At 44.8% G+C, this 72,089-nt stretch overlaps 1 protein-coding gene across 1 annotated transcript in view; it reads left to right on the forward strand.

Annotated features, from left to right (window-relative positions):
- Nucleotides 1–1,787, forward strand: part of TCF21 (transcription factor 21) — a 4,954-nt gene extending 3,167 nt beyond the window's left edge. Inside the window, exon 2 of the mRNA XM_068279486.1 lies at nucleotides 1,325–1,787. Coding sequence (XP_068135587.1) covers nucleotides 1,325–1,414 — 90 coding nt within the window. The 3' untranslated portion in view covers nucleotides 1,415–1,787. The remainder of the gene's footprint in view (nucleotides 1–1,324) is intronic.
- The last annotated feature ends 70,302 nt before the right edge of the window (nucleotides 1,788–72,089 follow it).

Consider the following 72,089-nt stretch of genomic DNA (forward strand, 5'->3'; position numbering starts at 1 on the left):
CCTACATCTCCTGATATATATGGCATTACCTGAGCTGGGTAATTAGGTTTCTTAGTTGTACTCTTTTTAGTTGCCAGGTTTTCTGATTTCAACCAGGAAAGTATTGTCTTGTATTTATTTAGTGTCAACATCTTCTGTAGCACTGTACAGAGTGCAAAAATAGACAATGAGGAGCATAGATACATGATTGAGAAGTTCAACATACTGTACAATCAGGACATCCAGTGACACAAGTACAAATACATACAATTGATGTATAGTTTTAAAACAAAGCCAATACTGGTACATGTTCATTTGATAAAATACACAGAAACAGGAAACACAAGGGGGAGGTCTCTGCCCTTGTGAGCTTACAATCTTGAGATACCAGAGGTAGCTAGTTCAGTGTAATAATAATATTATTATTATTATAATTATTATTATTATTATTATTAGCTACATTCCCAGCAGTACTGGAGATGGTTGATTAGGTGGCTGTAGTAGGAATATGCTTCTTGCTGGCTTTCTCCATATTACCTTGCCAGAGCTGGATGAGTGTGGGGTATAGATACATTTGCTGTCTGTTTACTGTTTAGGTTTTATGATAATAGCCAGGGCACTTCTAGAACTGGATGATCAGTTACTGGCAATGGTATACTCTTTTATTTGCTACAATCCATAATAGAGTATCAGAGCTGGCAGAATGTGCCCCAGAGGTAGGTTTACTTTCTAGGTAAACATTCTAAATAGGAATTTGCAAATGACTTCTGTTTTTAAAAGGCACATTTATATTTAGCATAACTAAAAAATAGGGCTTTTTGGTCCCTTTGAGTCCAATTTCCTGGTGGTTCTTGGTCACCATGAGCTACTCTGCAACATTTCTAGATAGCTGTTCTATTTCATATTATTACTTGGCAGTATCAGAGCCGGATGAGGACTTTTAAGTAGTGAGTATCTCCAGTGCAGAACTGACTGATCAGGAATACTTGTTAAATGACCTAATATGTTGCCAGACTTTCTTTAATCACGGCAATACCAGAATCTGGGAGACCTTGTTATTATTCATGGCAGTGCCCGAGCTCAGCTGGATGTAGAAAATGATTATGTGGTAGATAAGTGGTGGAAGAGGATGGGTGATTGGGTGGTGGTAGGAGGTTACACACGCTATCTCCATCGTACATACAATCATGGTAATTCCATAACTGGCTGCTTAGGTGGTGCTGGTAGTTACTCTCAGCACTTTCCGTTCCTCCTCCAGAAATGATCTGTAGTGTCACCAGAACTGACCGATTGAGTGGTTGTACGATGCTGGTGGACTGATTTTTGCTTATTTGTTTCCCATTAGACGTGGCCGTTTATGGTGGCTGGAAAACCAGAGAACGAGCTGAAGGAGGTGGTGGGCTCAAGTCGCTTGTGTGGAACCACCGCATCATGACATTATGGAAGGAGCCTACAGGCGGCAATTGCTTGAAGGGACATCTCACATGATCACAACCAGAACTTTTACAGACTGATACAAAACAAAGCATATTCCAGAGGAGACCAAATGTACATACCGAAGGGTTCACACCTTATATTTAACTTGATAGCTTTGTATGTTTCACGCTGTCCTGAGCCTTGCTGGTCCAAGAGAACTCAGGACATTGTCTGCAACTTTGTACTATAGGATATGAAGAAGACGGGGCGTCTGGCGAGGCTTTGATAGCCCTTTCCATCGATCGACCTCACTTTTAGATATAAAGATTTATATTAAAAAAATATATATATTTTTTCCTCCAGAAAGGATAACTATTTCTGCAAATAAATGCTACTTGTTTATATATGAAAAGAGAAAATTAATGGCTTTATTTGGAATATATGTATATATATATATATATATGTATATATATATATATATATATATATATATGTATATATATATATATATATATATATATATATGTATATATATATGTATATATATATATATATATATATGTATATATATATATATATATATATATATATATATATATATATATATATATATATATATATATATAGCCACTCAAGTACAGCTACAGGTCCTTTTTCTGGCTTATCTCTCATTCGCAGACCATTTATTTTGTTTATTTTGGTAAGGACACCAATACTCTGCACTGCCCTCTGAACCCGGTCTTGCCTCCTCAGTACTCTGGGCATTTTTTAGATATACATCTAATGTCACAGGCTGATGCGACTGTCATCTCCCTGTTTTTCTAAACACTGATAATACATCAGCAGTATTATTCTGTTTGTGCGATGGGATGAGGTTTGTTTTTAGATTGGTTTGATAAGATGACTGTACTGGGCCATTTGTCAGGATCAGCAGCAGTAATGACGGCTGCAGGAGGGCCCAGAAGCTGGCTAAGCTCAGTGATAAAAGAGGGTTAACTAAAAGCAGAACGGGGTGGCACAGGTTTATCCTGCAGAGGGGTTAGGATTTAAATGCTGTTGATGGCGAAATTTGAGATAGCTTATTCTCAGACAGATAAACAAAGCAGAGGCGAGAGGGAGAGACTATGATGAGATAGTGACACTGGAGCAGCCCATCCACAAGATCCCAGCAGAGCTGTTTAATGTTTCGGGGTTGTGACCGGACTGTTTACACCATGTCTTCGGTTATTTATACTGATGTACTAGCAGAGAGCTGTACATTTCCGCTTCACTCCTGCTTCTGCTAGTGTTTCTTCTGACAGAGAGAGCAGCCTCCCAGACTGCAGGTAAAATGAGATATCCAGTGCCAGGCGATGACAACCTACAGCTCAGATAGATGTGCCAGAATTTTATAGTCTCCCAATCTCTAGTCTGGAGAGAACTGCACTGCAGCAAGGGCAGGATTTTATATTCTACCAGTCACTAGTCTGTAGGGAACTGCACGCAGCAAGGGCAGGATTTTATATTTTACCAATCTCTAGTCAGGACAGAAATGCACCCCAGGAAGGGCAGGATTTTATATTCTACCAATCTCTAGTCTGGACAGAACTGCACCGCAGCAAGGGCATGATTTTATATTCTACCAATCTCTTGTCTGGAGAGAACTGCCCTGCAGGTAAGGCATGATTTTATATTCTACCAATCTCTAGTCTGGAGAGAACTGCACTGCAGCAAGGGCAGGATTTTATATTCTACCAATCTCTAGTCTGGCGAGAACTGCACCACAGGAAGGGCAGTATTTTATAGTCTACCAGTCTCTAGTCTGGAGAGACCTGCATTGCAGCAAGGGCAGGATTTTACAATCTATTAGCCTCCAGTCTGGAGCAAACTGCACTGCAGAAAGGGCAGGATTTCATAGTAGCCAGTCTCTCTGGAGAGAATTAGACTGCTGCAAGGGTGGGAGTTTAATAGTCTACCAGTCTCTAGTCTATAGAGAATTCCACTGCAATATGAGCATAACTTTATAGTAACCAGTCTCTAAACTGGAGAGAACTGCACAGCAGAAAACGTAGAATTTTATAGTTTATCAGCCTCAAGTCTGGAGAAAATTGCACTGCAACAAAGGCAGCATTTTTCGTCTACAAGCATGTGGTCTGGAGAGTACTGCACTGCAGAAAGGGCAGGGTTTTACAGTAGGCGGCCTCTGGAGAGAACTGCTGTGAAGCAAGAGCAGGATTTTATAATAACCATCCATGGGTGGAGGAGACCAAAATAAAATAATTAAAAACAGTTTAAAAAGGAAAGGTGTAGTTAGCTTATTGCTCCTTAAAGGACATCCGAGGTGAAAAAAAAAACTGAGATAAATAATTGTATCTGTCATCCTCCTTCTAAAAATGACTTTTAAAGTTATTCCGCAGTTTTATTTTATATTTAGATCAACTTTTTAACCACTTGATGACCCAGCCTTTACCCCCCCCCCCCCCCCTTAAGGACCAGCGCTGTATTTGCTGATCTGTGCTGGGTGGGCTCTACAGCCCCCAGCACAGATCAAACACCAGGCAGAGCGACCAGATCGCCCCCCTTTTTTCCCCACTAGGGGGATGATGTGCTGGGGGGGGGTCTGATCGCTCCTACCTGCGTGTGGCTGGCGGGGGGGGGGGGCACCTCAAAGCCCCCTCCACCGCAGGATTCCCCCTCTCCCTCTCCTCCCTCCCTTCCCTGTAGATCTGAGGCTGCACAGGAACGGATCTGTCCTGTGCAGCCTCTAACAGGCTCCTGCCTGTCATGTGACAGCGATCCCCGGCTGCTGATTGGCCGGGGATCGTTGATCCAGTACAACGCTGCTACTGTTAGCAGCGTTGTACAAATGTAAACAAAGCGGATTATTTCCGCTTGTGTTTACATTTAGCCTGCGAACCTCGATTGGCGGCCCGCAGGCTATTCACGGAGCCCCCCGCCGTGAATTGACAGGAAGCATTCCTGATTAATTAGCCTGCAGCCGGCGACGCAGATCTGCGTCGCTGGTCCTGCAGCTGCCACTTTGCTGACGCGCGGTATGAGTGCGCGGTCGGCAAGTGGTTAAGCTTTTACTGTTTCATGGCCTTTTCTTAATGAAACATTAATTGAAGTATGCCAGGGCTAAAATATATGAACTATTGACCTTTTTTTTAATCTCTTTCCTGCTCTTAGAAGCCATTTACTGCCACAAAACTGTTTTATGGCTGCAATTCCTCACCAGTGAGGGTTACACTAGAGTCCGACCCGGTCCTGACCCAGACAGGAACTGCCACTTACATACCTGATTTTTAACTTTTTCAGGCAGAGAAAGTAAAAAAGGAACACAACATAGTTATTTGTGTGCTAGGCACTGTACATACCCATGTCTATCTTATAATGTCACATGTCACCTTGTGAGTCCTTTAAGATCTAAAAAATAGTCAATATGACTGTATTCTTTATTTATATTGTTTATTGTACACAAAAAGGTTAGACAACAATGACAATGTGTTTCTCAGGTATTTCTCACTTCTTCAGGTCAATTAGCAACCACCAAAAGTGTGACTGCTTCCCTGAATGCAGACAAAATCATTCTTCATCTGCAATCAGGGCAACAGGCACACTTTTGGTGGTTGCTAATTGGCTTGAGGAAGAGGGAAATACCCAAATGCATTTTCGTCTGACCTTACTGTGTGCAATACACTTTTGAAAGAATACAATCATATTGGAGTATTTTTGTGATCTTCAGCAGAGGTAAGCCAACTCTACCTCTCATTTTCAAACGGTTTTTGATTATGTAATTATTTTGGGCACTCCCACACACCAGTATCTTTGTTCACACCTTTGTTGGAGGTTGTATTGTGTTTAGAGTAGTCCTTGCTTTTACACCAGGACCTACCTAACTACCGGGTGTGCAACCTTCTAAGGAGCTTAACAAACCCGAATGGAGGCAGGAAATCATCTGCAAGACTTATTGGTGTTTGCATAATTGCTGCAAACTGAAATCTGCAATATCATTCTTATTTTTTATGGTATTACCATATTTCATATGGCGTTTTGACTTATTACACTGTTGGCTCCTACTTTGTGTTTCTCGGTGCAGGGATTGTGTATTTCTTGACCCACACTCTTCCAGCTCTGAACAGAACTGCACTGCCACAAGAGCAGGACTTTATAGACTACCAGTATCTAGTTGTAAGAGTGCTATATTGCAGGAAGGGCAGGATTTTATAGTAATCAGCCTCTCACCAAGGGCAGGATTTTATAGTAGCCAGCCTCAAATCTGGAGAGAACTACACTGCTGCAAAGGCATGGTTATTATTATTATTATTTTATTCATATAGCGCCAACATCATCCGTAGTGCTGTACATAGAACAAAACAAATATTGGGAAACATATATACATGAGAAGTTCAAGACACTGTACAGTCATGACAATCAATACTACAAGTACAAATACATACATAGATACTGTGTAGTTGGTACATGTTCATATGGTAAATTACAGCAATATAAGAAACACAAAGGAGGAGGTCCCTGCCCTTACAAGTGTATAATATAGAGGGTGGTGGGGTGGAAAAAATAGGAAAGGAAACACAGGGGATGGGGCAATGAACTTCCAATGCTACCTATACCAAAGTATAGGCTTGTCTGAATAGGTGTGTTCTTATAGGTGGAATCTTATAGTTTACCAGCCTCCAATCTGTAGAGGACTACAGCAAGGGCAGGCTCTTATAGTAACTAGCCTCTGCTGCAACTAACAGGTACATTATTTTAAAGTCCACAAACCTTTGGAAACAAATACACTGTAGCAGGGATTGGATATTAGCCCTCCAGCCACTAGAGAGAGCACCAGAGTGCCACAACTACAGAGGGGACAGGAACTGAGACTGTATGTTAATTTGCCTCTACAAAGAGAACATCCCTGCAATAACCACTGAAAAGAACTTTAGAGCAATATAGGCTACACTTTGCAGTGTACCAGCCGCTGAATGGAGCACCAGCAGTCAGCTATAATGACACAGGCATCTCCTGACTCAGATAGGGAGGTGGCACTGCTGTCACCTCCTTATCCACTGAGCTATTGCAATCTTATACTTCTCATTTCCTCCATGTCCTCCTCTTTTCATCCTCTGCTGTCTTGCAGTGTCACAAGCTTGTATTATTTGTTTTTTCATCACCCTCCCTCTGGATATTGAAGATCTAATGAACTCCTCCCGACCTTATTCCCCATCCCTTACCAGCTGCCCCCATTTATCTCGCAAGTCAAGTCTGGTGCCCCAGTATGAAAATACACCACACTCCTCCCAAGCTATGCCTGGAGCTTCTAATGCCCAGGACAGCTCAGGAGATCCTATACTGATTGCACTACATATTACAAACTTAGATGTAGTTCTATATTTGTCAAATGTATTATCCTTAGTGGTAAATTAATAAATAAATGCAGCAAAAGAAGATAATAATAATAATAATCACTACAACCACAAAATAATAACAATAATAATAATAATACAAACACTTATTATTGATATTATCTTGTTGTTGTAGTAATTATTATTATTACTACTATTAGTATTATTAGTATTATTATTATTATATATTCAGGGCTTCTTTTGCTGCATTTATTATTATTTATTTACTATTAAAGATAATGAATATTAATAAAACATTTGTTATATTCATTATTTGTAATGCTAAATAAATAAATAAATGCAAAAAAAGAAATTCCAAATATATGATGTTGCTGATGATACTACTACTACTACTTCTACTGCTGCTGCTACTACTACTAATAATAATGCATTATTATTATTGTTGTTAATATTATTATTATTATTACTTATTTTCCTGCATTTATTATTTACCATTAAGGCTAATTAATATTGCCTTACAAATTTATCATAAGGAAAGCAACTACTTTAAATGATTATACATTCCTTTAAGTGTAGCATGGGTTTAGATAGTAAAGAGATCATTATGTACAGTGTTGCTTATCTGTATGGCAGAATTTTCAGCCAGTATGAAGATATGGTATGGAACCATATTGGCCTTTCTGGAATCCAGAGGCAAACAGCAACTTTTTTTTTGCGTTTGCATTTTTTGTAATAAGAATGATTGGGGTGATGTCCTTGGAAATAATATGTTGTTTGTCCTTATACAAGCTTTGTTTTATTTGTTCAAGTTCCAACAAAGATATGTGCGAGGGAACGAAATATTTATTGATATTGCAAAACAAATTTCTTGTACTATGGCAAAATCATTTTGTACTTCGTCCAAGCTCTTGGAGGTCAAGAGAGTTAAGGAAATATATCTATCTATCTATCTATCTATCTATCTATCTATCTATCTATCTATCTATCTATCTATCTATATATATATATATACATATCTATCTATATATATATATATATATATATATATATATATATACATATCTATCTATCTATCTATCTATCTATATATATATATATATATATATATATATATATATATATATATATATATATACATATCTATCTATCTATCTATCTATCTATCTATCTATCTATCTATCTATCTATCTATCTATCTATATATATATATACATATCTATCTATCTATCTATCTATCTATCTATCTATCTATCTATCTATCTATCTATCTATCTATCTATCTATCTATATACATATCTATCTATCTATCTATCTATCTATCTATCTATCTATCTATCTATCTATCTATCTATCTATCTATCTATCTATCTATCTATCTATCTATCTATCTATCTATCTATCTATCTATCTACATATCTATCTATATACATATCTATCTATCTATCTATCTATCTATCTATCTATCTATCTATCTATCTATCTATCTATATATATATATATATATATATATATAAAACTGGGAAGAAGAAAGACAGGAAAAGTATCACAGCAACATATTCATTGATCAGGTTTGATATTGCATGTATTTGGCTGCTGGTAGTCTGGCTGCATTAACAAAAAACAAGAAAATTTTTTCCACATTGCGATATCACAGAAATAGAAATATTAAAAAATCACTTTAAGAAGAATGCATCAACTCTGAATTGTTTGCATGTCATTGACGATCTCTAATAATAGGTGAAAGTATACTTGGTGTCACCTTACACCTCAGCAAAGATCTAATCAAATTTGATCACAACACTGCCACCTCTAGCTTGGTATTGCTCAATGCAGTACAAAGCTAATGCAGCTGTCAGGGATGAGCGAGATCGATTTAGCAAAAAGTGAAATCGTGCCGTAGTGTTCAAGTTGTGTAAGCAGGAGTTTAGGTTTTCTCACCTAGGCCGCCGCTTGCCTTCTATGTTCCACACTGCTCTTCTTCTTTTGATACTTCCCCCTTCTAAACCAGTATTTCCGTTGTAAAGGTGGAAGTATCAAAAGATGGAGAGCAGTGTGGAGCATATTGGGAGGGAAGTGGCTGCCTGGTAGAGTTAACCCCTACTTAAAAAAGCCTGAACCCTCTGGAACAATTTCGCTGCTAACTGAACAGAGAACAGTCCATTGTCACTAAGTTTTGTCACCTGCATCAGATTCTGTTGGAAACACTGTGGAATAAATGTGTTTAATGTGCAAATCAAAACAAATGAAGCAAGCTAAAATAATGTTTGCCATTAATCCTAGCAGTACAGAGAGCTGAAGCTAATGGATTGTGTTTTTCTCAATAAAAGTGGCATTATATTGTAAAGCGTACCCATTAAATGCCTTGGCAGTTCAAGATGTGAAAAAAATACATGAACAGAGATTACTTCAGCAAAAAAGATATCAGAATAATTAAAAGCATAACAGAAATATAAGTTATTGAAACAATAAACCAATGACTTGACTTTCCTGTTAAACACAAGCTAGACTCTATCCATAACATACATGTCAAACTCCTGCCTGCAGGCCATATCTGAGCTGCAAAGCCATCGAATTTGGCCTTCCAAGTGCTTTTCCCACTTTGCATTATGATTGGCCCACTCTAGAATACCAGGGAAGCTATATGTTGGAGGAAAAGCCCTAGGTTATCAGGGAAGCTATATGGGAGAGGGAGGGGAAAAACACTAGACACCGGGGAACTGTGTAGGGGAAGGAGGGAAGCATTAGAAACCAGGAAACTGTATAGGGGAGAGGGGGCACTAGACACCAGAAAACTGTATACGGGAGGGAGTGTGGACCACTAAAAACCAAGAAACTTTATAGGAGGGGGTGCATTAGACACCAGGGAACTGTAGCGGGGAGTGAGGAGAGGGTTCATTAGACACTAGTGCACTTTATAAGGGAGGAAGGGAGGGAGCCATTAGACATTGAGATCCGCGACTTGGTCCCAGTAATTAATTTTGACCCACTTTGTATTTGAGTTTGACACCCCTGATCTGACACCCCTGATCTATACCAATGTCCACACCTATCTATTGAGCATTAGCAGAGCTGTGGACTCCACTGACTATTATATCAGTCACTAGCCCAGTTCACAGCATAAAGATGATAGTCAGTGAATCAAGGCTATTAACCATTACAAGGCTGGGCAAATACACAGTACAAAATTTAAAGAGACCTTGGCTCAAAACTGACAGATAGCCAGCAGCTAACATATCAAAATAAATAATACTGTTGGTGCCACATATCCAACAGGCATGTGGGTAAGCACCTCTGCCAGCAACAAGACCAATCTCCCAGAGGGGCTCAAGTCAGTTTAATTTTTTGGGGACATGCAGTTTACATGAATTTATTTATATAATAATAATAATAATAATATAAAATAATCCACACATTTGTATAGCGCTTTTCTCCTGTTGAACACAATGCGCTGACGAACCCAGAACTTTTTAGAGTATGGGACATGTGAGACGTTGCCAGATTCTGTCCTCAATTTATTTTCTCTTTTGGCCCAGTAGGTATCTGCATTCTTTAGCAAATGACAAACTACAACATGCTAAATCTTGTAACTTGCAGCATTCAGTAGGAATCTATCACAACCTCATCATCTTTTGCAGAGTCCAGGCTTTTGCAATCAGGCCCAAGGCAAAGGTGAGGGAGGCACCATACTTGAGTGCAGCAGCCAGCAAAGAGAGTCTGAGGAGTGCATTTGAATCAGTGCAGCCATGGCAGGGGACAATTCCACAGTAAACACACAGCCAAACTGTGCTTTCATCCCCTAATGTATGCTGGTCAGAACGAGCAGCTGGGGTTGACAGGGGGCATCTGTGCTTGGCTGTTGCTATCCAATCTGTGGTGGCATCAGAAGCCCAAATTTACATGATAAGGTGTGAGAAAACGCGGAAAAGCCGCCGCGAGTACTCAGAGTAAGGCGGCTAATTCCGCGTCCAACATGGCATCCACTAGCCTGACGGAGCGTGGAGAAACCGCCGCATGCTCAGTGAACAAGGCGGCGGATTCCGCGTCCGACGCGGCGGTTTGCACGCATGGGCCCACCACTAGCAGTATGGCTGTATGCGGGGAAACCGCCGCATGCTCTGACAGCGGTGCGGCTGGCCCCGCGTTCAAACCAGCAGATACATTACAACACATGTCTGGTGTGGCTGGGACTGATAGTCCACACAGGTTCAGAAGGACGTGCGCGCGCGTTGAGAGGTAGAGCCTTTATGACAGTCAGAAGGGTGTCAGCTGATCCAGCTGATCAGCTGACAATTCTATCATTGGTCCAGCACTTAGGGGAGGCGCCGGAAAGCGCTTGTATATATATATATACTGGGTGCTGGTCATGTCTCTGGTGTCTGGCGTTGCGATCACTACGTGGTAGCACTCAGACCTTGTCAGTATCTGTGATATTTTCTGTGTTATTACTTCAGGCTAGTTCCAGGGTGTTGATGATCAAGGAACTCACACCCAAGACTAGGGAACTGTATTACCATTCTGTTATACTTCAGACTAGTTCCAGGGTGTTGATGATCAAGGAACTCACACCCAAGACTAGGGAACTGTATTATCACTCTGTTATATATCAGACTAGTTCCAGGGTGTTGATGATCACGGAGCTCACACCTAAGACTAGGCATTGTTATTATCTGTTATGACTTTCTGCTTTACTGACCACTCTCTTGATCTCTGATTTGGTACTTCGCTATATCTGATACTCTGTTGCTGAACCCTGCTTGTCTTTAGATTCTGAATCTGTCTCCTGTCTCTGTATCTGATCTGTCTGTCTGTTGCCGAGCTGGCCTGTCCGACCTCGAGAACTATCTTCCCTGTTTGGAGATAGTTCACAGACCTGTCAGTGACACTTCACCATTGGTGTCACTCACTCTCTGGTCCTTCCCACTCTCAGCCTGGCTCCGCCCCTTGGGGAGCATCAGACCATTGGAAGGAACCTGTTCTCTGAGCAGTATCTCTTACTGCCTGGCACCCTCTATACGGGTGCTTTCCTCAAAGTATTACTGTTGCACAAACAGTCATATTACTCAGGTGTCCAGAGGTTAGAAATATATCTGATTATCGGTGATACTGCAGATCATCAATAATCGGGTATATATCTGTATTTTCGGTGATACTGCAGATCACCGATGATCAGATCCTCTCTGTGTTACACCGATCGTTACAGAACGCCAGACCCAAAATGCACATGGACGCACACACCGACCGTCTGGGCACAATTACCACTTCGGTGGATACCATCAACCAAGTGCTGGGTAATCACCGGGCGTTAATTGACGCTTTGTCCGGGTCTTTACAAACCCTCCAGACGGCTGTGGACGAAGTGCGATCTCCTCCTAGCACAGACATACGTATGCCTGTACCTGAAAAATTTTCTGGTCACAGATCTGATTTCCGAAATTTTAGGAGTAGAGTGTTATCATACTTTGAGTTGAAACCTAGATCTTCAGGAACTATGGCCCAAAGGGTCACATTTATTAAGACTTTGTTATCAGGCGATTCTCAGACCTGGGCATACAGTCTACCCGCTGGAGACTTAGCCCTAACCTCTGTAGATGAATTTTTTAAAGCTATGGCAATAATTTACGATGATCCAGACATTGCCTCGACTTCTGAGCGGAAGCTCAAGTTATTACGTCAAGGCAAGAGTCCGGTTGAGGAGTATGCTGCTGAATTCAGAAGGTGGTCAGTATCAGCCAGGCTTTGCTCTGTTAGATTGTTTCCTATCAGGATTGTCAGATGAGGTCTCTGATTTTATGTTAAGTCAGCCTGAACCTAAGACCATTGATGAGGCCATTTCATCGGCCATCAGGATCGACCCTAGGCTACACTATCAGAGACAGACCCGGGGTAGAAATCATGTAAAGATGATGTCGTACGCTGCGCCTCCTGTGACTCCACCTCCTCCCGTTTCGCCTCCACCCGAGCCGATGCAGATTGGCCGGTCGAAGTTGTCTCAGGTGGAGCGGAGACGCAGGATTTCAGAGCAGTTGTGTCTTTATTGTGCAGAGGGGGGTCATAGAGTACAGAATTGGCCTAAGTAATCAGGAAACGCTACTGCCTAGGAGTAGTTGGGGGTAATACCCTAGGCGTACAACTTTTACCCCTAGATGATAAAAGATTGCTTCTTCCTTGTACGATTGCATGGGAAGATAAATCTGAAGTCACTGAGGCCTTCGTTGATTCGGGCTCAGCGGCTAATTTTATGGATTACGAATTTGCTAAAAAATTGGGTATTCCGCTCACCCTGGTAACACCACCTATCCAGGTTACGGCAGTGGATGACTCCCCCCTGCAATGTAGCCGTCCTCTGTCTCAGACACCAGAGGTGGAAGTCACTATAGGGGTGCTGCATAGGGAGAAGTTGCATTTTTTTGTGTTACACATGACAACCTCCACTATCATCCTTGGCATGCCTTGGTTACACCTTCACTCCCCTCAGATTAATTGGGCCACTGGTCAGCTAACAAGCTGGTCAGCCCATTGCTTTCATCATTGTTTAGTGAGGGTGATCTTGGGTCAGACCAGGATTCATGTGGAGGGAGTACCAGAACAATATTCTGAATTTTCAGATGTGTTTTGTCCCAAAGCTGCAGATAAACTACCTCCACATCGCCCCTTCGATTGCCCCATCGATCTCCAATCTGGTTGTATGCCCCCTAGAGGTCATCTCTACAATTTATCTGGGCCGGAAAAGGTGGCCATGCGAGACTACATCCGTGAAAACTTAGCTAAGGGTTTCATTCGCCCTTCCCGGTCGCCTGCCGGAGCAGGTTTCTTTTTTGTAAAGAAAAAAGACGGAGGCCTTCGGCCATGCATTGATTACCGGGGCCTGAATAAAATCACAGTAAAAAATCGCTATCCATTGCCTTTGATAGACGATTTATTCACTCAGGTCACCAATGCTAAGATTTTCTCGAAATTGGATTTGCGGGGTGCATACAACCTGGTGCGGATCAGAGAGGGCGATGAGTGGAAGACGGCCTTTAACACAACCAATGGGCATTACGAGTACCTGGTGATGCCCTTCGGGTTGTGTAACGCCCCGGCCGTCTTTCAGGAACTCATTAACGAAGTATTCAGGGAGGTGTTGGGTAAATTTGTCCTAGTATATCTGGATGATATATTAATCTTCTCAGATAACCTCTCTGAGCACAGGGCTCATGTCAAATTTGTGCTGCACAAGTTAAGACAGAACATGCTTTATGCTAAATTGGAGAAATGCATTTTTGAGGTAACATCTGTCACTTTTCTGGGGTACATAATTTCCACCTCAAGCCTTTCTATGGATCCTGCCAAAGTCTCTGCTGTCCTGGAATGGCCTCAGCCAGTGAGACTAAAATCTCTCCAGAGATTTTTAGGATTCGCTAATTACTATAGAAGGTTGATAAAGGGGTACTCCGCAGTCATAGCACCCCTCACCAGTCTCACAAAGAAAGGGGCAGATACCAACCACTGGTCCCCCGAAGCTCTAGCTGCTTTCTCCACTTTGAAAGAAATGTTTTGCTCTGCACCCATTTTGAGACACGTCGACACCTCCTATCCTTTTATTGTGGAGGTGGACGCCTCGGAGGTCGGGGTAGGGGCTGTGCTGTCTCAGCGTTCTGGGTTGCAGGGAAGATTACACCCGTGTGCCTATTTCTCTTGTAGGTTTTCACCAGCAGAGAAAAACTACGATATAGGTAACAGGGAGCTCCTAGCCATTAAATTGGCCTTCGAAGAATGGCGTCATTGGCTAGAAGGAGCAGAACATACGATTACCGTTTACACTGATCACAAAAATTTGGAATACATTGAGGGGGCTAAGAGATTGAGTCCCCGTCAGGCTCGGAGGTCACTGTTTTTCTCGAGATTCAGATTTGTAATTACGTACACTCCGGGTAGTAAAAACGTTAAAGCAGACGCTTTGTCCAGATGCTTTGAGCCAGAGACAGCACAGCCCTCAGACCCAGAGACTATTATCCCACAGAGAGTGGTGTTGGCAGCCACAGAGACCTGGAAAGACTGGATGGAGACTTTAAGTCCCTTCCAGCAGGATGTCCCTGAAGGAAAGCCTGAGGGGGTGATGTTTGTACCACTGCTATTTCGTCTCCAGATATTGCAGATGTTCCACTCCCACAAAAATGCTGGACATCCTGGGGCCACCAGAACACAGGACCTTGTTGCTAGGTGTGTTTGGTGGCCTTCATTGGCAACTGACTGCAAGGAGTATGTTAGAGCAGTGTTTTTCAACCAGTGTTCCTTCCGCGGCACACTAGTGTGCCGCGAAACGTTGCCTGGTGTGCCGTCCTCTTCTCCCCCTCCCGCCCGTCCCCGCGGCCGCCGCTGTTATTACCTTAGCAGCGGCCGCTCTCACCTCTCCAGCGCATGTGTTTATTCTAGCAGCGTATCTCCAGCTGCTCTGTGTGATGCGGAAGGAGGCAGGGCTCGGTTACCATAGTAACGGCGATACATATCGCTGTTACAGGAAGCCGCTGCCCTGCTTCCTTCCGCATCACACAGAGCAGCCGGAGATACGCTGCTAGAATAAACACATGCGCCGGAGAGGGGAGAGCGGCAGCTGTTAAGGTAATAACAGCGGCGGCCGCGGGGACGGGCGGGAGGGCACTATACTGGCGCACTATTCTGGGGTACTATACTAGCTATACTGGGGCACTATTCTGGCTATACTGGGGCACTATACTAGCTATACTGGGGCACTATACTGGGGCACTATACTGGCTATACTGGGGCACTATACTGGCTATACTGGGGTGCTATACTGGGGCACTATACTAGCTATACTGGGGGGCTATACTGGGGCACTATGCTGGCTATACTGGGGCACTATACTAGCTATACTGGGGCACTATTCTGGCTATACTGGGGCACTATACTAGCTATACTGGGGCACTATACTGGCTATACTGGGGCACTATACTAGGGGGCTATACTGGGTCACTATGCTGGCTATACTGGGGCACTATGCTGGCTATACTGGGGCACTATACTGGCTATACTGGGGCACTATACTGGCTATACTGGGGCACTATACTAGCTATACTGGGGCACTATACTGGCTATACTGGGGCACTATACTAGCTATACTGGGGGGCTATACTGGGGCACTATGCTGGCTATACTGGGGCACTATACTAGCTATACTGGGGCACTATTCTGGCTATACTGGGGCACTATACTGGCTATACTGGGGCACTATACTAGCTATACTGAGGCAACTAAACTCCCTACACTGGGGCAACTATGCTAGCTTTGCAGCCGCACCCCAGCCCCCTCCCCCCCCTTAGCCTGCTGCCCACTGTGTTAGAGAGTGTGCAGTATGTGCAAAAAGCAAATCCTCCCGTCTGGAACCTGTGGGAACATTGCAGCCTTTGCCCACCCCGAGTGAACCATGGACCCATTTGTCCATGGATTTTGTGGGTGAGCTTCCGAGGTCTGAGGGCATGTCGGTCATTTGGGTGGTAGTCGACCGTTTCAGTAAAATGGCCCATTTTGTGCCTCTGAAAGGACTCCCCTCGGCCCAGGAGTTGGCCGATCTTTTCATCATCCACATTTTCCGGCTACATGGCATTCCGGAAAACATTGTGTCAGATCAGGGAGTCCAATTTGTTTCTAAATTTTGGAGGACATTTTGTCATCAAATGGGCATGGAACTGTCATTTTCGTCGGGCTACCACCCACAGACCAATGGTCAGACTGAGAGAGTTAATCAGTCATTGGAGCAGTTTCTAAGGTGTTATGTTGCGGATGCGCAAAATGATTGGGTCAAGTTCTTGCCGTTTGCAGAATTTGCGCACAATAATTTGAAAAGCTCTTCCTCTGGATTTTCTCCGTTTCAGGTGGTAACTGGAAAGTTGCCTAAGTTCTCTCCACTGCCAGTAGCTTCCACTCCGTTTCCAGCTTTGGAGGCCTGGCAAAAGTCATTTAAGAACATTTGGGGGATCGTGAAAAATAATTTGGAGAAGGCTTTTCAAAGTCAGAAAGGTCAAGCTGACAAGAAACGCTCCTTAGAGTGGAAGTTCCGGCCAGGAGACTTGGTCTGGGTGTCCACGCGTCATTTGACCCTGAAACAGCCCTCGCCCAAGATCCAGATTTGTCGGCCCTTTTCCAGTGACCAGGAAGATCAACAATGTTACTTATGCCATTGATCTCCCTGCCAGCATGTGTGGTGTAAGATCCTTTCATGTGTCCCTGCATAAGCCAGCAGTTCATGTAGGTTCCACTCCTCCTCCTCCTGTGATGGTAGATGATCAACCTGAGTACGAAGTAGAAAAGATTTTAGACTCACGTGTTGTACAGAACTCATTACAGTATCTAGTTCACTGGAAAGGGTATGGTATTGAGGAGAGAACATGGGTACCTGAGTGTCGCATGCATGCTGATAAATTAAGGAGGGAGTTCCACGCTTTATATCCTGAGAAACCGGGTAGGAGCTGTCCGGAGTCCACTCCTCGGGGGGCGGGGGGGGGGGGGGGGTACTGTGAGAAAACGCGGAAAAGCCGCCGCGAGTACTCAAGAGTAAGGCGGCTAATTCCGCGTCCAACATGGCATCCACTAGCCTGATGGAGCGCGGAGAAACCGCCGCATGCCCAGTGAACAAGGTGGCGGATTCCGCGTCCGACAGCGGTGCGGCTGGCCCCGCGTTCAAACCAGCAGATACATTACAACACATGTCTGGTGTGGCTGGGACTGATAGTCCACACAGGTTCAGAAGGACGCGCGCGCGCACGTTGAGAAGCAGAGCCTTTATGACAGTCAGAAGGGTGTCAGCTGATCCAGCCGATCAGCTGACAATTCTATCAGGTTTCATTGGTCCAGCACTTAGGGGAGGCGCCGGAGAGCGCTTGTGTATATATACTGGGTGCTGGTCATTTCTCTGGTGTCTGGCGTTGCGATCACTACGTGGTAGCACTCAGACCTTGTCAGTATCTGTGATATTTTCTGTGTTATTACTTCAGGCTAGTTCCAGGGTGTTGATGATCAAGGAACTCACACCCAAGACTAGGGAACTGTATTACCATTCTGTTATACTTCAGACTAGTTCCAGGGTGTTGATGATCAAGGAACTCACACCCAAGACTAGGGAACTGTATTACCATTCTGTTATACTTCAGACTAGTTCCAGGGTGTTGATGATCAAGGAACTCACACCCAAGACTAGGGAACCGTATTATCACGCTGTTATATATCAGACTAGTTCCAGGGTGTTGATGATCACGGAGCTCACATCTAAGACTAGGCATTGTTATTATCTGTTATGACTTTCTGCTTTCCTGACCACTCTCTTGATCTCTGATTTGGTACTTCGCTATATCTGATACTCTGTTGCTGAACCCTGCTTGTCTTTAGATTCCGAATCTGTCTCCTGTCTCTGTATCTGATCTGTCTGTCTGTTGCCGAGCTGGCCTGTCCGACCTCGAGAACTATCTTCCCTGTTTGGAGATAGTTCACAGACCTGTCAGTGACACTTCACCATTGGTGTCACTCACTCTCTGGTCCTTCCCACTCTCAGCCTGGCTCCGCCCCTTGGGGAGCATCAGACCATTGGAAGGAACCTGTTCTCTGAGCAGTATCTCTTACTGCCTGGCACCCTCTATACGGGTGCTTTCCTCAAAGTATTACTGTTGCACGAACACTCATATTACTCAGGTGTCCAGAGGTTAGAAATATATCTGATTATCGGTGATACTGCAGATCATCAACAATCGGGTATATATCTGTATTTTCGGTGATACTGCAGATCACCGATGATCAGATCCTCTCTGTGTTACACCGGTCGTTACATAAGGACAACATTTACACAATAAGGTATAATTTTCTCTATTTAAAAAAAAATGGAATTTCTGACGTTAGTTACGGTTAAGTAACACTTGTTTCAAAACCGTATCCAGGGCTGTTTTTTTGCCCTGGTCAAATAGTCTCCCGATCGGCGATCGCCGCACGGAGACTGAAGGCGGGGCAGAGCTTCGCCCCCCGAGCAGGAGATGCACGCGCATCGTGCGCGCGATCTCCTGCTAGCCCCACAGAAGACCGTTCATGTCAATGTGCGTGGATTGGTCCTGGGGCTGCCGCACTGCTCACGCCAATTGGCGTAGAGCAGTCGGCAAGAGGTTAAGTGTCCCTCTTTCTCATCTCAAAAAGTTGGGAGGTATGAAACTGGTTAGCAGAGGCAGAGGCTGGATAGGCTCCAGTCTCTGGTCACATGGCTGCAAGGGCATGGGGAGAAGAGACAACATCTATTCTCCCTCTTCTCAGGCCCCCCTCTTCCTGCAGTGTGTGTGTGTGTGTCAGCACTCCCTCCTCCCCCAAAGCATTACAGAGCACAGCAGGGAGGATTACAGGCAGCTGACACTCACCTCCCCTGGGTTCCAGTCCAGGCACATCGGGTCATATCTGCCTCTTCTGTAATGATTCTGCTCTGCATTTCCTTCTTCTCCATTGGGGCTCTAGGCTCCATATGAGGAGCAGGAAGTACAGGAAGTGGATGGGGGCATAGCTAACTATACTGGGGAGGAGTAGCAAATCAGGCTACTATAGTGGGGGGAGGGGGGGAACATCTAGCTACTACACTGGAGAGATGTATGGGGGCACAGCTGGCTACTATACTAAGAGGGAGGAACATATATAGCTCCTATACCGGGGGGAGAGGGAGCACATGAGGCTAATATACTAGGGGGAAGGGGGGCACATCTAACTACAATACTAGGAAGGGAGGCGCATCTGGCTACTTGGGTACTATACTGAGGGCGGGGGGAGAGAGAGGGGCATATCTGGCTAGGGTAATAAAGTAAATTAAAAAAAAATGTCCAGTGATATAACAGTTTCACTTTTTGAATAAAATTACTATCCAGTTTATTGAAGCACCTTTTACACTCACATTTCATGTGTACGTTGGTTTACCCTGTTTTACACCAGGGTAAAGCAATGACAATGGAAGTCAATGGGGCCTTTTACATTTACTGCATTGTGTTGCACCGGAAGTGTTCATCACACCGGAAGTGTTCATCCTGCTGCAATCCCTACGTACAGCCTGCAGCACGTTACCGCAAGCACTTAATGCATGGTGCTTTGGGTAATGGAAGTCAATGGCTGACGGAGTAAGTGTGAACTATGGAGCATGGTACGTTGTGACACGCATGCATGGACTGACAAAAATCCCAGTGACATATTTCCTGTGTAGCAGGGAGAACATCACTAAGTGGGCGGCGGCGCTATGCGTATGACCCTGTCGACAATCTCTGCTGCAAGGTCATATGTTTGTACTTTTTTTGCATTGTGGTGGGATCAGGGGAGGACTGGGACCTTTTGGCCTGGAGGGAAAACACAAACTAGAGGCCCGGTTTCACAGCAACCCCAGCCCAATTGACGTCACATGCGCCTCAAGTGCTTTATACCGGTAGTCATGTGGTAGTCGCCAATGCAGCAAGGATACTCAAGGGACAGCATGACAGGTAAAGTTTCAATGCACAGGCACCGTGGGGCACATAATACACTTTGAGGGACAACGGCCGGGGTTTCCATCGTGTTCATAGTTTGTTATTATCACACTTCATGACCACATCGGCACATCGATACATTCAACTACTTTACACCCAAAATAAGTCAAATTGTTATATGGGCATGCTTGTGGTGGCACAGATTTTCATCCGATTGGATAATAATTATGAAGCGATTGGTGGATCAGCCAGCCCTAAATCATTAAATGAGAGGCAGCCTGGGGGGAAATCTCCCCCCTTCCCCCCTGGCCAGTCCTCCCCTGGGTGGGATGCGGCAAGAGCATGGCTTCATACCACAACGCAAACATCAAGTGTAAAACTGGCCTGAGAGGCACCTGTAGATTACCAATGGCTGCATACATATGCACTGCATTGAGCAGTACAAAGCACATATTGGAGTATTCTCATCTATTTTCAATAAGGTTTCTGTTGAAATCTGATCAGTATCAGGCCTGGAACCCCCCTGGGGGACACAGAAGCGATCGGCAGTGATAGGCTGACTGGGGAAGGGAGGGAGGGAGGGTAAATTATTTAAGAAATATACATTTTTATAAAAAAATAAATAAGAAAAATATTTGTAAAAAAAAACAAACAAACATTGGGGGAGCGATCAGACCCCACCAACAGAGAGCTCTGTTGGTGGGGAGAAAAGGAGGGGGGTGGATTACTTGTGTGCTGAGTTGTGCGGCCCTGCAGCGAGCCTTTAAAGCTGCAGTGGCCCAATTTATGAAAAATTGCCGGGTCTTTAGGGGGGTTTAACACTGCGGTCCTCAGGTGGTTAAGCCACGCCCCCGTCACAACCCTAGTCATGCATACCATAAAGATTTCATAAGAAAAATATGTTGTTTTATAATTCAAATCACACTTGTCCTTTCTATCCCGGTTCATTTTCCTTCATATTAACATTTTAAAATGAGTAATATATCAAATTAAAGTATGGGAATAAAGTTTAGAGTCAATCAAACAAATGTTTTGGTCGATAAATATATATATATTTACATAGAAAGAGGGACAAAGTCCTGAAAGAGGGACACATGAAAAGGAAAGAGGGACAGAGGGACAGGGCTCCCAAAGAGGCACTGTCCCTCCGAAAGAGGGACAGTTGGGAGCTATGCAGTTTGAATTACAAAATTGGCAGTCCCTCAAAAAAGCTTACGTGATGTGACAATTTCAAAGTAAATTCTGTGATCAGCATCAAAAACTATCATGTTCTGTGTATTATATAAATATATTACGCAGAGTGATACATTTGAAATGTTTCTGATCATTTTGCTGATTATGGCTTATAGGTAATAAAAATCCAAAATTCAGTATCTCAAAAAATTAGAATATTGAAAAAATGTTGTAGACTTATTCCACATAGCTAACCCCAAACACCAGCAAAGGTGTCCCGAGACTTTTAATAGTGTCTCAGTTCAGTAGGCCGCACAATCCTGGGAAAGACTGCTGACTTGAGAGTTAACCAGAAGACAGTCATTACAAAACCTTCACAAGGAGGATAAGCCAGAAAAGGTAATTGCTAAAGACTGGCTGTTCACATGTGCTGTATCAAGGTATATTAATGAAGAGTTCAGTGGAAAAAATGTGGCAGTAAAAGGTGCACAAACAAGAGGATTAACCACAGCCTTGAGAGGATCGTAAAAGCACAACCATTCAAGAATTTGGGTGGGATTTAAGCCTCATACTCACGGGCTACAATTGTCGCCGCAACCACGTGGCACACGCGTGTTGCAGCGACAGGTCGCCCATGAGTATGGTGCGCACGGCCTGAACCGTCGCTACTTGGAGCTGTCGCCGGGCGATTGGCGTGGTCAATTGCCTGGTGACAGTTGCCGCCGCAACTTCGCCGCAACTGTCGCTAGTCCGCGACAGCAACCAATATTGAATTCACGGAGCTTCCAGCGGGGGGGAGGAACGTCGGTGACAGCTTCCGTCGCATCAGTAATCCCTCTTCCGCCGTGTGTATGCGGAGGGACCCGGCAACGAGCTGCCGCCGATCTGTCGCGCACACGCTCCCGTGTGCTAGCGACCAGCTACATTTGTAGCTCATGTGTACCAGCCATTACACGTAGTGGACTTTAGCTGGAGTCAGTGCTTCAAGAGACACCACGCACAGACGTATCTAAGACATGGACTACAACTATTGCATTCCATGTGTCAAGCCAGCCTTGAACCAGAAATAACGTCAGAAGAGTCTTGTCTGGGCTAAGGAGAAAACAGACTGGTCTGTTGCTCAGTGGTCCAAAACATTCTTTTTGCATGAAAATTAATTTTGCATTTCATTTGGAAATCAAGCTTTCTGGAGGAACAGTGAAGAGCTGCTTGATATCTGGTATGAAGATTACACAATCAGTCATTATTTGTGGAGCTATGTCATGTGCTGGTGTTGGTCCACTGTGTCTAAAGAGACTCTGAAACAAAAATGGCATCCTTTTTTCTACCATCCTACAAGTTCCTAAACCTATTCTAATGTGCTCTGGCTTACTGCAGCACTTTCTACTATCACCGTCTCTGTAATAAATCAATGTATGTTTCCCCTGTCGGACTTGTCGCCCTGTGTCTGGAAGGCTGCCAACTCTTCCGTGCTGATCTGTTATGCACACCCCTCTCCAGGTCCCTCTATGCACACTCCAGTGTGTGTTATTTACATAAGCCAGCAGCGTCTCTGCTCTCTTATCAGTGAGAGAAGAGAGCTGGATAAAAATCCTCCTCTGTTAGGCTGTGAAAGGAGCTGGCTGACACATACTGAAGAATTACAGACAGTGCAGAGCTGTCTGCAGGAAGAAACGATCAGCCTGTCACTAGTATTCAGTGGATGAGAGCTGCAGGGGGACAGAAGGTAAACACACAAATGATCTCTTGAGATTCAAAAGGAAGGCTGTATACAGCCTGCTTGTGTATGGATGTATTTTCTATGTGTGGACATACTGTACATCAACCTACTTCCTGTTTTGGTGGCCATTTTGTTTGTTTATAAACAAACTTTTTAAAACTGTTTTTAACCACTTTTAATGCGGCGGGGAGCGGCGAAATTGTGACAGAGGGTAATAGGAGATGTCCCCTAACGCACTGGTATGTTTACTTTTGTGTGATTTTAACAATACAGATTCTCTTTAAATCATGTAGTGAGCCCAGGGCTCGCTACATGATAGCCGCTGCTCAGCGGCTTCCCCCCGCCCTCTTCAATCGCCTTCGGCGATCTCCGATCAGGAAATCCCGTTCAAAGAACGGGATTTCCTGGAGGGCTTCCCCGTCGCCATGGCGACGGGGCGGGATGACGTCACCGACGTCATTGGGAGTCCCGATCCACCCCTCGGCAATGCCTGGCACTGATTGGCCAGGCAGCGCACAGGGTCTGGGGAGGGGGGCCCACGTGCCACAACGGATAGCGGCGATCGGGCGCGGGGCGGCGGCGATCAGTGTGCTGGCGCAGCTAGCAAAGTGCTAGCTGCGTCCAGCAAAAAAAAAAAAATTAAGAAAATCGGCCGAGCAGGGCCGGAGAAAACCTCCTGCGCGGCTTACCCCGAACTACGTTCGGGGTTACCGCCAGGAAGGTTAAAATGAACCTCCAGACTAAAAATGTACTCAGCGGCACTGAAAAGGCTTGATGTTTCTTTAACAGTTTCACAGCATTAGAACTTTGTTTGTCTTATCTAAAACTCATTTTTAGCTGCACAGAAGAAAACTGCCCGGGCATTTTTCCCCTGACGCTGTGCAAAGCATGATGGGATTTCTGATAATGTTGTCCTCGTTCTGCTGTTTTGGTGCAATTTTTTTTATTTGAGATTTGAAGCCTAGCACATGCAGCTGGGAGGGGTGATCAGGACACAGGACAGTTGGAACTGTGTCTCCTGCTCCATGTCACCTCCTTTCAACCAAAAAGATGGCTGCCCCCATAACAAAGATGGCTGCCCCTATGAAATCACAAACATTTGCCTGTTCTTTTAAAACAGGCTGGGTAAGAAATTTTATTACCCATTTTAATTAATATAGCTAATGTAACTTAATGACAGTGTGTTTGTTTAGGCTGAAGTTCCCCTTTAAGCACTTTAAAGAGACTCTGTAACAAAACAAAAAAAAGTTCCCCGGGGGGTACTCACTTCGGTATGGGGAAGCCTCTGGATCCTAATGGGGCTCCCCCTTCCTCCTGTGTCCCAAGGCGGTCTCGCTGCAGCCCAGGAATGCACAGCCAACAATTTGTCAGGTTGTGCAATATTTACCTTTTCTGGCTCCAGCAGGGGCGCTGTTGCGGCTCTCCACTCGGAAATAGATTTATGTCGGAACCACACTACTACACAGGCGCAGGAGACTTTTTGTTTGTTTATAAACAAACTTTTTAAACTGTTTTTGACTACTTTTAATGCGGCGGGGAGCGGCGAAATTGTGACAGAGGGTAATAGGAGATGTCCCCTAACGCACTGGTATGTTTACTTTTGTGCGATTTTAACAATACAGATTCTCTTTAATCAAGTCCACAGTTAGCGTTGCCATCTACCAGGAAACTTTACAGGTCTTTGTTGACATGCTTTATTGGGATGCCAATTTCATTTTCCAGCAGGACTTGGCACCTGCCCACACTGCCAAAAATACCAATACCTAGTTTAATGACTATGGTATTGCTGTGCTTGAATTTCCAGCAAACTCGCCTGACCTAAATCCAATACAGAATCTATAGGATATTAAAAAGAAAATGAGAGACAGCAGATCCAAAAATGCAGACAAGTTGAAGGCCACTATTAGAGCATCTTGGGCTTCCATAACACTTGAGACTTGCCACAGGCTGGTCACCTCCATGCCATGTCGCATTAATGCAGTAATTCATGGAAAAGGACTCTCCGACCAAGTATTGATTTCATACATGGACATACAGTGGTATGCGAAAGTTTAGGCAACCTTGTTAATGATTTTCCTGTATAAATCGTTGGTTGTTACGATAAAAAAATGTCAGTTAAATATATCATATAGGAGACACACACAGTGATATTTGAGAAGTGAAATGAAGTTTATTGGATTTACAGAAAGTGTGCAATAATTGTTTAAACAAAATTAGGCAGCTGCATAAATTTGGGCACCACAAAAAAGAAATGAAATCAGTATTTAGTAGATAGAGATGGCTCGAGCCTCTGATTTTCGGTTTGCGAACCTCAAACTCGAACTTTTGAAAAAGTTCGCAAACCTGCGAACTTTTCGAACCGCAATAGACTTCAATGGGCAGGAGGGGACAATGGCAGAGAATTGAGCGGAAGATAAGTGGCACGGCACGGGGACAAGGGCGGATCGAATCCAACGCACACGCGGGCGAGCGGGGACGTGGCGGGTACGTGCGGGGATGCGGAAGAGGCGATCTGGCGGCTAATCGAGCCGCCAGATCGCCTCGCGTAGACGGGGCTTTAAAGAGGAGCTGTCAGCCATACTATATCATAAAAAAACACACATATATAAGTAGATAAATACCTGCTCTACTTACATAACATATGCATTGCACTGCCCACATTTTGATTTTAGTGATTTTTCTACAGTAAAAAAAAAGTGAAAATCCTTCTTAGCAGTTCCCATTTTAACTGTGGCTATTTTGAAGCCAATCCTGATGTACTTTCCTCCCTTACTCTCCTCTGCCTGATTTGCCCGCCCTTCACTATAGAAAGTGCATTGTCTCAGCATGAGAAATATTGGCCAATCAGAGAGGAACAGAGGTGTGGGAGGAGAATACAGGAGGGAAAGAGTCTTCATCCAATCAGGCTGCATTAGTTAAGTCTGAGGTTACGTAGAGAAGCAAAAAAGGACAACCCAGCATGCCCTGCAACTTCCTTTTTGTGTACCAAATTTTGTGAGTACCAAATAAGAGTCAGGTAAAATGGGGAATGATCATCAACAAGAAAAGTAATAGTGATTTTAACTTTTGGATTGCTTGGTTAGCATCCTTGTTACTTGTTTACCAGATAAAAATAAAGAATTGACTTTTCATTTTATGTCCGACAGATACACTTTAAAGATGAATATAGCTACCATGCTCTGTAACTTTCTGAAACATTTTACCAGATATATAAAGCTTTATGGCTTTCTTTCATAATTGTTAACAAGTAGTTGCTTTGCAGTGCTTAATGTCACCTCACATCAGAAGTTTACAGGATACAATCATTTCATGAGAATAAACAAACTTGAAGGCTGTGTTCTTGTGCCCTCATCAGCTGCAGCCTGTTGCTGGCAGATAAGATAGGTGGATTAACAAATTGAATCATAAACTTAAAGAGTGTTTGTGATTATTGCTGATGTTTTGAAGTGACTGTTATGTTGAACCACAGTCTGGGAAAATCTGGACCTATAAGAGCACATTCATTTTAGGAGGTGGGAGTGTGTGCAGTTTTTATATCCGAATTCCTGACATCAAGGCTTTAAGACTTATTTTCCATTCCAACTTTCAAAGTAGCAAGAAGACATACAGTATGTAATGCCAGGAAGCAAGCAGAGGTCAATGTAACCCAGAAGAACATTAATGGGAAATTGTCTGTGCTTTTATTAACGTATTGAATGAGGAAGTCCAGCCAAACTTCAGGAATGTTATATTTACTTTGCAATGTTTTGAGAACCTTTATTTAAATGGGTGCTGTTTATTGAAAGTTTCATATATCCTTCTATGCAAATGGTCCCATTATGTAGTCACAGTTTCTCTAAAGAAAAAAGTTATGTAAGTCAAAATTGGCCATATACCGTTCAACTGTAATGGTATTCTCATAATGGGCCCAATCCAATTCATTTGTTCCATTAAGTTTTCTCCTAGTTGATATTTTCACATTATAAATAAAATGCCTTTTAAGCCACTCGCAAGCAAGAAAATACTCAGAATAGTTTTGACAGTACTTTTTCATCTACTTTTTAGTACTTTTTCAACTGTATAGCGCAAAACTTATTTTAAACAGAAGATTAAAAATTATCTCCTAGGAGAAAACTTTGGGAAAAAAGTGAATTGGATCAGCCCAATACGCCTTCCCTATCCATGCAAAAGACCAGTCATAGAGTTTGTTATCCTAACTCGCTGCATGCAGGCTTTGTAGTAAAGTCTGTGTCCAGTCTCCATGCAGTTCACACTCAATATAAAATATTATAACACGTGCCTTAATGCAACTGACCACTGTGAACCTTGCCTCATTGTGACATTACTGCAAAGTGAAATTCGAGTTCATCATTAATTAGGGATTTGTTTTTTGGAAGACAGAGATAAATTCATCATTTTACTGGACCCCAATGCCAGTTGCATATCAGTAAGTGGTGGTTTAGGGTGAGTACACATTCGGGACTTGTTCCCTAAGCTGACAGTTTGGGGTACAATTCTGTACATACATGTTACTTGCCTTAAGACTATGGAGGAGGACCAGTGGTGTGGTGCATGATGGAGAGGACAGGGTGAGTAGAACAATCCCTCCAGCTTGCAATCAACTGAGACAATTCTCCAGTTACTTGTAGAGGCATTGAGGGGGATTGGGGGCCATTGTACACATGCTAGATTCTCGGCAGGGACAGCTCTGATTTATTAAGTTTCAAGGATTCATACAAGATAAACATAAGTGTCTCCTTATTTAGAAGTAAAACTTCTTCAGGCTAGGCATTGCTCTAGGTTTATAAAATATTATTCCAGATTCTTACCTTGTTTAGCAGTGTGACAGAACATCAAACCTGAAAACTAAATAGCAGAATAAAGCACACTTTTGAGTACCATTTATCACTGGATGCTCACCAGATTGAATGGCTGCTGGTACTCAGGGACAGTTTTAGGTAAAATGGGGCCTTGGACAAAAATAAATGTGGGGCCCCTTACATTTCCAGTGTTCTCCCCAGGACTAATTAGGTGGGCTGGCTGCCTGGGTTTTTAAAAAAACCGCCCGGCTGACAAAAGTCGGTGCTATAAACTTTAAACTGCAGGCAGGAGCACTCCATAGCCGGCTAGCAATCAGCGTCCAGCTCTTGCACAAAGCTGACACTCTACACTGCAGGAGCGCTCCCTCTGGCTGTGTGACCTCATGCTTCCTAGTGATACTGTGATTGGCTGTGCGTGTTGTAAGGGGCGGGACCATGTAATGGGCAGAACGATCAGACACAACAGAAGTCGGCTGGATGCACATGACTCACACGTGATCAAGCAGTGCACGGCTTTGAGTTCTGCCACCCCACCCCGTTTCCCGGCTGCTTGTCTTCAACACAAGCTATTCTGATACCCGGAGAACTCTACAAATTAACTGTGATGATCGCCCTTCCACTGGTATGAGATCTCTGCTAATGTCTTGTAACCAGCAGGAGCATGCCAGATCAACGATGTGACCAATTCTGTGCCAAAATTGGTCATATTAATTAGTCGGACATGCTGCATGATGTCAGGTCGTCATGGACGGTCGGGTGCGCAACGGTAATGGCAAGCAATATCGGGACGAGTGATGAAACCCCAGATGCTGTACCCCCAAGTGGTAAATATGTTCCCCACACTGCCCAGTGCACTATACATTACATGTCTTTGGCTGTCCTCCATCCATACATGCGCCCCACGTAGTTGCCGGTGTATATGTGACCGTGTGTGTGGGCCTGAGAGGCGGTGGATGCGGCATCACAAGGCTGATTACGGTTCGATTTCAGCATGAAATTGATGGTGAAATGGCCTGTGGTGTATGGGCAGGCAAAAGATCTCTCTCCAATAAGATTTGATCAGAGAAAGATCTGTCTCTTGGTGCCTGGTGTCCTTCTCACAAATCACAATCGAATCTTTATAATGCACTCTACTTGTGAGGAGAGACACTATTGTAAGCTTTTGGAAAGCCAACCCAAAATAAATCTTGACTTGTTGAGGTTTACTTACTTTACCTTTCACAGGTACCAACGAAAGTTTCTTTTTGTAGGAATTCACCATCACTGGGAGGCTGAAAAACAGAGATTGACTGATCAATTGTCAAATGACAGTCTTTACATTCTCAGTGATGGTCAATGTGATTCCCCAGGTCACAGCGCAAAGTACTGTGTGTACACATGCATGGATGCCGATACAAAGTAAATTGTAGATTTCAAAGTGGTGCAAGTATCAGAAACCACCCATTTCTAACGCCATGGAAAAAGTAACATATGAAAGGTGTATGGACCAATTGAAGACAAAATTTGATGTGAAGGTTGTTGGAAAACATCCAGGAATCCGAGCCCTGACAGCATCAAAGTACAAAGAGACTAACCAGTAGGGATGCTCATTCGGATTCCGTGGAAATGCAATTTCCGAAATTCCGATCGGAAATTGCATTTCCGCATCGGAATGCGGAAATCGGTATTGCAAGTGTGTTAGGCAGATTTCCGCCGGAAATTTCCGCCGGAATTCGCGGAAATTCCGCCCGACTTTAACATCGATTTTCTCAAAAACTATAAGATCTTTTTAAAAACTTTTTTTTTGCATCTTATTCACAATATTCAGTTTAATAAACCCTGAAAATTCGTGGTTTCTATGACTTACGGGGGCTTTGCTATTAACCGCTAAAGTCGGTGGATTTTTACTGTAATGTAAAATGCAGAAAATCTGCATCTGCCTATTTTCTGCATTTACATTACAGTAAAAATCCGCCGATTTTAACAGTTAATAGCAAAGCCACCATAACTCCTAGAAACACCAAATGTTCAGGGTTTATTAAACAGAATCTTCTAAACAAGATGCAAAAAAAAGTTTTCAAAAAAATCTTATAGTTTTTGAGAAAATCGATGTTAAAGTTGGGCGGAATTTCCGCGATTTCCGGCGGAAATTCCGCATTGGAATGCGGAAATTGGTAGCGGAAAGCGGAATCGGTATTTGGCAATGGCGGAATGCGGAATTACCGCGGAATCGGAAATTGGCATTTCCGACCATCCCTACTAACCAGCAATTCGACCTTTGGCCCTATGCAAAGACATTAACGAAGATGTTGGTTGCCATTGCTAAGCACCAAGGATGCAGAGACATTTTGCAGTAGATCAGACTTAGATCCCTTCTACACCCACATCGTAAACGAACATAAATGGTGTTATGATGGAGAACTAATGAAATGTACACATGATCCACTGCAAAATGAAACACCAAAACAAGCCTGAATTTGTCAATGCTCTAATGTGTGATCGGAACGCACCACATCCGACCAGACACTGCTTGACCGGACATATGGAAAGCTTACACAACGCCGTATTAAAATTTAGACTAAACACATTCATTTTGGAGTTGATGCCATGAAGGCGAGAACAAAACTGGCAGTTATGCTCTTCAATCAAAATACAGTAATAGAGCAAGCAAAGATTCAGCGTGAAAGTACTGTAACCGACGAGGAAGGGGCTCTGCAAACCTAATTGAAATATCATCAAGGATGGAAAAAAATGGAGCGTTCGGAATCTGTACAAGCCAATGCAATCCCCTCATGTTCTGCAATTGATGACTGATTTTTTGAACATCCTAGATGGAACTACAACTCCACAATGGACTACAAAAAGGCATCTCCATCTAAGGAATGTTGCCTGGAAATCAAGACCAAATAAATAAGAGGCAGTTGCAGCATTGTGTACCACTGCAGTTTCAGATCATGGTGAGTTACTGTATTTGCATCTTAATTTTCCAAATATCTTCCTTTATTTCAGTTTTTGGTTATATGTTGTGTGAAGTTCAGTTGTATTTTTTCTTTCAGACAAACCATTCAAGAGCCAAATGTCCAAGAAGTTAAACAATTAAAACAATTGTATTACTGTTTTATTTTAATACACTTTTTTTTGGTTTTGTAGCTCCTTTATCATTTTTTTTTTTTATATTTCCCTATTAAGAAAGTTTTGTCAAGATGTTCATTGTCCTATGTTGGGGTTCCAGTTTGTTGGTATGTATAACTTAGTTATATGTTTTATTTTTTTTATACAAATTGCATAACTCTTATCAAAATCGTTGCTTATTATGCTTTTCTCCTTGTTTGCAGGAAGGAATATTCATTGATCTCAGGTTATTGTTGTGTCTTCCTTCTGAAGGCAAGATACCGTTGACTTTCACTTGGACTTGCGAAGGTGAAAAAAAAAAATATTGATAGAAATTGCATAACTCTTATCAAAACCGTCGCTTATAATGCTTTTCTCCTTGCTTGCAGGAAAAAATGATTGTTTTCTCAAGTTTTATTTATTCATTTGATAATTTTGATTCATTTTTTTCCCCATTATTAAAGAAGTTAATTTACAAATGTGTCGTATTCATCACTATAAACTTTACAAAAACCTTTGTTGAAGTTAATTGTCTTACACAGAGCACATAGTACTAATGTGTCTATATCCTTAGAGAATTTAGATTACTGAGGCAGTTTGTAAACATCTGTTACAAAATGTTGTTATGCTTAGAGATTATAGACATGTTTGTGTAACGATCGGTGTCAGCACACAGAGAGTATCTGATTATTGATGATCTGCAGTATCACCAAGAATACAGATGTATACCTGATTATGGATGATCTGCAGAATCACCAATAATCCAAGTATGACTAACCTCTGGACACTTAATGAAGTGTAAGTGCTTGGTGCAACTGTAAGGCTATCTCCCGTGGAGCGAGAGACACAGATACTACTACAGCCAGTGACAACCTGAGGAGCAGGTGGCCTCTGGCTGTGCAGGAACTATCTCTTTAAAAGGAGGAAATAGAGATAATCTTGCAGCCAGTGATTCCCTGATGGACTGGAAATCAGACTGTACTGCAGCCAAGGATTCCCATATGGATTGGGAATCAGACTGTACTGCAGCCAGTAGACTCCTATGGGGTAGAGGCCACTGGCTGAACTGCAGGAAGGACTCTCTGAGGAGCAGGAGGTCCTTGCAGCTAACTGACACCTGGTGGATTAGTGTCACGGGTAGTACAGACAGGCTGATCACTCGAGGGATGAGTGACAGTCAGAAGGGTCAGACAGGCCAGGTCGGCAACACACGAGCAGATAAGGTACAGAGACAGAAGACTGATTCGGTAACCGGAGACAGGCAAGGTTGGCAACTGGTAGACAGATAGGCAGAGGTACCGAATCAGAAAGCAAGATAGAGGTCAACAGAGCCATAACAGATCATAACAGATATCAAGCACAATCCTAGTCTGAGGTGTGAGGTCCTTGGTCTCGACACCCGGGAACTAGTCTAAAGAATAACACAGTATCCTATGCTTGGGTGTGAGGTCCTTGGTCTCAACACCCTGGAACTGGTCTAAAGTATAACACAGTAATGTCACAGTAATCCTATGCTTGGGTGTGAGGTCCTTGGTCTCAACACCCTGGAACTGGTCTAAAGTATAACACAGTAATGACACAGTAATCCTATGCTTGGGTGTGAGGTCCTTGGTCTCAACACCCTGGAACTGATCTAAAGTATAACACAGTGATGACAAAGTAAACATCAAGAGAGGAATCTGGCTAAGTGTGAATTCCCAGTTCCAACTGGTACTAACACACTGTAGGATCTTACTGAGGTCTGAGTGCTCACACGTAAGTATTCGCAACGGCAGACAACCAGCAACTGACAAGCAAGATCTATATATACTACAGCGCTCCGCAGCGCCGCCCCCAGCCACTCAACCAATCAGGAGTTCCGCTGGGATCAGCTGATCGTCCTGATTAGCTGACACCTCTCCTGCTGGCATAAAGGTCCTGTCTTCTGGCGCGCGCGCATAGCTCTCCATCTGTGTGCACTAGAAGGCCCAGGCAAACCAGACACATGTTGCTGTGCGGAAACCGCCGGTCTGAACGTGGAGACAGCCGCCCCGCCGCCAGACCGCGCGGCGGCATCTCCGCTATTCATTACAGTTTGTTTTTTTTGTTTTCCCTTTACATATATTACATTTCATAGTTGCATAAAAGAAAAAAGTATAAAAGATAAAATTGTTTTTTACAATTTAAAACAGTTTTTCATAGTCTTTTATCAACCGTTGGAAAAAAAACATCTAAAAAAAAAAAACATACAAAAAGAAAAAAAACACAAAAAATTTGTGACATAATTAATATTTTTATAGCGGACTGGTTTATACAACATTTAACAAATACTCATATTCATATATTAGAAATATTAACTATTTTGCATGGTAAATATTTAGAAACCTTTTACCCTGTTTTGCCTGCAAGGGGCCTCAATAGCAAAGCCTACGGATAATTACACATTTACTGCAGTCCCTTACAGTGTGCCAGAAATATCAAAACAGACGCAAGTGGAACTGCGTGTCACCACACGCAACACTTAACACAAGGTGCTTGAGGTAAGTGTATTGTACAGGTATGTGTGACAAGCATAGTGTAAACACACATATGCATACCAACAGGATACACATGGAATCCCAGTGACTTACTTCCTGACAATCAGCAGCAGCAGAGAGTACGTCACTGAGCGCGGGGGGTGACGCCATGCATATGAACCTGTCAGCAGACTTTGCCACAGGGTCATAGGTTTGTCATTTTTGGTGTTGCGATGCTACAGGAGTAGTACACCTAAACTATCTCCAAAACTGGCCTGAATGGTTTATTAAACTTGGTTATTTTTCTTGTTATTTATGCTTGTATTACTGTTTTCTTTGAATAGAGTAGAATACCTTTATAGCAAACTCCAAGGGACCAAGAAAAGTCTTTAACTATATCAGAATTGTTCATACAATTGTTCATATATTTACATCATATATTTATGGGCAGTAAGTTTACTCTATACAAAAGTGTACTATCTCAGCATTTATTATAATCGAGATCCTACTGTACTTTATTTTTTTTTCAACTGCAGGCTGCAGCCTTACAGGATAACACAAAAAATGGTATCCATGTACTACAGCATATTTAGTCATTTGTATGCATTTGAGTTGCCATGTTGTATTTCCTATCTTTAAGATTTTATCACCTCAAAATTCGGTTACGGTCCAGAAATGTGAATGGTGATATAATCTTCTCCACAACCTCTTCTCTTGTATAATGCTGTAAGTCCTCCGACTGTCTCCACATGGTGCTCCAAGTCTTCTGTCCGTGTCCTCAGTTTCCAGCTGGTGCTCCAAGTCCTATGTGCTTCCTTCTTTCATGGCTGAGTGACACCACCTGTGTGCCGCTATGCGTGTCCCTGCCGTCTGTACACATACAGTGGGTTGCAAAATATTCGGCCCCCTTAAGTTTTCCACATTTTGTCATATTACTGCCACAAACATGAATCAATTTTATTGGAATTCCACATGAAAGACCAACACAAAGTGGTGCACACATGAGAAGTGGAACAAAAATCTTACATGATTCCAAACATTTTTTTTTAGAAATAAATAACTGCAAAGTGGTGTGTGCATAATTATTCGGCCCCCTTTGATCTGAGTGCAGTCAGTTGCCTATAGACATTGCCTGATGAGTGCTAATGACTAAATAGAGTGCACCTGTGTGTAATCTAAAGTCAGTATAAATACAGCTGCTCTGTGAGGGCCTCAGAGGTTGTCTATTTATTTTATTTATTGTATTTATAAAGCGCCAACATATTACGCAGCGCTGGACAATAAATAGGAATACATACAATATTTAGGGGTGACATACAGCAAAATGACAATACCTGAATAGAAGAAAGACCAGATCACACAGCACAGTATGAGTACCAGGTAATGCTTAGTCAGTCACTGGAGGGGAGCATGGAGATTAGGCAAGTTAGGTTCACTCAGATGCATAGCATGGGTTCACAGTAATGGAGGTGCATGGTCAGGTAGGACACAAAAGGAGGAGGACCCTGCCCAAAGGCTTACAATCTAGAGGGAGAGGTAAGGACACGGAAGGTAGGGGACCAGAGTTCAGCTGTGGGTTTAGAGCACTTGTGAGGGGTAGTAGGCCAGAGTGAAAAGGTGAGTTTTGAGGGCTTTCTTGAAGATGTTGAAGGAGGGGGCTGCCCTAATGGGTGGAGGTAGGGAGTTCCATAGCGTTGGAGCAGCTCTTGAGAAGTCCTGGAGGCGTGCATGGGACTGGGTGATGTGGGGGGCGGTTAGGCGAAGTTCATAGGAAGAGCGGAGTGAGCGGCTAGGTGAGTACCTCTGAGTAAGATCGGAAATGTAAGTTGGACAGGTTTTGTGGACAGATTTGTAGGTCAGACACAGTATCTTGAATCTGATTCTGGACTGGATAGGAAGCCAGTGGAGGGATTCAAGGAGGGCATCCGCCGTGGTGGAGCGATGGGAGCAGTGGATCATTCTGGCTGCCGCATTCATGATGGACTGCAGTGGGGCTCTTCGGGTCATAGGGAGACCAGACAGCAGGGCATTGCAGTAGTCAAGGCGGGAAATTATGAGGGCATGGATGAGGAGTTTGGTGGTGGCAGAGGTCAGAAAAGGGCGAATCTTACAGATGTTACGAAGGTGGAAGTTGCAGGACTTTGTGAGGTTTTGGATGTGGGGAGTGAAGGAGAGTGCGGAGTCCAGGGTGACACCCAGACAGCGGGCTTGAGAAGTAGGGTGAATGGTAGTGTGGTTAACAGTTACATGCACATCTGGGAGGTTTATGGATGTCCGGTGTGGGAAGATCATAAATTCCGTTTTGTCTAGGTTTAGTTCCAGGAACCTAGCGGACATCCAGGAGGAGATGGCTGATAGACAGGAGGAGACCTTGTCCATGGTAGTGGTGGATATGTCAGGGGTGTGGAGGTAGATCTGGGTGTCATCTGCATACAGATGATAGTTAAAACCCATGGAGGAGATAACCTTGCCAATGGAGGAGAATGGAGTATTTACCTTCAGTTTTAGCTAAGGCAAGGTCATTGACCACTTTGGTGAGAGCAGTTTCGGTTGAGTGGGCAGGCCGAAATCCAGATTGCAGTGGGTCTAGCAGTGAGTTGGCATTTTGGAACTCGGTCAGGCGTTTGTGAACCAGATGTTCAAGGAGGCAAAGGGGAGGAGGGAGATAAGACGGTAGTTGGAGGGTAGCTAGGGGTCGAGGGAGGGTTTCTTAAGCAGGGGTAGTACAGTGGCCTGCTTGAAGTCTGAGGGGAAGGTGCCTGTGGATAGGGAGAGGTTGAACAGGGTAGTGAGGACTGGGGCCAATTCCGTGAAGTGAGGCTGGAGTAAATCAGAAGGGATGGGGTCAAGGGGGGAAGCAGTGGTATGGGAAGTCTGCAGTAGGTGGATGACTCCCTCGGTGGTAGTAGGAGTGAAGGATGTGAGGGGAGGATAGGGTGGAGGAGGAGCTGGTCGGGAGGGGGGTGGGAGGTGAAGATTTGAAATTAGATATTTCCTGGCGGATGGAGACAATTTTGTTGGTGAAGTGGGTGGCTAAATCTGTGGCAGAGAGGGAGGAAACGGAGGGTGGGGGGGTGAGTTTAAGCAGGGAGTTGAAAGTGGCAAAAAGACGCCGGGGGTTGGAAGCTTGTGCTCCGATAAGCTTGGTAAAGTATTCCTACTTCGCATGAGCAAGGGCAGTGTGGAACTGCAGCAGGTTGGTCTTGTACTGTAGGAAATTCTGGATAAGTCTAGTTTTCCTCCATTTCCGTTCAGTGGCGCGTGTTTTCCTCTGGAGGTTGCGAGTATGGGTAGTGCGTCAGGGTTGAGGGTTAGGGGGTCGGTTGCGGCAAAATATTGGTGGAGCAGTTTTCTCTAGGGCTGATGAGAGAGTTTGGCGATACTGAGCTGCAGCAAGATCAGGACAGGTTAGGGTGTGGAGAGTGGAGGAGAGGGCATGGAGGTGGTCAGCAAGGACGCTATGGTTGAGCTTGCGTAGGTCTCGCTGCCATCGACCAGATGGGTGGGCGGGTAGTTTGGAGGTGCCTTTCGTGAGGAGGTTGAAGGTGAGAAGGTGATGGTCTGAGGGTGGAAAGGGTGCGATGTCAAGGTCTGCAATGGTGGTGGATTTAGTGAATATAAGGTCAAGAGTGTGATCTGCCGTGTGAGTGGGGGTGTTGGCGTGTTGTACTAGTCCAAGTGAGTTGGCAATGGTGAGTAGCCGGGTCACAGCGGAGTTCTGGGCTTCATCGATGGGAATATTGCAATCCCCAAGTATGATGGTGGGGAGGTCAGAGGAGAGGATGTGAGAATCCTCTAAGAGAATATTGGGAGCAACAACACCGTGAAGTCCAAAGAACACACCAGACAGGTCAGGGATCAAGTTATTGAGAAATTTAAAGCAGGCTTAGGCTACGAAAAGATTTCCAAAGCCTTGAACATCCCACGGAGCACTGTTCAAGCGATCATTTAGAAATGGAAGGAGTATGGCACAACTGTAAACCTACCAAGACAAGGCCATCCACCTAAACTCACAGGCCAAACAAGGAGAGCACTGATCAGAAATGCAGTCAAGAGGCCCATGGTGACTCTGGACGAGCTGCAGAGATCTACAGCTCAGGTGGGAGACTCTGTCCATAGGACAACTATTAGTCATGCACTGTACAAAGTTGGGCTTTATGGAAGAGTGGCAAGAAGAAAGGCATTGTTAACAGAAAGCATAAGAAGTCCCGTTTGCAGTTTGCCACAAGCCATGTGGGGGACACAGCAACCATGTGGAAGAAGGTGCTCTGGTCAGATGAGACCAAAATGGAACTTTTTGGCCAAAATGCAAAACGCTATGTGTGGCGGAAAACTAACACTGCACATCACTCGGAACACACCATCCCCACTGTCAAATATGGTGGTGGCAGCATTATGCTCGGGGGTGCATCTCTTCAGCAGGGACAGGGAAGCTGGTCAGAGTTGATGGGAAGAGGATGGAGCCAAATACAGGGCAAACTTGGAAGAAAAGCTTTTGGAGACTGCAAAAGACTTGAGACTGGGGTGGAGGTTCACCTTCCAGCAGGACAATGACCCTAAACATAAAGCCAGGGCAACAATGGAATGGTTTAAAACAAAACATATCTATGTGTTAGAATGGCCCAGTCAAAGTCCAGATCTAAATCAAATCGAGATTCTGTGGCAGGATCTGAAAACTACTGTTCACAAAAGCTGTCCATCTAATCTGACTGAGCTGGAGCTGTTTTGCAAAGAAGAATGGGCAAGGATTTCAGTCTCTAGATGTGCAAAGCTGGTAGAGACATACCCTAAAAGACTGGCAGCTGTAATAGCAGCAAAAGGTGGTTCTACAAAGTATTGACTCAGGGGGCCGAATAATTACGCACACCCCACTTTGCAGTTATTTATTTGTAAAAAATGTTTGATTGAATGATGTATGATTTTCGATCCACTTCTCACGTGTACACCACTTTGTATTGGTCTTTCACGTGGAATTCCAATAAAATTGATGCATGTTTGTGGCAGTAATGTGACAAAATGTGGAAAACTTCAAGGGGGCCAAATACTTTTGCAACCCACTGTAAACCTGGGTCACAAACCAATTTCCATTATGCAACTGCGATTGAGCTAGTTTACTCAGTATAGCAGAGCTTGATCTTATCCAAAACGCGGCAGGACGACGATTGTGCTCGGGCAAAAACCGCAACACAATCGGATCGCACTAATGGAAATGGTCACTGTCGTTTCCATTAGTTTATTGTAGCCTGTATTTTGCGATCCATTAGCAATCGGAATCAGATTGCAAAATGCAGGGTAGTGGAAAAAGGCCCTTAGGGATTGAAATGGGAAGCATGGAGAAATTGGTACACTGTCTGGAGATTGACAGAGGACTCAGAGCAAGGAGAAGATGGAGGCCTTGAAGCGTGTGATCACGTGTCCACCCTGAGACATCCGTGAGAGCATCCGCTGCTGTGAGTGTAGCTGGTGAGGCAGCAAGGAATAGTATAACTGGGCAGTGTAACGTAGAGAGACAGCTTTGGGGAGAAGGTCCACAAGATGCACTTGCTACATGTTTATTTTTTTGTTTTTACGCTTTTTTTTTTTTGTGCTAAACCAAGGCGAATTTTTTGGGCTGAAGAAAAAATGTAAACTATGACCTATATATTCAAATTACTGTATTGTTCAACATATAAAACGCACCGGACTATTAGACACACGTCTAGGTTTGGAGGGCAAAACCTGGTGCATCCATGGTCCAGGAGCATCTTGTAGATGTTAGCATGCAGATGTTTTTGAAGGAAGTATAACTCTGCAGTTTAATACCCTCAAAAATGTCCATGTATACCAGGTCTAAAAAAGAAGAATAAAATATTGTGACATCAATGGAACATATTGTGCAGCTCACACCATCTGTATGTAGCACAGACACTAGACTTAGTTTACAAAGGATGTGCTACATTTTAGCAGAGGACTTTCAAACATGGATGGCTGAACTGCATGCTTTAAAGAGACTAAAGATAGGTGGGGTTGCAAATGCTGAATAACAGCATTGGCAACCCCACACGTTTGATCCAAGTGTGGTTGCCCAGCAGCAAAAGTCTGCATCATGTTCTGTCTGAGGCACCCTGCACACTGCAAATCCGATCTGCAATTCCGATTTTCTCTGGATATTATCAAAAGAAAAATGCAGCAAGCAGAAACAATACAAAATGTAAATCGGAATCGTATGTTAAAATCTATTAAAAATGGCAAATTGGAATCGCATGAGGTGTGCAAGAGGCCTGAGTGTGTCGGCAGATCATAGTGATCACTGTGACAGCTGCGGTGGTAGGGGGGAAGAAGAGGATCCACTCACCTTCTTGATGTTCCCACGATGATCGGCGCTCCCCTCTGCTCTAGCCTGCATCCTCGGTTACTCTGACGTAAATGCCGGCTCCCGGCTTGATGACGTCATCAAGCTGCGACCTGGAAATGAAAGTCAGTACAAGCAGGGATGCCGGACGGGGCGGAGGGATCTACAGTCCTGGCCAAACGTTTTGAGACTGTCAAAAATATTGGAAATTAGAAAAGTTGGTGCTTAAGTTTTTATAATAGCAATTTGCATATACTCCAGAATGTAATGAAGAGTGTTCAGATGAATTGCATAGTCCTTCTTTGCCTCGAAAATTAACTGAATCCCAAAAAAACCTTTCCACTGCATTTAATTGCTTTCATTAACCTCCCTGGCATTCAATTTCCCAAGGATTTCTGTGCAAAAAGTGATCCAATTAATTTTCATAACCTTTTTTCCTGTAACTTTCCAAAATGCCTCAAGCAAGGTTCTAGTGTATGTATGCACGTCAATACCATTTGAAGCATGTTTTGTATTGACGTGTATAACCGTCAATACCGCTAGGGAGGTTAAAGGACCTGCTGAGATCATTTCAGTAATCGTCTTGTTAACTCAGGTGAGAATGTTGACGAGCACAAGGCTGGAGATCATTATGTCAGGCTGATTGGGTTAGAATGGCAGACTTGACATGTTAAAAGGAGGGTGATGCTTGAAATCATTGATCTTCCATTGTTAACCATGGTGACAGCAAAGAAACGCATGCAGCCATCATTGCGTTACATAAAAATGGCTTCACAGGCAAGAATATTGTGGCTACTAAGATTGCAGAGGTTGCTCAGGAATGGCAGCAGGCAGCTGTGAGCACATCTGCACGCACAGTGAGGCGAAGACTTTTGAAAGATGGCCTGGTGTCAAGAAGGGCAGCAAAGAAGCCACTTCTCTCCCAAAAAAATATCAGGGACAGACTGATCTTCTGCAGAAAGTATGGTGAATGGACTGCTGAGGACTGGGGCAAAGTCATATTCTCCAATGAAGCCCCTTTCCGATTGTTTGGGGCATCTGGAAAAAGGCTTGTCAGGAGAAGAAAAGGTGAGCGCTACCATCAGTCCTGTGTCATGCCAACAGTAAAGCATCCTGAGACCATTTATGTGTGGGGTTGCTTCTCATCCAAGGGAGTGGGCTCACTCACAATTTTGCCAAAGAACACAGCCATGAATAAAGAATGGTACCAAAACACCCTCCAACAGCAACTTCTTCCAACAATCCAACAACAGTTTGGTGAAGAACAATGCATTTTCCAGCACGATGGAGCACCGTGTCATAAGGCAAAAGTGATAACTAAAACATTGAAATTTTGGGTCCATGGCCTTGAAACTCCCCAGATCTTAATCCCATTGAGAACTTGTGGTCATTCCTCAAGAGGTGGGTGGACAAACAAAAACCAACTAATTCTGAGAAACTCAAAGAAGTGATTATCAGTCCGGATTTGGCCCAGAAGTTGATTGAGAGCATGCCCAGTCGAATGGCAGAGGTCCTGAAAAAGAAGGGTCAAAACTGCAAATACTGATGCATAAATCTCATGTAATTGTCAATAAAAGCCTTTGAAACGTATGCTTGCAATGAGATAAAAACAAGGAACACCAAGAGCCCCAATAGTGTAATATGTACTGGTAAATGGTTACTAGATAGAGTAAATATTAATACTCACAAACCAGGGTTACCATTAGGCAACCACTGTAAAGGCAGGTGGGGAGATTTTCCTGACCCCACTCAGGAATAAGAAGTCGCTCTCTGTAGATAAGTAAAAAGGGGGTTCAACCCTCCACCCAGGGTGGACTCAATATTATGCAGGAGAACAGAGACGCCAAAAGGATAAAAGGAAGCTAAATGAGCTTAAAAATCAAATTCTTGGTAAATAGAGAAGGTAGTGGTGGACTTACCTCCTCCAAGTAGACACACAACGACTGTAGTAAAGACAGTCAATATATTTTATTTATGAACTCCAAATATGCAACACGTTTCGCAGGTTTGATCCCGCTTCATCAGGCAATAACAACGGAGCAATAGCATATGTGGTCAGTAGAAGAGCCAGGCACCTCTGTGAGCCAACTCATAGAGGAGGTGGAGGACAACATGGCAAGAGTGCCTGGACTGTGGCGTCCACTGGAGGAGGTGAGTAATTGCTGCTGCAGCTTATTTGCAAGGGCCCCAGGGAGCAAAGTTAATCGCCGGAAAGGGGGGGGGGGGGGAGTGTTCAGGCAGGCGCCTCCCCCCATTCAATTTGCCCCAGGGCCCTGGAGCCCCTTAAGCCAGCCCTGCACTAAACCGTGATAACTCAAATATCACACCTTATCAAAGATATCACACCTTATCAAAGTTAACACACTTTATCAGAGTAGCATAGTGAGTGCTACAAACTTATGCATGCTAATTGGCAATGGCACTCGTCCTGCCCTGAGCCCCTGCGGGTTCGTAGCGCTCGCTATGCTACTCTGATAAGGCGTGTTAACTTTGATAAGGTGTGATATTTTAGTTATCACGGTTTAGTGAATCAAGCCCATTGTACGATACTGCACAGCATGTCTCTCATTATGCTGAAGGATTCCACCTCATTGCTAATGCACAGATGTGAACCTATCATTACAATATAATTGCATTATGTTAGCAATGCTATTTCATTGTCCAATGCAATGCCTCGTAACGCCCAGTGTGAACATAGCCTAGGCCTTGCTTTGAGCTTGTCAAAATGTTACTTTCATAAGCTTCAGCAGTCAGTTGCTGCTGTATTGCCCCTCTTGGGCGCAGGCATGTTGGTATGGTCCTGCCTGAAGTCATCCTTCACTGTTTATACCAATGAAGATTTTGGAGCTTGGTCACATGAATGGCCGTGCAAGGCCAGAATCGCCAATAATGTAAACTCTTTTCTAGGAGTTCTGGTTCACCATGAGCTTATTGGCAATCTGTAACTCTTTGTAAAAGAAGGATATCTTTATGTTTCATAGGTCTACTTTCAGTAATAACTTGAAGTGGCCACAAGAGGGAGAATTCTTGAAATAACACTTCTACAGAGCAGTAACTAGTTTTTAAAAAAAACAGGACTGTCTTTCCAAAATGAAAATGTAAACATCTTTCTGTGTAAAAAAATTCAAGGAAAAAAACAAAAGCAATATAATTAATATAAGGAAAAAATAATGATTCAACCAAACAGAAAGATAACCTAGATAATAGGAATAAAGCTGCCATGGACAGAGTTTGTATGTATTACTGTATTTACAAGGGCCTCAATTCACGGAGCATTATCAAACGTTTATCAAACACTTTATCAAACGTTTGATAATTTACCTCATGGGTAAAATCTCAAGGTGCCTATCTTACTAGGGGAAAAAAACACAATAAGACTTACTATGGAGAAGATAAGTGATTCAGCAAAGCTTACCTGGATAGTTTAAAAACAAAATCTCTGCTATTTATGGTTGCTAAATGGTTGGAAAATAACAAGAAGTTTTGAATCAGGATGATACCATTTATTGGCTAACTTAGAAGAAATGGTATAAGATCAGGGTCGGACTGGGACACTAAGGGCTCACCAAGGAAGTTTCAGCCTGGGGCCCGCCCCCTCTCCCCCCCCCCCCCATTTTGGGCTCACATACACATGTACTCTACACATTTTGCATGATTTTATGTTAGGAATTAGATTGTGATTACTTCTGAGGACAATTCCCAATAGGGATATGACCACATGTGGCGCGCGCAGCCAGCATACACTGGAATATGGGCGTGGTCATGATGAGTCATGGGCAGACTTAAAAAAAAAACACACAAAATAAGTAGCGGTGTTATTCACAGAGATTAGGTCCGACCAGATACATTTTAGATAAAATAATCAAGTAGTTACATGCCTCATGATAATTCATCAAGTAGTCAAATGGCAGCAGATTTTCTGACAAAATGCAATCAAATTGGCAGCAGATATCCCCACAAACTGCAATCAGATTGGCAGCAGATATCCCCACAAAATGCAATCAGATTGGCAGCAGATATCCCCACAAAATGCAATCAGATTGGCAGCAGATATCCCCACAAAATGCAATCAGATTGGCAGCAGATATCCCCACAAAATGCAATCAGATTGGCAGCAGATATCCCCATAAAATGCAACCAGATTGGCAGCAGATATCCCCACAAAATGCAATCAGATTGGCAGAAGATACCCCCACAAAATGCAATCAGATTGGCGCAGATATCCCTACAAAATGCAATTAGATTGGCAGCAGATTTCCCCACAAAATGCAATTAGATTGGCAGCAGATTTCCCCACAAAATGCAAACAGATTGGCGGCAGATTTCCCCACAAAATACAATTAGATTGGCGGCAGATATCCCCACAAAATGCAATCAGATTGGCGGCAGATTTCCCAACAAAATACAATCAGCTAGGTGGCAGATATCCCCACAAAATGCAATTAGATTGGCGGCAGATATCCCCACAAAATACAATTAGATTGGCAGCAGATATCCCCACACAATGCAATCAGAGTGGCAGCAGTTTTCCCCACAAGATACAATTAGATTGGCGGCAGATATCCCCACAAATTGCAATTAGTTTGGCAGCAGATATCCCCACAAAATGCAATCAGATTGGCGGCAGATATCCCCACAAAGGCAGGTCCCCAGTTAGTGGGGGTTCCCATGCTGGAAGGGGGGGCAGCGGGCACAGAGCGGTGGGGAGGAGGGGTAGCTTCCCCCCCACCTAGAGCCCCTTCTTCCATGCTCCACCCCAGTTAGGTATGCAGGTCCCAGTGCCCCCATGCATGCTGGAAGGAGGAAAAGTGGGCACAGAGCAGCGGGGAGGGGGGGAAGCCCCCCTCCCTCACCTACGGGCCCCCTCCGCACTTCCCCCCCTCCCCCTCCGCACTCCCCCCTCCCCGCTGCTCTGTGCACAATTTCCCCCCTTCCGGCGCTATGCCCTCCTCCTTCTCAGCTCTGGGGCCCTCATTAGGCCGGAGCGGCCACGGCCCACCGATGGAAAAATCGGTGGTTCGGTGGCTCAGTCCGTGGTGTGATTCGCACTACTGCTGGCAGATAACTCAGCAGGGCTGCCAGGCAACTGGTATTGCTTAAAAGGAAATCAATATGGCAGCCTCCATATACCTCTCACCACAGTTCTCCTTTAAAAGAACACAGCTTATATACACTGAACATTAAAAGGAGATACATTGTTTTGCAAACAAATTATCATTAGATGCCCTAAAGGAAACGTCAGACAAAACAAGCTACCCCCCGATCTACTTACCAGGGGCTTCCTTCAGCTCCTTGTCCTCTACTGCACCTACGCAAGTGCCGCTGCAGGCGCAGAACTACAGCATAAAAACGAAAATTATATTATGCATTAGCAAATTGATAGATTCCATTACCTATCCAATTTGCAGTATTTTTCTCTAGCTGCTCTAGTAGATTTTTTTTAATAAAATCTAAATCTTCTTTTGCTTGTTTCCATCTTGAGGCTACAACTAACATAACTCCACCCCCGCCCTTCCTTTTTTAACAAACATTTTTGTTGCTCTACCTCCTTGCAAAATTGAAGCCCCTCCCAGGCTTGGAGTTGATGAAACATCGACTAGGGAACAGGGAGAGTCACTACTTAGCATCTCAGGGAATATTTACAAACACACAGGAGGCTATGTAATCAGATTCAAATTAGGGAAATAGAAATTAGGGAAGTATTCCTCTGCTAGTGCAGTGCTGGTGCGGGATGAGAACTGTAGTCTTTTCCAGTGTGGTGAGCACCTGGCTGTCATGGGCTCGCCTCCTCATCCTCCACCTATACTGTAAGCAGAGCTGTGCCAGCCTTGCAATCTCTCGTCACACCCCACTCGGCCTTTTCCTGCCACCTGGCTGGAATAAGTTTCTGGTGAGAACACTGAGTTTCCGAGGAGCCCTAGGGACTCCTTATCTTTATACTAGGATACAAATCCCCCACAACCATGTCTCCCTGAAGCAGACGTCTCCACCTCTTATGAGCGGTCTGAGTTGTTACAGTAGAGATGCACCCTAAATTAAATCTGATACACTGGATCAGGCACATGGAGAGAGGGGGCTCTGGATGCCTTTAGTAAAGGTGCCCCTTTTGGCCGTACACAAAAGTCTTGCGTCTGAAAAGCACTGCTCACCAACAATGGGAAGGCCAGCCCATCACCTACAGGAAGCTACACCCAGTGATTTACTACCTACTTCCTCCAGCAGCATCTACAGCGACCTCTCCCGTCTCCAGCACTCACTGTGACCTCTCCCTCCACCAGCAATAACCTTTCCCTCCCCCCCTGCAACCCCACCCCACCTCTCATACCCTGCACCTCCATTACACCCAGCCAGTATTCCTCCCCATAACAAGCACACACATGGCACCAAGCATATGAGCTCAGCACCCACATGACAACCAATACCTCCCTAGCCAGCACCCATTAACCACATGGCACCCTGTACTCACTTCCAGTACCCACTTGACCCCCAATAGTTAATAGCACCTACGACCCACATGACACCCAAATATCCCCCACCCATAACCAGCACCCACATGGCATAACACCCAGAACTCACGAAGCATTAACTTCCTCCAATAGCCAACATTCGGCCCCCACATGGGATTGAGTACTCCTCATACATAGCAACAAGCTCCCACGTGGAACCCAGTACCCACTCATGCCAGCATCCACATGGCACCAAAAACCCTTAATGGCTCACACCCAATACCCTACTGTCTGTACCCACATGGCACACCTAGTTTCCTTCCATGGCCTGAACTCACAAAGTACCCAGTACCCACCCATGGTCCGAAACCATAGGACACCCAGCACCCACCCATGATGCACATCCAGAACCAACATGGCACTCACTACCAACTCATGTCCTGTCCACAGCACCTACATGCACCCAGTGCCAACGCCTGGCCTGTACCCAGCACTCACATGGCACCCTGTACCAATTAGCACTCACGTGGAACTCACTACTGTTTAGCACCCTCTGTTGCTCAGTCAGCACCCAATACTGCTTAGCACCCACTGCAAATTAACACCCAATTCTGCTTGTCATCCATTACAACTTAACAAAAACTCAACCCATTAGCACAAACTGCACCTCGGCACTTACTGCAACTCACTTGGCCCCTGCGAGCAACAGCCCTATGTCTGCCACTGTATAATCATATGTTCACTGTAGTCTAATGCCAATTCAAGGGGAAGCCAATTAAAGAGAAACTGTGATGTGAAAATAATGCAATAAATACGTTTTTTACAATATTTATTTATAAATGATTTAGTCAATGTTTGCCCATGGTAAAATATTTTCACATTCTGAAATTAATGACAGGTGGCAACATCCTTAGTCCTAGTGTGGCTCTGCGAAATGGTTGCTTACTGAAAGTTCCGAAGCCAGTACAAAATATACCTGGTACCCCACAATGCTCTGGGGAGGAGCAGTCCACATAGCTAAACAGCCTAAGCTAAGCATCACTGGGAGGTTGGGGCTACTGTATATACCAATATACAGCAATATATGATCCGAATCCGAACATTTGCATATAGCATATAAATCTAGAAAATGATTGTAGGGTAGTAGGAAGATGACCTGCTCATGGCAGCACAAGTGTGGAGCCAGCTGCACTTTCACATGACATGAGGTGATTTTCTGCTGTTGTAACCACATTGTTATGATCGCTTCTGCAGCGTTTACTGCTGACTGCAGTGGTATTGCAAGCCAAGCAGTTCTAATGTCATTACATGCATTTGCTTGCATAGTTTGGTTTGCACTTAAACTAGTTGCTGAGTCCATCTGCAGTCGCTCTGAAGTTAATGACAGTTTAATATGCTTTTGTGTAAACAAACATTGTCTGCTGCAATGGAGGGGCAATCCCTTTCCTGCAGGCTGCATATCATTGTCTGCCTTTTCCTGCTATCAGCCTGTGATTAATTACCATTCACTTGTGTGGGAATCTGCAGGTCTGCTCCCATTGGATGACCTCAGTATAAAGAACTGCTTCCTGCAATGCCTCATGGGCTACCATAGTCTCAGATTCAGTCTGTTACTCTGCTCGTGCCCCACCTCGTTCCTAGTCCGTGTGGACTGCGCTGACTCCTGCGAAGGGGTCAGCGAGTCCTCCTAGTTCTGCTCTTGTTCTAGAAGTTGTTACTCTGCTTGTCTTGTGTCATATATTGGTTCATCGCCAATATATACGCATACTTGCGCATTTTGTTATTTTCTTTGTATTCGTGTTACGTTGATACATCAGTGTCGCTGATATATACGTACACGAACTGTTTATTTCCAGTGTGCAGTCAGTCAGCCTTCCAGCACGCTTTGGTAGTTTGCGCGTATTGTGAGCACCCGTGCTGAGCTAGGATCCTGTTCCTGGTCCTGTTTGTGGATTGCGTTCATCTCTGCGGGGAGATAGCGAATCCTTCTGAGTCCTGTTCCCTGTATTACTCCAGTCTTAGTCAGAGTTCCTGCTTATGTCATATATCGGTTCATTGCCGATATATACATATGTTAGTCAGACGTTACAAATAGTTTCATTGATAGCTGTAATTGTAATACGCTAGGAAATCATACTTATTGTATATTTATCTGTGTTACGTTCATCTATCTTGATCCTGCTATTTCCTGACTATCCTGTCCTGTCTTTGTGAGGCACGCCATTGCTGCAAACGCATTGGCTACCTCATTCCAGTCTGTTTTATTGTGGACGCTTGCTGTCACTAAGTAGTGGCTAGTTAAGCAAGCGTTCATTCTGTCTACCTGTCCTGATCTCCTCAGTCCTGGTTTATGCGCTCAGCGCTACTTTGCGCTGAGACGTTATTACGAAAGTGTTGTTTGTGGCTGTCCGGATCTGCACCGGCTCTGTGCACCACAATCTCCTATTGGAGTGAGTCCTCTCCTCCACTAAACTGGGGATATCCTGATTCCTTGTGCTAGTGTGTGTACCTCCTTCACGTCAGCTTATGTGTTGCATGCTGACTGTGGAGAATACACCTCCAAGCTTAACATTATGGTAGCCCCATTACCAATTCCTATTGTGGGGGGGGGGGTTCCCAGCAAAAATTACACTGTTTGTTATGGTTCCTGTTCCTTTAAGAAATTTGAGAAACTCAATTCTGAAACAGAAAATGAGTTTTTTTCTGAATGTACCAGGTTCCTGGCCAATCCCGAGCTCCAGGCTACTCCTGTTTCAACGTGGGCCCCCCAGCTAGTTTATGTTTTATTTAAGGGAAGATTGTTTCAGTGGGCCTACGATGTCTTGGATCATACCAATTTAAAAGAGAGACCACTGGAATTTCTAGCGTTTGTGATCCATAACTGGCTGCGCAAAACCGATTTGCCTAGCCCTTTTGATAAGCTCCTGGCAGCTTGTCAATCAGCTGCTCCTTCTACTGCCTACAAAAATAATCAGCAAGCAGATAATTGTTCTGATAACTTTTCTTCTGCTAAGGCAGCAGGGTCTAAAGCCAAACGTAAACGCTCCAAAAGAAAAGCGTTACAATCAGCGGAGTCGTTGCCCTTGGCGACTGCGCATCAGATCTGTAATGAGACTCCGCCAGTAGCAGATAATGAAATTCAGTCACCATTCAGGGGAGTCAAATGGACCTATGAAACTACTAATGAACTTTCATTGCTAGCCAGGGAAAATAAAAGTTCTTGTTTAAATGAATTATCTGAATATAATTATGAAGATATATTACAGAGTATTGAACAGATCAATTTATTCGTGCAGCAAGGGAAATTTGCATACAATACAGTTCAACACTTGCTACAGGTATTGGAGATCCTTAGGAATAAGAAATCGGCCAATCACCTGCTAAATAACCCAATGTATGTTTCTGCCACTAACATATTTGCAAACTATGATCAGCCGGAATGCTCAGCTGTTAAATATGCATGGGATCCTCCATTTGAGAAAGGAGAGATGGAAGCCCTGGTCTATGAATGGAAGAAAGATGCAAGTTCATTTTGTCAGTTTTACAGTGCAAAAAGTGAATTAGTATTGAATGCATGCATTAAGTCTGCCTATAACCTAATAAAAACTGGTGTGTGTGGGTATGACTTTGTGGCTCCATTGATCGATGTGTGGAAGATGATTTTGGACGATTTTTATGCGATTCAATCAGTTGATACCAGGGAAGACACACTGTCAATTGGAGACTGTCCCACTTCTCCAGTTACTGAGTCCCTGCCATGTCTTGTGAATGTTCCTGTAACTCCACCCTGTACCATGGATAACTCAGTGTTACTTCCCAGTAAAACAGAAGCCACTGATACTTTCTTAACTTTGCCCTGCACAAATTTCTCAGCAGATAATACAGAGGTCCTGCTGACTTCTGAGTCCAGCCTAGCCAGTACTCATGAGTCTTTGTTCAGTGAAACAGACATTAGAAAATCTTTGCCTGCCTCTGCAAACACTTCTGTAGAATTTACCTGTGTTAATAAAGTTCAACTCCTGTCTGATCCAGCAGATGCCAATAGATGCACTACATTAGTTTCTGAGTCCCAGCAATCCTGTCTAGAAACCTCAGAACCCCAGCATCTGAATTTTCCAATTTTACAATTGAATAGTGCTTCAGATGCACAAACTTTGTGTTTTGATCTTCCTGTCTCTACACCTCGCTCTAGTTTCGTGAATAGCTCAGAGCATCTGCTATGTGAACCTGAAATCGTAGAATTATTACCTTGTTCAGAAAATGTTCCAGTAAATTTGCCCTGTACCATGAATTGTGCAGTAGATCTCTCCAATGAAACTCAGGTCACAGAATCATCATTATGCTGTCCAGCAGGTGCTTCCATGGTTTTGCCCTGCAATATGGACTGTTCAGTGATCCTGTCCAGTGAAGCTGTGGTCGCAGAGTCTTATGCTTCACCCAGTACTTTGGATACTTCAAACCCTCTAGCAGAGGAGTCTGAGGCACTGCTTACCTCAGTTGGTGTTGCAGTAATATTCACTTGTCTAGCAGCTGTTTTGGAATTACAGTCTGCTTTAATAAAACTTGATGAATTTCTGCCCAGCAAAGCAGAAGCCATTGAAATATTGTCCTCGTCAGCAGGTGTGTTAGATACCTTGCCCTGTACACAGTCTGATTTAACCAATATTGTTGAGTCCCTCTCCAGTGTTGTAACAGCCGAGGAACTCCAGCCCTGTCCTCTGAATGTTTCAGAAGTCTTGCCCTGTAACATGGATAATTCTGACTCGCTGGAAAAAGTAGTAGAAATCTCAGAATTTCAGTCCGGGTTAATGAGTGTTTCTGAAACCCAGCCCTGTATCCTGGAAAATTCTGGTTTTCTGCCCGGTGTGGCAGTAGTTCCAGAGTCCCCTTCCTGTCCAGTGAGTTTCTCAGTTTTGCCTAGTTCAGTGGGGATTGCTGCAATATTGACTTGTTTTGCAGCCCTTCATGAGCTCCAATCCAGTGTATTTGATGAGTCTCTGTCTAGTCCAGAAGAAGCTATGGGAACCCTGTCTAGTTCAGTGCATACATCAGAAGATTTGCCCTGTCTTGTAAATGCCCCTGAACATGATTTGTTAATAACCCTGCTGGAACCAGCGACATCTAAGTCTGATCCTGCAGTTTTTAGTGAGAATCCAGTAACTGTGAAGTCTAGTCATGATGAATTTTTTTTGCCCAGTTCTGGTTTCGGTCCTGTCTTGACTGACTTTGAGGTTCGCAGTTCCTTGACATGCCCAGAGGTTTCTCTTGTGCCGGTGTGCCCAGATGTGCTTCGTATGCCAGAGTGCCCAGATGTGTCTGTGTTAGCGTGCTCACGTGCTTCCCTAGTGGAGACATGTTCTGATGTTGCCGGTTGGCCTGCATGCCCGGAGATGGTTCTGGTCCCTAAAAGCCCTGATCTTGATGTTTGTCCTTGTGACCCCGACTCTGGAGTTGCCCTGGGTTCCATAGGGGTTCTTGATAGTTCTCCATGTGAGCCTAAGGGGGTTCTGACCTGTGGGGATCTCTTTGGAGCTTCCAAGTGTTCTGGGAGATCTCTGGGGAAACTTGTCCTGGTACCTTGGACTGGTTCAACAGTGGGTTTTGTGTTGGTAAGGACAGTTCCGGTGGGCATTGCAAAGGCTTTGGCGTTTTTGGACAGTCCTTGGAAGGCGGTGGGTATCGCTCAGAGTTTCTTGGGGTTGTTTTCTGGAAGTCGTGGTTCTGATGGGTGTCACACTGAGGCTTGTAGTGCTGACGGGCATGGTTCGGTAGGTTCTGGTTCCAATTGGTCTAGTTTTGGTGAGACTGATTCGGGAATTTGGTTTTGTCGGGCTGATCCGACCTTCATGAATTTTCAGTCAGATCAGTTTGCTGGATTTCCCACTTCTGATTTTTTGGTTTGGGTGGTTCAGGAGAAATATGTCAGTTTTTATAGGCGTCCAGAGGCCGCGTTTAAGGGAGGGGGTACTGTTATGATCGCTTCTGCAGCGTTTACTGCTGACTGCAGTGGTATTGCAAACCAAGCAGTTCTAATGTCATTACATGCATTTGCTTGCATAGTTTGGTTTGCACTTAAACTAGTTGCTGAGTCCATCTGCAGTCGCTCTGAAGTTAATGACAGTTTAATATGCTTTTGTGTAAACAAACATTGTCTGCTGCAATGGAGGGGCAATCCCTTTCCTGCAGGCTGCATATTATTGTCTGCCTTTTCCTGCTATCAGCCTGTGATTAATTACCATTCACTTGTGTGGGAATCTGCAGGTCTGCTCCCATTGGATGACCTCAGTATAAAGAACTGCTTCCTGCAATGCCTCATGGGCTACCATAGTCTCAGATTCAGTCTGTTACTCTGCTCGTGCCCCACCTCGTTCCTAGTCCGTGTGGACTGCGCTGACTCCTGCGAAGGGGTCAGCGAGTCCTCCTAGTTCTGCTCTTGTTCTAGAAGTTGTTACTCTGCTTGTCTTGTGTCATATATTGGTTCATCGCCAATATATACGCATACTTGCGCATTTTGTTATTTTCTTTGTATTCGTGTTACGTTGATACATCAGTGTCGCTGATATATACGTACACGAACTGTTTATTTCCTGTGTTCAGTCAGTCAGCCTTCCAGCACGCTTTGGTAGTTTGCGCGTATTGTGAGCACCCGTGCTGAGCTAGTATCCTGTTCCTGGTCCTGTTTGTGGATTGCGTTCATCTCTGCGGGGAGATAGCGAATCCTTCTGAGTCCTGTTCCCTGTATTACTCCAGTCTTAGTCAGAGTTCCTGCTTATGTCATATATCGGTTCATTGCCGATATATACATATGTTAGTCAGACGTTACAAATAGTTTCATTGATAGCTGTAATTGTAATACGCTAGGAAATCATACTTATTGTATATTTATCTGTGTTACGTTCATCTATCTTGATCCTGCTATTTCCTGACTATCCTGTCCTGTCTTTGTGAGGCACGCCATTGCTGCAAACGCATTGGCTACCTCATTCCAGTCTGTTTTATTGTGGACGCTTGCTGTCACTAAGTAGTGGCTAGTTAAGCAAGCGTTCATTCTGTCTACCTGTCCTGATCTCCTCAGTCCTGGTTTATGCGCTCAGCGCTACTTTGCGCTGAGACGTTATTACGAAAGTGTTGTTTGTGGCTGTCCGGATCTGCACCGGCTCTGTGCACCACAATCTCCTATTGGAGTCAGTCCTCTCCTCCACTAAACTGGGGATATCCTGATTCCTTGTGCTAGTGTGTGTACCTCCTTCACGTCAGCTTATGTGTTGCATGCTGACTGTGGAGAATACACCTCCAAGCTTAACACACATCACATGTCAAGCACTAACATGCATGTATTTACAAATGTTGCCATTTGGCTGCATGGAATTGCAGGCAGAAGGTGCTCGGTTGTCGGCCAATCAGTGGCCGAGATGCACGGCAAGAGCACATTTAAGCTGTCCATGTGAAACTGACCTTAGAGCGGGTTCACACTGAATGTGCTGTGTCAGCCTGTCCATTGCCACCCAGATGTTGTGCCATTTAATTGCAATGCACGACACACTGCTACATGCATTGCCATTGCAAGGCAGATTCTGTGCAGCTAAGGATGCACTTACACAGTGCATTCACTGTAAACCAGCATTTAACCACTTGAGGACCACAGCGCTAAACCCCCTAAAGACCAGGCCTTTTTTTGTACTAAAATGGCCACTGCAGCTTTAAGGCCAAGCTGCAGGGCTGCACAACTCAGCACACAAGTGACCCCCCCCCCCCCTTTCCCCCCCACCAACAAAGCTCACTGTTGGTGGGGTCTGATCAACCCGTCCCCAACCCCCCCCCCCCCCCCAAAAAAAAATAATTATATAAATGTTTATTTATTTTAGAAATATTTTTTACATTTTTTTTCCCCCTCCCTCCTTCCCTCAGTCAGCCAATCATGGCGATCGGCTGTGATAGGCTTCAGCCTATCACTGCTGATTGCTCCTGTATGCCATAGGGGGACAGCCGTGTCACACGACTGTCCCCAGTACAGCGCTGCTGCAGATCGCAGCACTGTACTATGTAAATAGACGGCAGTTACGCCGTCTGACAGTCTCCCGAGCGGCGATCACCGCTTGGAGACTGAAGGCGGGGCAGAACTCCGCCCTCCAAGCAGGAGATGCGCGCAGCCTGCTCGCAATCTCCTGCAGTAGCCAGCCCCAGAACTTGACGCCAATTGACGTTAGGCGGTCCTGGGGCTGCCGCTACGGCCACGCCCATTGGCATGGGGCGGTCGTTAGGTAGTTAAAAGTACTACCCATGGAAAAATAGAGAGCCTGCAATGAACTGGTTTCTCAGATAGGTGGGTGATAGGGTTAATCACTCACCCCCTCATGCGTAATTCATTAATAACAGAAATTTCTCCCCCTTCCCCCTCAGCAAAACAATTTTTTCCCTTAACTCTTCCAAAGCTTTGGCAGCCGCCCCCACCTAATTGGTGGCTGCAGAGCTGGGGCGAGCTGTGTAACAGAACTTTGGAAAAATGGTCACGACTGTCTTGCGTCTTGCCCAGGAGGTGGGTGGAGCTTCTGACATGACGAATTACAGGCGAGAAGGTGAGTGACCACCCCTACCACCTGCTGATACGTGCAGAAGTACTCCTTTAAAGCACCCCATATCCTCTGTGGTGCTCCAACTTTGCCTGTCCCTCCTCTGTCTTTGTGCTGTGCCCGCTCCCCCAATTCTTGCATGAATGGCGAATGCTCAAACAACTCCTGCGCTCTTTTGGTGCATGTTCCCTCATGCTGCTTGTGAGTCTCGGCCAGGACTGTTGTGGCATGTGCAGCTACTAAAGGTAGTAAATCATGCATGCCCAGAACGCTTCTGGTCACAGCTGCTATGCACAGTTGCTCAGGAGCTTGATCAAAAAGAGCGTGTGGAATAGCCAGAGCATGCGCCTTTTGCTTTTAATGGGACAAAGGACTGAGGAGAAGCTAAAGGGACATGGAGCTTATAGGGATGCTGAAGAAGCCCCAGGTATGGCCAGGCCACCTCATACATGTATATGCATGGTTCAGGTACCTTTCAAAATGGTGAGTTTAGGCTGTACAAATAAAAAAGACAAGAAAAAAAGACAACTTCTAAAGCACAGAAAATAAAATGAAAATGAGGAAACAGCAGATGTCTATTTCTCACTGAGGCCTGGTGCACACCAAAAACCGCTAGCAGATCCGCAAAACGCTAGCGGTTTTTGAAACGCTTTTTCTTATTTTCATGTAGCGTTTCACCTAGCGTTTTGCGGTTTTGGTGTAGTAGATTTCATATATTGTTACAGTAAAGCTGTTACCGAACAGCTTCTGTAACAAAAACGCCTGCAAAACCGCTCTGAACTGCCGTTTTCCAGAGCGGTTTGCGTTTTTCCTATACTTTACATTGGAGGCCGAAACACCTCCGAAATCCAAAAAATGCCTCAGCCCGGGAGTATGCGTTTCTGTAAAACACCTCCCGCTCTGGTGTGAACCACCCCATTGAAATACATTACCCTAGCGTATCCACAGCCGCAAGCGGCTTTAAAAACGCATCAAAACCCGCTCGGTGTGCACCAGCCCTGAGTGTGTTTTGTGTTAGGATCCCAGAACGCTACATAGTTACTTGGGTTGAAAAAAGACATACAGTGGAGGAAATAATTATTTGACCCCTCACTGATTTTGTAAGTTTGTCCAATGACAAAGAAATGAAAAGTCTCAGAACAGTATCATTCAATGGTAGGTTTATTTTAACAGTGGCAGATAGCACATCAAAAGGAAAATCGAAAAAATAACCTTAAATAAAAGATAGCAACTGATTTGCATTTCATTGAGTGAAATAAGTTTTTGAACCCTCTAACAATAAAAGACTTAATACTTAGTGGAAAAACCCTTGTTTGCAAGCACAGAGGTCAAACGTTTCTTGTAATTGATGACCAAGTTTGCACACATTTTAGGAGGAATGTTGGTCCACTCCTCTTTGCAGATCATCTCTAAATCCCTAAGGTTTCAAGGCTGTCTCTGTGCAACTCTGAGCTTGAGCTCCCTCCGTAGGTTTTCTATTGGATTAAGGTCCGGAGACTGACTAGGCCACTCCATGACCTTAATGTGCTTCTTCTTGAGCCACTCCTTTGTTGCCTTTGCTGTATGTTTTGGGTCATTGTCGTGCTGGAACACCCATCCACGACCCATTTTCAGTTTCCTGCCAGAGGGAAGGAGGTTGTCGTTCAGGATTTCACGATACATGGCTCCGTCCATTTTCCCGTTAATGCGATTAAGTTGTCCTGTGCCCTTAGCAGAAAAACACCCCCAAAGCAAAATGTTTCCACCCCCATGCTTGACGGTGGGGACGGTGTTTTGGGGGTCATAGGCAGCATTTTTCTTCCTCCAAACACAGCGAGTTGAGTTAATGCCAAAGAGCTCTATTTTGGTCTCATCAGACCACAGCACCTTCTCCCAGTCACTCACAGAATCATTCAGGTGTTCATTGGCAAACTTCAGACGGGCCTGCACATGTGCCTTCTTGAGCAGGGGGACCTTGCGAGCCCTGCATGATTTTAATCCATTGCGGTGTAATGTGTTTCCAATGGTTTTCTTGGTGACTGTGGTCACTGCTAATTTGAGGTCATTCACTAACTCCTCCCGTGTAGTTCTAGGATGCTTTTTCACCTTTCTCAGAACCATTGACACCCCACGAGGTGAGATCTTGCGTGGAGCCCCAGAGCGAGGTCGATTGATGGTCATTTTGTGCTCCTTCCATTTTCGAACAATCGCACCAACAGTTGTCACCTTCTCTCCCAGCTTCTTGCTAATGGTTTTGTAGCCGATTCCAGCCTTGTGCAGGTCTACAATTTTGTCTCTGACATCCTTGACCAGCTCTTTGGTCCTTCCCATGTTGGAGAGTTTGGAGTCTGCTTGATTGATTCTGTGGACAGGTGTCTTTTATACAGGTGACTAGTTAAGACAGGTGTCCTAATGAGGGTGACTAATTGAGTAGAAGTGTCTAACCACTCTGTGGGAGCCAGAACTCTTAATGGTTGGTAGGGGTTCAAAGACTTATTTCACTCAATGGAATGCAAATCAGTTGCTATCTTTTATTTACGGTTATTTTTTCGATTTTCCTTTTGATGTGCTATCTGCCACTGTTAAAATAATCCTACCATTGAAATGATACTGTTCTGAGACTTTTCATTTCTTTGTCATTTGACAAACTTACAAAATCAGTGAGGGGGTCAAATAATTATTTCCTCCACTGTACATGCATTGCGTTCAACCAGAAAGACAGGACCACTGTCACGAATGGTGTTTTGTTCCAACAGATGCTTTTACTGCTGGGGCATATAACATGCTGAAGTTACCAGCAAAGAGAAGGTTGTTTTTTTTCAACTGTTCCACATATCCACTAACTTCTACTCTGAGGGCATATTCACAGTGGGACGTTGCATTGTGATGCGACGTTAAAGTCACAACGCATTACAATGCAACGCAAAAAAAAAGGTGGTAACGCACATTAACGCTGCGCTACCATGGCATACAGTAGATACAGTGGAGCATACAGGCAATGAAAAGTATGCCTCTGGACTTCTGAGTAGGAAGCCACTCTAATTTGTGATTCAGGTGTGTGGCTGGGAGAGAGGAGGTTACTTACCCATAAGTCCGTTAGAGGAGGTTACTTACCCATAAGTCCGTTGTCTTCTATGCGTTCCAAATGTCTTGCACGCGTCCTATTGGACGCGTTGCAAGACTCACTACTGCGCACTTCCAAGCCGGAAGGTCAGTGACTGCGATGCAGTCACTGCGTATTTATGGCTGCCTCTCTCTGGCTCGCGTCGTCGGCTCTTCCCCCCGCCAAGCCCAAGGTGGACAGGCTGCATGTATGTTTCCCGCTGGTCGCTGCGCAAGCGCAGCGGTGCACCAACGTCGTCTACGTGTGACGTGACGTCACTGCGTTACAGGCAGCGTTAGGGAGATGGAGGAGGGCGGCCGCTCGTACAACTTCCAAGTGGTCCATAAAGGAGGACTTCTGGCCGTCCTTCCTTGCCTTCAGCCGGACGGAGGACAAGAGGTCCAAAAGCCGGACAGATGGCCACCCCACGGAAGGAGGATGTGCGTGGTAGTGAGACTTGCAACGAGTCCAAAGGGACGCGTGCAAGAAGTTTGGAATGCATAGAAGACAATGGACTTTTAGGTAAGTAACCCCCTCTCTCCCAGCCACACACCTGAGGCAATTAAGCCTCATTTTAATCATGAATTCAAAAGGCTTCCTACTCGGAAGCCCATCTCTAGTTTTGGAGTATCTATTCTTTGTCAAGCCATAGGCCACCCTGGCCTCACACAAGCTAGCTGAACTTCCAACCATTTGGGAACACGCCCACTTTGTGCGGCATCCTTTCCTCTTTCTCCATGTCAACGGATAACCCGCATCTCTGGCAGGCCACACCCACTGCTATTTTCGGCTTAGAAATGTGGCACAGGTAGGGCACAACCGTCGCACCTGCTATGGTTATGCCCGCTGAAGCGGTCACATCATAAAACACGTTAAAAGGCGATACACAAGTTCGGAGCACTAGTGCAGGAGGCCTCGTGAGGGGTGAAGACCACTCAGGGCTGTTATCTCTTTCTGGCTTTACAACACTATAGAGCTGTCTGAACGGCTCAAACAATAGCATCCCAGAGCCCCGGTAGGCCGGTAGCAGGCAGGCAGGCACCCCTGGCACATGGCTCCTCCCAGCCATCCCATGCCAGGATATCACAGTCACACACATCCGCATCCCATTCTCTCCCATCGAACAAAGAAGAAAGAGCACCTCCAGCGCCACGCCCATAACAGTCACTGCCCTCCTCCCAGCCAATCGCAGGCAGACTCTCTCCCGGGGCAGCGGTGGCTGCTGTAGAGCCGTGATAGGCTGTTGGTGAGTGGCGGAAGGTGGTGCTGAGGGAAGTGTACTGCAGGGTTACCAGGCGCCCATTCTGCTTCCGGGACACGCACCTATTTACCTCCGCTGTGCGCTGAGTGCGGCTGCACCGGTATTGCTGGTGCATTGCAGGTACGTCATGTGGAGGGTAGGCCGCCGTGCGGTGCCTGCATACCGCCAATGGCGGATCTGTAGCTTTCATTGTGTGATTGCCTAGGCTGCTGCCCCGAGTGACCTCCTCCCCATTCCTGGCACTATGGGAAGTCCCTGCTTGGAATTGTGTGTGTATATTTATACACCTGTCAACTGGAATCAGATTTCATTGTACGGTATAATATATTTCATGGTGCAGCAGCAATTTCATTCTTCTGGTTGTACACTGACCGAATCTAGTACACACAGTAGAAAGTAGTTGTCTGATAATGACTACTTTGGTTGATGAGCAGTTGCTTATCTGGAGTGTGTACAGCAGCCACCCAATGACATGTGGGGCTCTTAAGGATGCCTCAGCACCCAATAGTATTGATTTTCCTGTTCTACCTGCCTGCGGAAAGCCGCTTCATCGTGCACTGCTTGTTGTCCCTCTATCCATTTGAAATCGGCGCCGGCAGACTTGGGCGCAGTATACGGCTGATCCTGCTTCTGCACAAGTCCGGGCCGTTTTAATTACTATTCCCCCTCCAGGCCGCCATGGATAGTGGGGGAATTAAATAATTCGGCTTCCAGCGATTGCTGGAGGCGGAATTATTGTGTTTTTTAAGCAACCTCGGCTCCGTCTTCTGACGGAGCCGATGTTACTTACTGAGTGCTGCAATAGGAGTGATTCCTATTGTAGTCTATGGAGGCGCAGGCTGCGCCCAAATCTAGCAACGCTGAAAAGCACTGCTCTGCCTCCATCCCCCTACATAGCAATAAAATTCATCTCTAGCCTGAAGGCTAGTGTGGTGTCTGTACAGCATTGGGCCCCAAATTGTTGGCCAAGGGATTGTTTGCTTATCCCTGACCGGCAACAATAATTGAATGTGTGTATGTCATTACACTAATGGTTTATGAGAAGTTGGATAGTGAACATTTTAGACCTGATAAGACACATAGATTGTTGCATACAGCATTTGTCAATTGAAGCACAAATGAAAAAAAAAAAAAATTCATTTTAACCTATAACAGGGATTCTGCTGTTTCCACCTCACAACTGAACTGGAATGTCTGGCCTGCCAAATGCTTTTAGGGTCCTTATATATATGCGCGCTTCACTTTGGAACAATTGCCGCACACCACGCACCATAGACATGGTGTGGGCGAAGAGAAAAAAAATGAACCCACAACTTCCACGAGTGTCAAGGTAATGCAATGCAGTGTGTGCAATTTTTGCAAGGTCCGGAGCACTTCGGTTTCACCACAGTGTGGCATGTCTCATAGAATTTAATGGCTCCGAGGCGGGCCGTGGTAAGTGTAAAAGGGGCCTTAATGTGCCTGTTAAGTGGTTGCAAAGTGGGTGCCAGTTACAAGATTGACATCTACAAGAGTTCTAGCTGGTGGAAGAAAGACTTGTGAAAATAGATCTGTAATCACACCGGCCCCAGTGTCTGTGTTGTCGTGGGTATTTCCTCAGCCTGTATGGTGTGAACAGTTCAGAAGGATATCAGAGGTGCACATGTAATAATGGCATCAGGAAATTTGGGCACAAGGTGAAGCTGAAAATCTGCTCACCCTGCTCCTGCAAAAATCCTGGCAGCATTAATTACTTTTCAACCTCAAGGTCGCTACAGACTGTGGGCCGGTAAGACGTAATGTGGCTAATGCTGGTGGCCTGAATTACTCTGTTTTAAAAACAAAACCTCTGTGCATTAAACACTCTTTCTTCTAAGTATTACATACAGTTAAAGCATTCTATGAATGAGTGATCATCCATTGGGAATCCATAATGTGATTCTAATCAGCAATGTGTATACAATGCTAAATAAAGGCAAGGAATGCAACAGATGACCTGTACCACTTGGGCCATCTAAAGACCAGAAGCATCTAGGGCCCATTCATACTTAAGCGATTAGCACTAATCGCTGAGGCGCTATCGGTTTTTAAAGTGCTAGAGCTATGATATCCTATGGCAGTGTTCTCACTGCCGCGATTGCGGGCGTTTTTGCAATTAGCGCCACTCGCAAATGTGTTACCTGCAGCATTTTCTGGGTGATTCTGGAGCGATCATGGTACAGTGCTTATAAAGCGCTGACCGCAATCGCTCTGGAATCAGTGATTTTTACCCCGCTAATCGCTGTAAAATCACTTGCGCAAAACGTAACTGCAAAGCGCTCCCGTTTTGCCTTTTTAGATATTAACAGGGCCTCCTTTGCTATCCAAATAACGCAAAATCATAGAAAAGTGCCTGCATTTTTTTGTCATTTAATTTTTAACAATTGCTGTAATAATTTTCAAGCAATACAATTGGGTTTGGGATCCATCTATGTAGATGCTTTCTAAGTGGGGTCCCTTTGCATTGCCTAGTTTTTTTTGGTTGATGGAAAAGGTGCCTTTTTCGCATGTGGCCAGATGATTGTAAGTATCATTTCTGTAAGTTACTTACTATATTTGTACAGATTTTTGCAATAAAGTGATAAAGTCTCCTTTAAATTCAGCCTACAAGGCTGAGACTCCCATTCAACCTCTCCACCATCTCACCTGCATGCAGTCTGTTAATTAAGATGCTGGCAGCCTCTTTGCATATAGCTAGGATAGGAGGTCAATTTTGACCACTGGTCAGTTTTGAGCATCTGAACATGCAATGACCAGAGTTAGACCAGAATTGAACCAGAAGGGAACAGAAGGAACTGACATAAAACTCTGCTTCTCTGGTTAGTTGCAAAAATGTTTAAACTAGTGTTTACTATCCGCCTGCTCTCCCCAGCCATCCTCAAATCTCTTCACACACTACATCCCCCTGCTGTCAGCAATATGCTGTACATTTCACCATCCCTCCTATCCACTCCTCAGCTCGCCTCTCATGAAATTTTCTTATACTTACAGCCTCACCTTCCGTGTCGCACTACATCTACATATAAGTCTATACCGCAACCTCTGCTCCGCTCTGTCTGCCTTCTCCTCCTCCTTGCTGCTGGGGACATTTCACCTAACCCTGGACCCCCACTCCCCCCTGCTAATACGGTTTGCAACAAATCAAATTTCCCTTCCTCTTACTGTAACCTTATTAATATTCCACTCCCCCTCCTATCTCAGCTGCCCTCTGGAATGCCCGCTCAGTCTGCAACAAGCTGCCCTTCATCCATGATCTTTTCATTTCCAATGCTTTCACATTCTTTGGGATCACTGAAACCTGGCTGACCCCTTCTGACACAGTATCACCTGCCGCCCTCTCCTATGGAGGTTTCCACTTTAGCCACACTCCTAGAAGTGGGAATAAACATTGTGGAGGGGTGGGCATTCTTCTCTCAGACAAATGCTCCTTCAAGCCTCTCACTCCTATTCCTTCTCTCTCCCTGCCATCCTTTGAAGTCCATACAGTCCGACTATACTCTCCCTCGAACCTCCAGATTGCAGTTATTTACTGCCCTCCAGGCCCTGCTTCTGTTTTCTTAGATCATTTCTCTGCCTGGCTTCTCCAGTTCCTGTCCTCTGACACCCCTACCATCATTATGGGTGATTTTAACATTCCTATTGACACCAAGAATGCTGTCTCCAACAAACTTCTTTCACTCACTTCCTCCTATGGCTTGTCTCAGTGGTCCTCTACCTCAACCCACACTGATGGCCATACGCTTGACCTCGTATTCACTCGTCTCTGCCCTGTCACTGACTTTACTAATAATCCACTACCACTCTCTGACCATAACCTACTTCGCTTCTCTCTCTCCTCCTCTTTTCCTACCACCCTGGCACAAGCATGCTCACATATTCGCAGAAACTATCGCAATCTAGACATGCAATCCATCTCTGATGCACTGGCACCTCTCCTCACACAATCCTTCACTGCTCCAGACTCAGCTGCTATACACTACAACAGCTCCATTACAAAAGTCATGATGACTTCGCCCCCCTCGTCAATGTCTGCCCTCACAGTGTCACCGTTTTGCCAACCCCTGATGACCAAAGACACTAAACAGTTAAAAAGATGCTGTAGAGCAGCGGAAAGGCATTGGAGGAAAAGTAACACAAATGAGGACTTCATCTCATATAAAATAGCCTTGAACAATTTCAGAAATGCACTCTGTGGCAAAACAGTCCTATTTTTCCTCCCTAATATCCGCCCATGTACACAATCCAAAACGCTTGTTCAGCACCTTCAACTCCGTTCTCCATCCTCCTCCGCCTCTTTCATCTTGATTATCAGCTGAAGAATTTGCAACATACTTCACTGATAAAATTGACAAAATCAAGTGAATTCTCCACGCAGCCCTCAAATCCCACCTCCACACCTCTCATTGACTGCTCTCTAACTGCCTTCTCTACACTCTCTCTGAACATTCTCTCTCCTCTATAATATCCAAAGCTAATCTAACCACTTGTTCTTTGGATCCTATTCCCTCCCATTTCATTCCGCAGCTATCCTCCTCTTATGCATGCACTAACATCGCTATTTAACCTGTGCCTCTCCACTGGGATCTTTCCGTCGCCACTCAAAAAGGCTGTTGTGACACCACTACTTAAAAAACCATCTCTAGATCCTACCACACTCGCCAACTACCGCCCAGTCTCACTTCTCCCATTTGCATCCAAACTAATTGAACGCCACATACATGCCGAATTAAGCCATTATTTATCAGCTAACACCCTACTAGATCAGTTCCAGTCTGGCTTTCGCTCCAACCACTCCATGGAAACGGCCCTTACCAAAGTGGCCAATGACCTTCTTACAGCTAAATCCAAAGGTCAATTTTCCATACTCATCCTTCTTGATCGGTCATCAGCATTTGATACGGTCGACCACACCTTACAAATACTTTCAAATGTAGTAATAAAGGGCCTTGCTCTCACATGGTTATCTTCCTACCTCTCTGGAAGGTCCTTCACAGTCTCCTACTCAGATCAGATCTTGTCTCCTCATGCTTTGTCTGTCGGGGTTCCTCAAGGCTCTGTCCTTGGTCCCCCTCCTCTTTTCCGTCTACATGCACGGTCTTGGTGACTTAATCAACTCATTCGGGTTTCAATATCACCTGTATGCAGACGATACGCAACTGTACCTCTTACCCAGACCTTAACTCCCTCCTCAAACATGTTCCTGACTGCTTGTCTGCTATATCCTCCTTCATGTCCTCTCGCTTCCTAAAACTTAATATGAGCAAAACGACACTAATAATTTTTCCACCGTCTCTGGCCACCTCTCTGCCTGAAGTAACTATAAATGTTAATAACACTCCCATAACTCCAGTTCCCAAAGCACGGTGCTTGGGGGTAATATTCGACTCTTCTCTCTCTTTTATTCCTCATCTTAACTCCATAACCAGCTTCTGCCATCTCCACCTCAAAAATATATGCCGCATCCGTCCCTTTCTCACTCAAGACACAACCAAAATGTTAATACATGCTCTTATAATTTCTCGTCTGGACTACTGCAACGTACTACTTTGTGGACTACCTTCTTACAAACTGGCCCCTCTCCAGTCGGTACTGAACTCAGCTGCTCGTCTCATTCATCTTTCTTCTCGATCTTCCTCTGCTGACCCTCTCTGCCAAGCTCTTCACTGGCTGCCAATTAACCAGAGGATCCACCTTTGAGACCATTGCTCCTCTGCGCACCAAATATCTTACTCCACACCATCATGCACAGTGGTTTGATAACGCTATAAAAAAGCTGAAAAGACAAGGCCGAAAACTTGAGACACTGGCGCAAATCTAAGTCCCCAGAAGACAAACATGCCTTAAAGAGTAACTGTCAGGCTGCAGAAGCTAATTTAAACCTCTAGTCTCCTGTGTTAAACAGTTTAGAAGGAAGCCAAAAAGACATTACTGAAGATAAAGATCTCTCTTACCTTTGATGTATGCTTATCAGCAATGCTTAGACCTAAGCAGGACGCAAGCCGCATAACATACTGCAAAGCATTCTGGGGCCCTCCCCTCGGCTGCTAAGGAGAAGACGGGATCAAGTTTCAGCAGCTTCTAAAACTCAGTCCAGCCACAGCACAGATAAATCTCGGGGCAGCGTACACTGCAGGAGTCCGCTATTGTTCCTAGCCACATGGCTCATTAATATTCACTGCAAACTAGTGTTATTCAGTATGAGCTGTTCTGTGATCAGAAGCAGGCAGGACATGACGACACATTTGGCTTCACAAACATGGAACCTGCCATGAGCTGTCAGGAGCATCATTCTCTGCATATACTATATACAAATTCTGTGAAATCCAAACGTGGACAGTGAAATGCATATGTAATGTAAGTACAGCCAATCTTTAGCTACTGATATGTGTTTATTTTCTCTGAGACCCTATACCTAACAGCTCCTCTTTAATCCTCCACTTGAAGAGCTACCAAAAGGTAATCACGGGAAAAAAATCATCCTTTCTATCACAAGAGATTGCAAATGCAGTTAACAAACCAGCCCAACTGTTCCGCACAGTGGAAAAACTCTGCAACCCGGCATGTCAAAAACTTAATATCGAGTCTTCAAAGGACCTCTGACCAATTTGCCCATTTCTTCACAGACAAAGTCTCCGCTATAAGGTCCGCCATCCAATTTAGAGCATCTGAGCCTAATATAGCGCCGAAGACCATTAGCAGAGACAATGTAACACCTTGGTCAAACTTCAAAGAAATTGATGAAGAAGTCACATCAAGCATCCTCCTTCACGTCCGCCTAACTACCTGTGACCTGGATCCTGGCCCAACACAGTTAGGCCCGGTTCACATTAGCGGTGGCTATCCGGAATCGCCGTGCCGGAGCCGCACCGCATGCGAAACGGACGCACGGCATAGCAATGTAAGTCTATGCCACCGTTCACATGCGTCCGTTTCGTCCGGACCGGATCCGGACTCCGGCGTCCGTTCCAACATGCGCTATTTTTTGGTCCGGCTCCTCCGGCAGCCGTATCCGGGGCGGAGCCGGACTGCACCATCCGGCCAATACAAATCAATGAGAACCGGATAGCGCACAACACACTGGCTAAAAATCCGGATGTTCTACCCCACTTCCTATGAGGATTGTTGCGGCGATATTGGATCGGGGACACATGGGCAAGCATTTTGGAGTGGAGCAGCACGAGCTGGAGATGTTGGCAGCATGTTGGAGGTGGAGGTGAGTGCTAAACAGCGGAGGGCCTGATTCCACAGGTCCCCCTTCTGCTGACCTCCCAGACCCCAACATTTTTTTTGTTTTTTACGTAACTTTTGCCAAACGGATCCGGATCGCATCCTGATGAACACCTGATGCAACCTGACCGGAACCGGTCCGGATCCGGTCAGGTCATCCGGTCTGTTTGGCAGACAACCGCAAGTGTGAACCGGGCCTTAATGTTGAACTGCCCCGACCTGTTCGTACCGGTATTCCTAAAAATTATTAACTGTTCCTTAAAATCAGGGATATTTCCTGCTTTACTGAAGGAAGCAATCATCAGGCCTCTCCTCAAAAAACCCTCCCTGGACCCAGATGCAATGACCAGCTACAGACCTGTCTCTAACCTCCCCTTTCTGGGCAAGCTAATTGAAAAAGCTGTCTACCTCCAGCTAGAAGCCAAAATCCAAAACAGTTATGACCCATTCCAGTCTGGCTTCAGGAAACACCACAGCACTGAAACTGCCCTCATCCAAATATGCAACCACCTGCTCATGGCAAGAGACAGAGGAGAGTGCTCGATCCTCATACTGCTAGACCTTTCTGCAGCCTTTGATACAGTTGACCATGACATCTTGATAAACAGGCTACAGGAATACTGCGGCATTGATGGCATAGTTCTTCAGTGGTTCCAATCCTTCTTGAGTGGCAGAACCCACAAAGTGTCGATGGGGCCCTTCCTGTCCACCCCTGTATCACTTAAGTATAGTGTGCCCCAGGGCTCAATCCTCTCTCCCCTGCCTTTCACTATTTACATGTTACCGCTGGGAAAACTAATCCAAAAACATGGCCTGACATACCACTGCTATGCAGACGACACCCAACTATATCTTTCCTTCAAGCCTGGTGTGACAGACCCAACTCTAACTATAAACGCCTGCTTACGTGAACTACAGAAATGGATGAATGACAACTGGCTGAAACTAAATGCAGACAAAACTGAAGTCCTTCTGATTGGAGGGCAGAGCATGATAACAAAACAACTTAACTTGCAGTCTTCACCACTGGGAATAGGAGGCACGGATCTACGCAGCTCTGATCATGTGCGTAGCCTGGGAGTTCTAATTGATTGGGATTTAAACTTCAGAACTCAAATCTCTGCTGTGGTGAAATCATCCTATTTTCACCTGAAGAACATTGCAAAAATCAAGCACCTCATCCCCCCAGAAGATCTGCCAACCTTAGTCCACGCCTTCATCACATCCCGACTGGACTACTGCAATGCTCTCTACACTGGTCTTCCAAAAAAGGCCTTGTACCGTCTACAGCTGATACAGAATACTGCTGCCAGACTGCTAACCAACCAACCCCGTCACTGCCACATAACGCCAGTCCTGCACTCCCTTCACTGGCTACCTATAGAATGGAGGGTCCTATTCAAGATCGGCCTACTGACATTTAAATCCCTGAATAATCTAGGCCCTGGATACATGAAAGATATGTTGCAGCTACGTAGCAATCCCCGCGTTCTCAGATCAACAGGTTCTAATAATCTAGTCATACCCAGAGTCTGTCATGCTGCCCCTACGTTTTGGAACTCCTTACCTCAACAGATCAGGACAGCTCCATCCCTGGACGTGTTTAAATCCAGACTGAAAACCCACCTGTTCAGTTTGGCATTTGCAGAAATATAACTTTTGTTGTGTGAATACTTCATCCTACTAATTACTGAATCTGAGAGAGCCTAAGCGCTTTGAGTCCTATGGGAGAAAAGCGCTATAGAAATGTTATTGTATTGTATTATGGTATCCAGTTCAAACTCCTAACCCTAATCTACAAAGCTCTCCACAATCTCTCTCCCTGGTACATATCTTCACTAATTTCCAGATACAAACCCAATCGCAATCTCAGATCTGCACACGATCTTCTGTTGTCCTCCTCTAGAATCTCCTCCTCACATTCACGCTTAAAAGATTTTGCACGCGCTTCACCCCTTCTCTGGAATCCCCTCCCACAACACATCCGTCACTCGGCAACCTTTGTTACTTTTAAACGCTCTCTAAAAACTCATTTGTTCTAACAAGCATATGCGCTACCTTCAGCCACTTCCCTTTGTCCTAAGACCAAATTGAACTCCTACTAGGTATCCTAAAACACACTGCCTTTATATATTGTATACTACCCCTCCTCTTGTCGTTCCCCCCCCCCCCCCCATTCCCTTTAGATTGTAAGCTCACAAGGGCAGGGCTCTCTCCCCCTTTTGTGTTTTGTAAATCATTATACATTTTATTCATCATGTTACTTTTATCACTGTCATTATCACTTCTGTATTTTGTATTCTGTATGCTGTATCATTTTTTGTATTTTGTCACTAATTATGTATCTTGTATATTAGTGTACACCATTGTCTGTATTATGTACCCGATGTTTGTTTCTTACTTTGTACAGCGCCACAGAATATGTTGGCGCTTTATAAATCAAAAATAATAAATATTTTATCTTTATCGTCCTACTTGCAGTTAAGTTAATTTCTTCTTTGTTCTTTTTCAGTCCATTACTGTTTACTTGCCATGAAGATTGTGAAAATTACGTAAATAACTGTGATCAAACGATTTAAGCTGCTATTATGTTTGGGCGCAAAGGTGCCCAATGAATAGCAGGCACCAGAAGTCAGTATGTAGGGTTAGGCTGCCCAGTCAGTTGGGCGCAGGGTCAGCCGAATGACTGCTTATCCTGTTGCTGCTGAAATACCTGGTGGTGTTAAATGCTATTCCCCCTCGGACTCGTAGCAACTGGGAGGGAGAAGTAATTTGGTGTCCAGCTACCGCTGGCACCCGCATTACACCGTAAATGTCGCTACACTACTATAGAGGTAATAACATTACATTTATGACTGCGCCCAATTCAGGTGTGGCAGTGAACACGTGCCAAAATGACCTGCTTTGCGAGGCATCTATAGCCCCTGTTTTCACAGCGGGCAGCTTTGGTGCCCACATCACGGATACCGATATGCTGCGACTATGGTGGCATAGCCACTGCGGGATTGTAGTGGTGGTTTTTTTTTTTTTTTTGCGCAACGGGTGTCATTGTGGTTAAGTTTAGGCATCCATGTGGGTGGGAATCAGCATTTTTGAATTCTTGTTTGTTGCTATGGCACGTATGTCAGTTTATCCACTTCAAGCTTTTGGTATTGTATCCATGGGGGTGGGTTTTTTAGGATTATGCTTGGAGGGGGTGTTCTTAAGGTTAGGCATGGGGGTGGCGATTAAGGTTAGCCAAGAGGAAGGGGGTTTAGGTTAACCATTGGCAAGGGAGTGGTTATGGTTAGGCATCAATAGAGGGAGGGATCAGTGTGAGAATAGGGTTAGGTTTAATTATAGTAATATATCTGTACCATTTACCGATATTTAAAGCACAAATTTGCCTTCTTAAAACAGTAGGTATTGGACTGGACCCCAAATTAATTCTCCCTCCAAGTTGCTACGACTCGGAGGGTGAAGGGTAATTAACATGGCCCGGAATTTCCCCGGCAGCAGGGCGAGTCATTTGGCTCACCCTGCGCCAAAGTAACCAGGTAGCAAAGTGCCATGTACGCGAGAAGGGGCGTTGGGTGTGGTGCAGATGGAATGACATTGGGCAGGGTAAGGAGGGGAATAATGCACTTATGCATCGCATAAAGATCTGGCGTGGTGGATCTTTAGGTGACCTCAGGGAAACGCCTGTACTCACGCTAAACTCTTGGCTGAGTTAGTGTGTGTAAGTGCCCCTAAGGAGGTACTCGCCCTCTGGAGGGGGGAGGTAACTATAAAAACGCTGCCTGTGCCACACTGCATGACCTCAGAAGGCAGAACAAGTTCTGCAGGTTGAGGGTAAAATGAGTGTGCATCTTCAAACAAAATATGTTTGAAAATGCTAATGGGTAAACCCATCTTTCATTTGTGTGGTATTTTTATCTAGCTCAGTGACGCTGATATCAGCAGACACAGCAATCGCACCAGATTTTTACCTAAAGTGAACATGGATAGTTGCGTTCAATGAAACTGTTGTGTGAGACTGCAGCTATAGCTGTCATGCGAGTTTAAGACTGGTTTCATAGGTTATAGTATGTTGCAAACGGGACACTTTATAGCAGGGATGTAGCGGTCTATTATACATGTCTGTACAGCAACAAATTGCTGCTGGTCTGCGGTGCTTATTAGGAGCTGAATCACATTAACATAACCAGAAACTGCTTAAAGAGAGTCTGATGCGAGAATAAATCTCGCTTCAGACCTCATAGTTAGCAGGGGCATGTGTGCCCCTCCTAAAACGCCGCTATCCCGCGGCTTAACGGGGGTCCCTTCACCCCCAAATCCCCTCCGTACAGCCAGGGAGTGCTTCCGCATTGGGGCAGGGCTCACCGCCGCAGCCCTGCCCCACGCGCGTCTATCAGCGCGTATCTCCGCCTCTCCCCCGCCCCTCTCAGTCTTCCTTCACTGAGAGGGGCGGGGGAGAGGCGGCGATAGACGCGACTGGAGGCAGGGCTGCAGCCGTTAGCTCTGCCTCCAGAAAGAAATCACGACTAAATCTACGACCAAGTTTTGCGGGGGTGGGTCTGGGGGTGAAGGGACCCTCGTTTAGCCGCGCGATAGCGGCGTTTTAGCAGGGGCACACATGCCCCTGCTAACTATGAGCTCTGAAGCTAGATTTATTCTCGCTTCAGAGTCTCTTTAAAGCAACACCAAAGATAAAAATATAACAAAGGACATGGCTAGTGACTAGATCAGCAGTGCCCTGCAACTGTCGCCACCCTTCATTTCTATAGTTAGAACACGTGGGACCTCCTCTTCACTGCAGTATAGATGTCCCTTCTCACTAGGATTGTGGCACTACTTTCTGTTCTTGGCAGGTCCAGATTTATAGCTCAGAAGCCCATAGGCACCGATCGGTCGAATACTGCTCTCTGTTGCCACAGGAGGCTTTGGAAGTCTTTGGGAGCCCGAGTGCTCCCGAAGACGGGCCACTCTGTACTGTGCATGCATGAGCTCGCTCTTTCATGCATGCAGAGTACAGAGCCGCCTGTCTTTAGGAGCACTCGGGCTCCCGCAGCCAGGAATTCAAACGGAGGATCCACCACTGGAATGAGTGGACTGTGAGAGGTGCAGGAAAGTTTTAAAGGACCCAGAACCTTGGATATGTATCGGCCTTTTTATTTCTTTCTTTTTTTTAAGTATTATTCCCATTAGCTTTAAATAAAACCACACAAGGTAATGCAGCAAACCACCGACTCCAAAAAATTGGTCCAACTCCGACATACAAATTACAAGGACATTCTATTAATAGTAATTGTCATAGTTTCTAATCACAGGCCGGTAGTATTAAAACATTTTAGTGATCGGAAGGTGGTGGTGGGCAATACAGGTGCCTATAGGTAGTTAGATCCTAGATGGCTAGATGTGCCTCCCCCCTTCCCCTGTAAAAGTTAGCAAGTGCAAGTGGTGTGTTAATTGCAGCAGGAAACTCACTGGCTCCAACATTCCAGTGATGGTAACCTCTATCCCATCATATGATGGCCGGTATGAAAGAGATGCCGCTGTTATCCTGGAGAGCATGCTGGGTGGTGCTGCAGAGGTAAAGTTTTATCATTGCTGGAATATTGGAGCCAATGAGTTGCTAACTGTAATTAACTCTGCTCACACTCTGGAGAGGCAGGTAGAGAGCTGG

The sequence above is a fragment of the Hyperolius riggenbachi genome, chromosome 4, assembly GCF_040937935.1.
Source record: "Hyperolius riggenbachi isolate aHypRig1 chromosome 4, aHypRig1.pri, whole genome shotgun sequence".
Taxonomy (NCBI): domain Eukaryota; kingdom Metazoa; phylum Chordata; class Amphibia; order Anura; family Hyperoliidae; genus Hyperolius; species Hyperolius riggenbachi.